The sequence below is a fragment of the Quercus suber genome, unplaced genomic scaffold, assembly GCF_002906115.3.
Source record: "Quercus suber isolate HL8 unplaced genomic scaffold, Cork oak 2.0 scaffold_529, whole genome shotgun sequence".
In the NCBI taxonomy this organism is placed as follows: Eukaryota; Viridiplantae; Streptophyta; class Magnoliopsida; order Fagales; family Fagaceae; genus Quercus; species Quercus suber.
The window spans coordinates 7123-79211 of NW_027069978.1; the positions used below are offsets into that span (position 1 = coordinate 7123).

General features: G+C 36.5%; 2 protein-coding genes across 4 annotated transcripts; both read left to right on the plus strand.

Moving 5' to 3' along the window:
- Window positions 1-2806: 2806 nt before the first annotated feature.
- On the plus strand, window positions 2807-17808 carry LOC112034389 (uncharacterized). 3 transcript variants are annotated; one of them, XM_065763874.1, is made up of 9 exons: window positions 2914-3240; window positions 3563-6652; window positions 6743-6829; window positions 8704-8856; window positions 10151-10314; window positions 10397-10544; window positions 11003-11125; window positions 11234-11321; window positions 17176-17808. In XM_065763874.1, exons 2-9 carry the CDS (start codon window positions 3641-3643, stop codon window positions 17352-17354), a joined length of 3954 nt encoding a protein of 1317 aa, XP_065619946.1. In that variant the 5' UTR covers window positions 2914-3240; window positions 3563-3640; the 3' UTR covers window positions 17355-17808. The 3 variants fall into 3 exon arrangements, 2 of the variants coding, with proteins under 2 accessions (XP_065619946.1, XP_023922974.1); XM_024067206.2 differs by having other exon boundaries at window positions 2915-3240; window positions 3647-6652; XR_010625109.1 differs by lacking the exons at window positions 11003-11125; window positions 11234-11321; window positions 17176-17808 and having other exon boundaries at window positions 2807-3240; window positions 10227-10314; window positions 10397-10456.
- Window positions 17809-62483: 44675 nt separating this feature from the next.
- LOC112034395 (3-ketoacyl CoA thiolase 1, peroxisomal) lies at window positions 62484-69532 on the plus strand. The gene is made up of 14 exons (XM_024067212.2): window positions 62484-62679; window positions 63211-63287; window positions 63498-63582; window positions 63729-63855; window positions 64151-64249; window positions 64332-64399; window positions 64479-64586; window positions 64684-64761; window positions 64835-64967; window positions 65064-65160; window positions 66585-66708; window positions 66799-66907; window positions 67959-68042; window positions 69081-69532. The coding sequence occupies exons 1-14, from the start codon at window positions 62575-62577 to the stop codon at window positions 69188-69190; spliced, it is 1404 nt and encodes a 467-aa protein (XP_023922980.1). The 5' UTR covers window positions 62484-62574; the 3' UTR covers window positions 69191-69532.
- Window positions 69533-72089: the final 2557 nt, after the last annotated feature.

A 72089-nucleotide genomic window follows, 5' to 3' on the forward strand; every position in this document is an offset into this window, starting at 1 on the left:
TTAATGGAATAATTGTTTCTATTCATTCGTTTGGTGGTAACTTATGATAAAGTGTGGAATGCCATAATATTTAGTCAAATTTCCTAAAATACCCATTTTTAAAAATATGTATTTATTTACACATTTTATGAGTACTGCTTAATATTCTTTTTTTATCTTTAAATATATATTTTTAGCGAATCTCTTTCTATGTTTCTTAGCTTTCTCCTCTGCATTTAGTATCTTTCCCTTTCTTTTTTCTCTATTCTTAATCTTCTCTATCTGTATTTTTCTCTTTGCCTTTTGTTTTTCTGCATAAGGCAGCGTTCTTGAATATATATCCTTATTACTTATCAAACAAAAAAATTAATTTCTTAGGAAAAAAAAAAGAGCCTTAGGCTCAAGTTCCAAAAATAACACGAGTCATTGTCTTGTCCTTGAGATTAAATTATGATCCCACTTAAAATAAAATAAAATAAGGTCAAAACTTAGTTAAACATCAAGTATTTAACTTAAATGTCCATCATTTAATTAAAGTTTTTAGAAAATGGACAAAACAAAATTGAGGGATTTAATTAAATCTAAATTAACAAAATCTTAAATTAAGAACTACAAATTAGCTTGATCCTTGCCGAGGGTACATTGGCAATGCAGCTGCAAATAAATTAAAAAACTCATATCTCCCTTACATACAAAATTGAAATGATGTACAAAGATATCATGGTGGGAATCGAAGGGTCTTCTCATGAAATAAAAGATTGTAATTAAAAGATACGTTATCTTGAATAGGCACTATTCAAATTAATAAAACTCATATGACTAAATTGTATATGGGTGAAATTATGTTCAATAGATTTTATTTGAAAAACACAGTAACAATTTTTTGTTAAACAGCCTATGACTTGCTTTATTTGATGGGCTTCTATTTCAATTAAGCTTAATGATATTTTTCAAAATACCATAAATTAAACTTAAATGATTAAGTCAAAGGTGAATCTTTCCCACGTTGTAATCTAATTAATCTTTAATGGTTGAATTAAAACATATTTGAACTCAAGATTAAAAGTAACTCTTGATGATCACGTCCATTCTTATCAGAATAGAGACTTGAAGGTAAATAAGATTGACATTAAAAAAAAAAAAAAAAAAAAAAACAGTAGTGAGGCACTCAAGATTTGATGAAAACATAAAAAAAAAAAAAAAAAAAAAAACAGTAGTGAGGCACTCAAGATTTGATGAAAACATCCATTCAATTAATGTTCCCCTTACATAAAACTTTGTATTAATTCAAATTAAAGATCCAACTCCTTAACTGGCACTCACATGCTTGGTTGTTTATATATGGATATGTTGCTCACATGTGGTTGTTCACATAATTATAATATATTTTCAATCAATACACCTATTAATCACATATTTTTCTTATACTGCAATTTTGCTAATCAAAATTTCATTATCAAAGTACACCTTTAGATCACATCCATATATTCTTCCGGGCGCAATCATGTAAATTTTGCACTATCAAGTATCAAGAGTAAAAACACAACCTAACTAATGTGAATGAGTAAATGAGTCAATTATTATATAAGATATCTATTGTGAAAACTCGTAACTTTATTTAAAAGGCAAAATCCTATAACCAAAAGCTACCATAGTTATATATCAAAAAAATAATAATAAATTACATTTTTTTTTTCCTTCTTATTTCCTATATATTTATAAAAATTTCAGAAGATTAAAGATCAATATTTATGTCATCACTCAAATGTTAAAATTTAAGTTTTTATAATCTAAAATTATGCATAAAAATAAGTTTATGGGTCAAATAATAAATAATATACAATTAATACGAAGTTTGACATGGATTCATTTTTATAGAGGAAGTCGTAGCCAAATTTTGTCCTTAAGTTCATACTCATGGTGACACTAACAAATAACAACAAAATAATATTAAATATAAACTTAATGATATTAATCAGGAGGTATATTATGTAATAATTGCATACAACACCCATTCCACATAAGGGTGAATCCCGTAGTTGTGGAGTGCACATCCATATAAGAGGGCTGCTATATAATATATACAACTGTTACACATCATAACAAATATACTAATCATGAACATTGTGGAGGTAAAACTTCTTCACTCAATAAGAAACTTTGTTATTACGGGCTTAACTTCTTCCACTTTTATGGATGAAATTTATTAAATTAAAATTAGTATATGTTTGTCAAATTTATTTATTTATTTTAAGTTTGACTTGTTTAGGATAGTTTTTAAATTCTCTCTCTCTCTCTCATATTAGCAATTACACTTATATTCAATTGATATTTTAGATCAAACAAGTTAAAGAAAATATGCTATCAACCCATACCAATCTTTATTTAATTTTTCCAAAAGTTCAATTTTGTATATTCTAATATATCGAATGAGGATATTCAAGATTCAAATCCCTTTCCCACCTCTCTAATTACACACACACATTCACACTATAATTTTTATGGTATATTTGGTTTGATAAAAAATATTTTCTTGAAAAAATGCTATGCAAAACAAATATTCTATTACTATCCCACATTTCTCATTCACAATCACATATATAATAAAAAAATGAAAATTTTTGAAAAAAAAAGGTAATCGGGAACCATCGGTGGCGACAATGGTTTGGTCATCAAAGACATTAGGAGGTGGACAACAAGGGGCAGATGTGGAAGTTAGGTTGTTAAGAATGGTTTATAAAAAATGAAAGCGTAAATTAAGTGCCTATATTTGAGGGTTAACAGTAAAACAATTTACATTTTTATTGGCCCCAAACACCGATAAATGCGAAAAATATTTCACAAAAAGTAATTTCGGTCAAACCAAACACAACAAATTTTAAATGATTTAGCAAAATATTGAGGTTAGATTTGTTCAACTTCCAAACTTAGGCTTTATTTAGGGGATGTGAGAGATAAACTTCAATAATAAAAAAGGAAAAAAAAGAAAAAGAAAAAAGAAGAAGAAGAAAGTAGTTATTAGTTGAATGAATGAAAAGAGTTAAAAAGGCAAAAATGAAAGGAGTATAAAAATAAGAATAGTGCGGGCGTGGGTGTTGCTTGGTGTGTGGATGGACGCCGCTTAGTTCTCGGCAATGTCGCTTCCCAACTCCGACGCTCCCACATTCAATCCTCCTCCTGTCGTAATCCACGCCTCTCTCTCTCTCTCTTCTTTTCTCATCAAATTCTTCGTTTCAAATCTCCAAGAACAGCAACCAACAGGTACGCTCATACCATTTTCCATCTGTATGAATGTTCTTGATTCTCAATTTTATCCTCTTATTTCATCGATGGAAGATCTAATCCAAATTATACAAGTATTTTTGTTTATAAAATTTGATTGGGTTTGGTTTCTAGGGATTCCGTGATCGGATTTGGAATGATGTATGCATTATTTATGATCGATCAACACATATATATATGTATAATAAATTATTATTATTTTTTTTTGTTGGCTTGGCGCAAATTGAATTCTGAATTTGATAAATTAACGGTAAAGGAAGAGAAGTTGAGAGTTTAATTTTATGATTGTGAGGAGGTTTAGGCGATATGGAGGATCGTTGGAAAGTGTATGATTAAAATTTGTGGGTGAATTGGTAATTGAGAAACGAAAGTGTTGGGTATGCAGATAAATAAGTCTGATACACCAATGGCTGGTGAGGCGGCTGGCCCATCAGCTCAAAGGATCCATCAACAGCAACCAACTTTGGTCATGCCGAATGTAAATAACAATGTTTCGGTACGGACGGGGGAAGAGTTTTCGCTGGAGTTTCTTCAGGATCGTGTTGCTGCTAGAAGGGTTCCTGCTGTAGCTAATTCGGGTCAAAAGCGCGAAAAGAGGGCCGTGCTTAATTATGATCAGAATGGCCAGCTGGGGTATGAGGATCTCACTGGTATTCTTGGGTTGAGGAGAATAGATTCCGAGACTACTTCTGATATGTCTATGTCTGAGTATGCATCTGCAAGAACGTCTTTCAATGCCAAGGAGACGGAAAATGGGGCTTGTGTTGATAAATCAAGCAAATACTACAAGGAAGATGGTGATAGTGGACATGGGTTAAGGAAGGCTTTTGGTGAATTGAATTTCGAACGGACTGGTATGGGAATACCAATACCTCCACCACTTCATAAATCTGGGTCCCCTCATTCCAACAACTGTCCTGGGTCAGGAGTATCTGGTGGTTCTCATTTGGGGAAAATGCCCCAAATGAAGTTCCTTTGCAGCTTTGGTGGAAAAATTTTGCCCAGGCCCAGTGATGGGAAACTCAGATATGTGGGTGGTGATACACACATTATTTCCATCCGGAAGTGTATTACACGGGAAGAGCTTATGAAGAAAACGTTGGGTATTTGCAACCAACCTCACACTATAAAGTACCAGCTTCCTGATGAGGATCTTGATGCGCTTATATCTGTGTCTTCTGATGAGGATCTTCAGAATATGATAGAGGAATATTGTGGGCTTGAAAGGCATGGGGGTTCTCAAAGACTCCGGATCTTTTTGGTTCCTCTTTGTGAATCTGAAATTTTATCTTCTTTTGATGGAAACACTATTCAACAGAACAGTCCTGATTACCAATATGTTGTTGCTGTGAATGGGATCCTAGATCATACTCCTAGGAAGAACACTGGTGGGATGAGTTCGGCAAGTGAAGCAAATAAGCTCGGAACTAATTTGAACTGCACTCCTAGCTTTCATAGAAGTTCTCCAACTGCCCCAGCTCCGTTGGAGTTAAAGGGTGGTTTTAATGCTTTGCATCCTGCTCAGTTCTTTAATCAGTCCCAGAATATGAGCAGGTCTCCCAATCATTCTCCTCCTCGTTCTCCAGTTCCACTTCTGCAGGAAGATTCAAAGAGTGTTCATATGCAATTGCATGGTGATAACTCACGCAAGAGTAGCAATGAGAGCAGCAGTTCTTCTTTCACTACTCAACTACCACCTGAGGACTCCAGCACTAACACTGCTGGTTCCAAATACCTTCTGCAAGGGGAGGTTACTTTAATGAATCATCACCACCCTTATAAACAAGTTGATGTCGGCCAGCCAGAGCATCCTCATGGAGAACATATTCACAACTGCAATTCCAGCAAAGAAACAACTTCTTCCGTTGATCGAAATGATAGTGACTTTGATGGATTCTCCTATGAGAAGCCAATGCACAAGGAAAGGACATTCCACTCTGAAAAGCCAACCTCGCGTCCAGAAGATCCACTGGGTCTCTTTTCCGGATCAAGTGACTCCATTGATTCTCATCGTAGGATGTCACATGCATTTTCTGATTCAAAGCTGAATGAGAATGGAGGGAGCTCTGCATACTGTTCGCAAGAAGGAATGAGCCCATTGTCTCCTCTGAACTTTCCAAAGGCTCAGCCACCTTTACACTTACGTCCCTCACAAGAAAAGCCACTGCAACGAAATGAGAATATGGGTCTTGTCTACCCTCAGGTACAGTATATGTTAGTGGATGTTGACCCAACTGGATCTCAAAGTAGACTGGATTTGCTGAATTCTTCCACATGTTCAGATATACCGAGCTGGAACAAACCTATTTATAAGGTTAATGGTGGTGTTGATGACAAATACCCAACATCTGGAAAAGATTTCAGTAAATCTGCTTTCATTACACTGAACCACTTGGAAATAAATTCATCAACTTTGGAAACTATGGAAAGGCTTGATGAAAATAATCCCTTTCTGTATCAAGGTGGAAAACTTAATGGAGCTCCTGCCACTGGATTGGAATGTAAGAACATATTGCCTAATGTAAATTCCAACCTAACTTCCAGTTTTGGTGTTGATACACCTACACAAGAGTTGCAAGTCTCAGGCGATGTGCTTCCTGAATCCTCAGCCATTAATTTCAAGCCTTTTGTAGATAACATAATAGAGCACCCCAAAAATTTCCAAGAAGAGAAGACCCCTCCTGATCTTGTCATGAGCCAAAGAACTGCCAATGATCAAGACTGTGATTTGACTACAAGAGTGATTGGTGAACAAGAAAAAGATATTTCAGGGTTTGGGAATTCTGAAGTTGCAGGCTTATATCCAAGTGCCAGACAGCAGTCTTATGATGAAAATTCTTTGTCTGATCTAATGTCTGGGTCAATTTATGGCCTAGCTTCCCATGCACCTCCATTGCTTCAACCTGTTGGAAGTCAAAAAGACATGGCTGTTAATGAGCCCAAGCTAATGAGCTCTATAGATTTGTACCCATCTGCTGTCCATGATGATTCTGATTTGAGCTCAAACTTGAATAAGAATGACCATACATTGATTGGGAATCCAACTGAAGATGCTTTGTTTATGAGAGAGTTTTCTCTCCTAGATGCCGACTTTGTTAGTTACCCTTATCAGAAGGTTGAGAATTTGGGCTTTGGAGAATCTGTTTGTGAGAAGTCAAATGTTAAAGACAGCACATCAGAAAATCTAAATTTCCCTATTAAAAGTCATGAAAAAAATCCACTGGAGTCAGTTATTGGGGAAGATGTGAATGATACTATTCATTCTCACGTCCAGTCTTTGTCAATTGCTGTGCCATACATCCTTGATGAAACCAGCAGTTATAATATTGATTTTGGATCCCCTGCTGCAACAGAGGTGGAGGGCAGTGTCATTCCAGAGTTCGAGTCTGAGGTGAGATTGCTTGAATTTGGTTAGAGTCTGTGGTTTTGTAAATTGCAGATGTACTAAAAAGTATGAGTTTCTGCCTGCTTTGCTTTGTAGGATGCTAAGGCTGATGATGAAGACATTACTTATTCAATTAGTGATGCAATGATAGCTGAAATGGAAGCCAGCATATATGGCTTGCAGGTTTTATACTACTCTCTTTATTTATTAATGGTTTACAATGAGTTTAATTGTATGCTCTTTTGATTGCAAAACCATATTTTATCTTCTTATTTGCTGACAAAAATTGCTCTGTACTGCTGGAGGCTGTGGCAATACATTAGTTTTGAGAGACTTTTAGGTCTTCATGGTTAACGTCTAGAATACTATTCAGTACTCTTTTTTTTTTTTTTCATTTCCAAAAGTTATTGGTGTGTTTTGATAATTGTTACACTTATGAGGTGAGTACAAACATGTAAGTTGAGTTAGCTGTAATTTAAGATGAAAGTAATAAGATCTGTAACCTTTTTAAAGCTCTTAATGAATTGTGTTATGACCACGGAATTAAGTTAAAGATGGTGTACACCCTTCTAAATTCTAATAACTTAGATGGCTTTAAGATTTGAACCGTTAAAGGTGCATATTGCTAACTGTAACTTAGCTAATGATTTACTTTGAATAAAAGAATAGAGCTCAAAAAGAGAATAAAATCTTTGTTGAGCTCCAAAACCAATTTACCTTAATATTTATTTTCAGTTATGTTGATTCAACCAAGCCATGGTTATGGTCTTGATCCAGTGTACTCACCACAGAAAAAGGGATCTTATATGTGCTGATTCTAATTCTTGCCAAAAGAAGTGAAAGAACTTCATAAGCATTCAACTTATCTTTGTTTTGTCATGAATGTGTAATTTTTCCTTTAATTCTTTCATACTATAAAGTTTGAAAAGACATTGTGATGCAATTTAATACTTCAACTTAGAAATGTAAAAATTGACACGCTGTGTTGGTTTTGAGACTAAATTCTCTGCCAAGGAAGGTGCTTTCTTGTTATAAAGCTTGGTTCACAGTTTTTACTATAGTCAAGTACCTGTTAAGTGAAATGTTGATTTATCTTTTTATAATTGTGTTTAATAAATTTTAATCTTCCGCAATAAGGGAGAACCTTTAATGTGAAATCTACTAAGGATTCAACCTTATGTTCGGTATGACCTTGTCAATCTTGGTGGAAGTTTACACTTAAAATAGGAGTAGAGTTAGTGAAGGTTTTGGATTTTTGTCACCTAGGTGCTGGGTGCATAATATGAATAGTCTTTGCTAGTTGGCTAGGCAATAACTTACAAAGGCAAGGATCAAAGGGTATTTGGCATTTCTGGAAAGTGGAAGTCTCTATTTGAATTTGTGTTTCTTTTATTTTTTTTTGATAGGTGAATTTGTGTTTCTTTTAGTGAAGCCTTTAGTTGCCTTTCTCAATTTTCTTTTCTTCTTAACTAAAATTTTAATTCCTCACTAGTTAGATGAATTAGGCTGTACCTTAAAAGACAAGATTTCTTTTTATACTTCTGATGGTGTCTAATTTGATGTTAAGTATTATGGAATTTTATCATGAGGATTTTATGGGATTAGATTACTATTTAAATTAGGAGCTGATTTTCCTTCCTTATTCAATATAATTTGGAAGCCCTATTTAAAGGACCTAGAGAAAACATTATGGATACATATGATTAATTAATACAATTTCTTGTTGAAATTTTCTAATGGCTTGGCGCTGATTCCTGGCAATTCTAGGCGCTGATTACAAGCAACCCTAGGTGTTGATTCACAGATTTATCCTTCCTTTTTCTGTTCTATTTGTTTTCCCAATTTCCTTTGAGTTTTTGTCCTGCATCACATAGTCTGTTATTGCATTAGGTGTGTGTTGGTTGTGATAGAAGTATTTCTGAAGTGCTGTGTCATCTTTATATATATGACAAGCTTTCTGGCATTTTTTTTCCCTCTGTTAAGTTTCCTATAATGTGATAGTTTTATTTATTTATTTGTTTTTTAAATATGATCAGCTTTCTGAATCTGATATACAGATTATAAAGAATGCTGATCTTGAAGAACTACGAGAGTTAGGAGCTGGTACATATGGGACTGTTTATCATGGAAAATGGCGGGGAACAGATGTTGCTATAAAGAGAATTAAAAAAAGTTGCTTTTCAGGTAGATCGTCAGAGCAAGAACGCTTGGTGAGTATAATGCATAATTTTCTTCTCAGTGCTCTTCTTTAATATTAGCAATGAATCAGTATCTTCTCTAATTTTTTCCACAATTTTTGGGGAAGTCTTATTTAACACACTATAAATGACCTCTGAGCAAGACTCAAATGGATAATACTCATTACCTTCATCTTAGGCTCTTCCCATTATCATCAGACACTGTTCGGTTTCTTGGGCATCCTTTACAATGTGTTAATTACCTCCTTGTTGTACCTGTATGTTTTGACAGTGCTTTGTCAATGGCTAAATTATTTTACCACCAAAGGGCTCCACCTTAAGCTTTGTGAGTACCACCTCTAGGAACTTAAACCATTTTTTTAAAAATAAGTATTCTATTGAATTAGACTACATGTACAAATGAACACAATTGAGTCTAAAGAACTCGAACCAATAGCTTTGATACCAATTTTCTTTGGAAAACATGCAAAAATAAAATAAAATAGGATAAGTAGCACCACTAACTACAAAATTTAATGTGGTATGGCAAACTCTTTGCCTACATCCACGAGTAACGCCAACCAAAAACCTGTTGTCAGTAATAACAATTATAACCACATGTTAACTTTCATAAGCCTCACAAATATAAACTAACCCAAATTCCCAATACACCCACAGGTTCTCCCACATTAACAAACTCTATCACTTGACAATACTTTTTCTTCTAAACTTTACACTCACAAATACTTATGTTGCACCACCCTCTACTTATTGGGATTACCATACCTCCTTACTTTTCTTATCAATGTGAGACTATCACTTTTAATAAGATTAGTGCATCTCCTTATTATTCTTCTAGTTGATATGGGATTCCAGTTTCAATAAGGAAATCTCTTATTTCTCCGATCCTGGGTAGATTTTTACGTCTTGGTTATACCTTGCACAGCATATGCACATTTATCCGTAAGTCTTTTTTTAAAATAAATCCTTTATATTAGAATGTTATATTTTCTTCCTATTTGAATAAGAGTAAAGTTTTCCTTAAAACCAAGTTGGAGAAATCTCCTTCAACCCATTACATAGTGGTTCAAATGATCATTGTTTTGTGTATTTTATTTAGATGATTCATTATGTCAACTTAAAATGCACGACTTTTAAATAGATCATGTGACAAAAAGTTTAGGTAGATGTTTATTTGAGTTGCTATTTGAGGGTTGGTAGAATTTTTCTCCAAAAAATCCTGTCTTTTAAACAAATTTTGAATTGTCAATGACAGCTGACCCACTTGTGAAGTTAGTAATATATATATATATTTTTATTGTACTAGACAAAAGACTTCTGGAGAGAGGCGCAGATCCTCTCTAATCTTCACCATCCAAATGTCGTTGCATTTTATGGTGTAGTACCAGATGGAGCTGGAGGAACCCTGGCAACTGTGACAGAGTTTATGGTGAACGGGTCACTTAGGCATGTCCTACTTAAGAAGGATAGGTAATTTAGCTTTCAAGTCTTTACTGTATATTTGCTTCCAACAGTTATCTATATGTTTTCTCAAATCTTGGGATTTATGCAGATTGCTTGATCGCCGTAAAAAGCTTATAATTGCCATGGATGCAGCTTTTGGCATGGAATACTTGCATTCAAAAAATATTGTCCATTTTGATTTGAAATGTGACAATTTGCTTGTTAACCTGAGGGATCCACACCGACCCATATGCAAGGTAAAATATGATAGATCTTCAGATGACACTATGCTCCCTAAGTGCTTTACTTGATGTTAAAGGCTATTAAAGTCATAATGAAATGAACTGCAAATCATATAAAAACCAAGAGGGGTAGTTTCCACCCTAGAGGCTCTATGGCAACATAATTGGGCTGAAATGAAATCTGCTGGGAACCTTTTGGTAATGCAGTGGCAAACCACACTTTTTCAAAGTACAGGTTTTTTATTTTTTATTTTTTAGACTTTACTTATTTCTAGGTACAGCCTTTTCAAATGACCCCATTTTCTAAAAGCTGAAAAATAATCTGTACCAAATGGGCACTTTGAAGTTTTGTGGGATTTTGTTTGGGAATGTGCTGCCAATTTCAGTTAAGTTCTCAGATTTACTGCTTTGATTTTTTATTTTATTTTATTTTATTTTATTTGATCATAATTTCCAAGTAATTGTTTTTGCAGGTTGGAGATTTTGGGCTATCAAGAATTAAACGCAACACTCTTGTATCTGGTGGTGTGAGAGGAACCCTTCCATGGATGGCACCAGAATTGTTGAATGGTAGCAGTAGCCGGGTCTCTGAGAAGGTTAGTAGGACCATATTTTATGTTTTAGTGAAGTAAATGAAGGATTAAATCATTTGTTGCCCAGCCAAATGGTAAAGCAATCAACTGTATGGTGTATGCTTTTGACAGGTTGATGTTTTCTCATTTGGCATCTCAATGTGGGAGATATTGACCGGTGAGGAGCCTTATGCAAATATGCATTGTGGTGCCATTATTGGTAAGTTTTATATCACTGAACAATAAATAATTGCTGATTGTGAAATGCACATTCACGTTTTTGGTTTTCGGAAGGGACATGAAATAATATTTAATAAATACATTATAGTCTTTTAGGTAAAATGGAATCACTAGCAAACTTTCTGAGATGATTATACAAAAAAGGGGATGAAGTCGTTTTCCTCATTTGAAAATTATTTTAGTTTGTGTAACTACAACAACAACAAAGCCCAGTCCTAAAGCTATGGGGTCTGTCATGGATCCTCAATCCACTAATTTGGGTTATTCACATGTGTTCTTCTTTGCTATTCTATCCTATACGAAATCATTATCTATATAACATCCTTAATTAATATGTGATCTTTTACTACTTCTATTAGTGTTATTTTAAGTCTTCCTATGTGATGTGGGAGCACAACCAAAATTATTATAGAATATATTATTTCAAATTATGTTTATCTCATATGAGATTGATTATTGTAGACTCTTATTTTTGAATTCAAATTGGGATTAGATTTGAGTTTAGGTATGGATTAGCTTAAGTTTTAGATAGGAATATCTTTTATTACTAAAATCTCTATAAGAGGGTTCTAGATGGTTGTATTTTGAGAGACGATTGATTAATGGAATTTAATTTCAAATTGGAGATTTTCTACCCAAAATTTTCTTGCTTGCTGCTGATTCTAGGCACAACCCTTAGGTTCTGACTCCTAGGGTTATATTTTAATTTTCTTGTTCTCTTATTTTCCTGAAACCTTAGGTGTTGATGCCTAAGTTTTTCTTGCTTGGTGCTGATTCTAGGCAACCCCTAGGTGCTGATTCTTAGGGTTTCTTTTTTTTGTTGATAAGCAAGAAAAGTTTGTGTAGATAAAGCCACTGTGTGCAAAAAAAAAAAAAAAAAAAAAACCCAAAGGGAATACAAAGTACAAAGAAAAAAAAAGAGGAAACATAAAAGAAAGTTAAGTACAAGGGAAAAGAGAAATAATAAACAAAGGGAGGGATTCACTAGATGTGAGTCCCTAAGGCCTAGACTAATCAAATAGAGAACCACTGAAAGAAGCAAGCATTTGTTCTCCTTAATTATCCACATCTTCAAATATTTGCCTATTATGCTCTCTCCATATACACCACATCAAGCACAACGAAACTAAATTCCAAATTTCTGACAAATGCTTTCCTAACCAATTCCACCAGCCAAAAAGAATATCTAGTACTGTTCTTGGTAAAACCTAGGAAACCCCAAAAGATTTAAGGACAAAACACCACAATTGATGAGCCTTCTCACAATGAAGCATTAAGTGATCCATAGTCTCCTCACAATAGCAACACATGACACACAGTCAACAAAAGCAAGATCCATACCTCGTAAATTGTCACTTGTGAGAATTTTATCTCAAGCTGCGGTCCAAACAAAAAAAATAAACTCACCGATGGGCCTTAATTCTTCAAATACCTTTTCAAGGGAAGACATTGGAGTGGGAACCTTGCAGCTCATTAAAACGCGAATGGATATCAAATTCTCCTTTCTTCTTTAATTTCCATCTCATGTTGAATGTATATTAGATTCCAAAATATGAACGAAATCCACCTCTAATCCAATTCCTAGTCATTCATATCTTGAATGAAGCGAACGTCCCAAGTCCTCACTTCCACCCCTTGTCTTGTCAGTGAAGACTGCTTCTTAGGGTTTTTTTTTTTTTTTTTTGCCCTCTTGATTGTCCTACATCACTCTGTCTCTTGAATTTGATCGGCTAGGTTTGGATTGTTCAGAACCTTTGAACGTGACTCTATTGGCTATATTGAAGTCTGTTGAGACCTAGGAAGTCAAGAATCTATTTTTCCTTTTGGAAGATGGTCATTCTGGAAATCATTCCGGTATGTCACCATGGTTTCAATTCAAGTTTCTGGAATTTGGCTCTTTTTTGAGAATTTGGTTGAAGGTTTGGAAGAACGGACTTCTAAAATGGGAAAGGTGGGTTTCTTTTTGCATCTCTACTGTTAAATTCTCTATTCTTATTAATGGAAATCCTTGTGGTTTCTTTGAAAGTTCTAGAGGTATAAGACAAGGTGATCTGTTATCCCCTTTATTGTTTGTCATTGTTATGGATGCTTTTAGTAAAATGTTGGATAAGGCAGCGAGAGCTAGTCTGATGTCTGGTGTTAGGGTGGGTTCCAAAGGTAACTCTTTGCAAGTAACCCATCTTCTCTTTGCTGATGATAGGAAAAGGCGGTGAGGGATGGTCTCATGTATGGTGTCAGAGTGGGCCCCACCGGTAACTCTTTGCAAGTGACCCATTTTCTCTTTGCTGATGATACCTTGGTCTTATGTGATGCTAATCTTGGTCAGATTTTGTTTCTCTGGCTGGTGTTGTTTGGTTTGAAGTTGTTTATGGGCTGAAAATTAATATGGGAAAGTCGGAATTAGTCCTTGTGGGTGTGGTTCCAAATATAGCAGATATGGTGGATGTGCTAGGGTGTAAGCAAGGCTCCTTCCCGATGAAATATTTAGGTCTTCCGCTGGGTGCAAATGTTACAAATAGTTCTATTGGGAATCCAATTATTGAGAAGATGGAGATGAGATTAGCAGGATGGAAACGATTGTATCTTTCAAAAGGAGGTAAAGATACTTTAATTAAGAGTACTTTTTCCAATCTTCCAACTTAATTTCTCTCTCTTTTTCCTATCCTGATGGAGGTTGCAAACTATATTGAACAACTTCAACGAAATTTTCTTTGGAGTGGTATGGGGGATGAGAAAAAACACTCACCTGGTGTAATGGGCTATGGTTTGTGCTACTCTTCATTTTGGGGGCTTGGCTATTAGAAGTTTGAGAAGTTTTAACAAAGTGTTGTTTGGAAAATGGTTATGGAGATTTGGGAATAAGCGATAGGCCTTGTGGAGGAGAGGGATAGGGATAAAGTATGGTTGTGGGTTGGTGCTCTCTTCCCGTTACTGGCCCTCATGGAGTGAGTTTGTGGAAGTCTATTAGCCGTGGCTGTCCTTTCGATTGTCACATCCAGTTTGAGGTTGGGGATGGGCTTACTTTTTAGATTTTGGCAAGACATTTGGTGTGGGGTCTCCCCCTTGAGATTGAACTATCTGGAATTATTTGCTATAAGTCGAAATAAGGAGGCTTATGTGGCTGATTTGATGAAGTTCCCAAATGGTATTCTCTTCTAGAAATTAAATTTTGTAAGAGCCATTCAAGATTGGGAGTTGGAGTCCTTATTCAATTTCCTGGATAGTTTTCATAGAGTTTCTTTGAGGGGAGTTAGGGATGATAAGATTTGTTGGAAACCTCCTAAGGGAACTGGTTTTGCAGTTCACGTTCACTCATATTACCAGATTTTGACAATCAGTCCTTCCCATGGAAGACTGTTTGGAAGCCTAAGGTCCCTTGTAGAGTTGCTTTTTTTTATTATTTGGACTACAATTTTGGGGAATATTTGATAATCTTCAGAAATGGAAGATTTTGAGTTTAGATTGGTGTTGTATGTGTAAAATAAATGGGGAATTAGTAGACCACCTTCTTATCCATTGCCCTCTTGCTTCTGATTTGTGTTCTATTGTGTTTACTTTGTTTGGCATTCACTGGGCTTTGCTGAAGACATTGGTGGAGCTGTTGGCAAGGAAAGTTTGGGTGGCATTAGAATAGTGCTATTTGGATGGTTGTCCCTCATTGTTTGATGTGGTGCATTTGGTAGGAGAGGAATAACCGGCTTTTTGAGGATTTAGAGAAAACAGTTTTAGATCTTAAACTCTTCTTTTTTAAGACTCTTTTGGATTGGGTTTCAGTGTTAGGCTTTTGTTTTTTATTTTATTTTTTAAAATTTTTAGTTCATGGTTTCATGGACTTTTGTACTTTATGCACTTGATTTGTATTTTGTCTCTGATTTATACTTTTTGTATACCTAGGTGACAATGACACCCTTCTTCTTTTTTAATATATTTTTTTATTACTTATCAAAAAAAAAAAAGAAAAAAAAAAAAGAGGAAGTTTTTTAAAGTTAGGGGTGGCCCCCTATTGATGAAAACACAAGGAAGAGTTGATTGGGATGGTTTGGTCATGTTTAGAGGAGAACGGTTGATTCACAGGTAAAAAAGAGAGAGTTGATTCAAGTTGCGAGAATGAAAAAATTGTAGAAGACGACCAAAAATAACATTAGTAGAAGTAGTTAAAAAGGAAATGTCAATTAAAGAAGTAATAGACACCCTATAAAAAAAAAGAAGTAATAGAGACTATGACTTTGGATAAAATGGAATGGATAAAAAGAATACATGTGGCCATCCATGGCTGACCCCACAAAATTTGAGACTAATGCTTTGTTGTTGTTGTCAAGAGTTCAACTCAAACTTGAGGCTCATGGTTTTATGGCTGTAGTGGCAACACTGGATTGAGTTGTAAAAAATGCTGTTTCGTTTTTTTGTGCCTAGTGCTGTGACATGGGACAAAGGAGCTCCCTTAACAAATTGACATGGACAGCAGCACAGAGATTTTTATCTACATTTAATTATGGCATATCTTAACAGAAAAGATTGTTGTGTGAAGTTCTATAGGATGAGAAGGGTAACCTAGGCTATGGTTTAAATCTTACCAAGAATGTTTGAATTTTGGAAGGGGTTGAGGGGCTGGAAACAGGATTAAAGGCTGCAGGATTTTATTTTGCAGCAGATATTTTTGGAGAACTAGGGATATTTGGGTTAGGGATTGGTGGTGGAAAAAGTCTTGAAGAATAGGTTGGATGAAGGTCCAATTATAGAGCACCAAGTGAGGTATGTTTTGTATCTCAAACAGGTGAGAAAATGAAGAAATTTGGATCTGAAAAGGGCCATGAATTATAAATCAGGAACTGTCACAGAGCTAGTTTTGTGGGTTTGGATGCTAACAAAGGTTCAATCGTGCTAGGGTTTTTGACCTATGGATTTGAATGTTCTAAGGGTAATGAATTAAGGTCTGGATGCATGGATTCAAGTTGCTCAAAATTATAGAAAAAGATAAATCTAAGTGTTGTACCTAATTTTTGATGCAGCAAGGGCAGTTGCAAGAGTAGGAAAAATTGGGGGAGGAAAAATAGTACAACCCTAGGCTTCACCACCTAAGGTTTTCTTTAATCAAACACCAAGCACTAGAAGGAACTTAACCAAAATTGTACTAATCCATCATAAGCCATTCTCAATAGTATATTTTGGGCCTTCTATATAGAATTCCAAAGTTACATCAAACATGGGAATAAAATAAACTCATAATGAGATTTTACATAACATATGGAAATAGAATCAAATAGCAATAAATCTCTCTAGCATTAATCAGTGTTAATCAACATCAATCATGGTCAATCTGTTCCAACAAGATCAATCAGCACTGATAGCTCCAATTTGGTGTCTGCACCAGTTTTACTAAGCATCAAAAGGGTGGCGATGCTTATAATTCTTTAGTTGCAATTGGGACTTGGTGTGTTAATGGTGCTGCTGCTGATGGTCAAGTTATCACTAGTAAAGCAGGTTTTACATACTTGGACAAAGTTTTGATGGAAAACTTACGTATAATGTAACTCAAGATTTACATTTTCATTTATAATACTGCATTTAGAACACCAAAGATGGAGGAAAAGAGATCAATATATTAGCGAGCTCACATTATTTCTCTTAAGGACATTTTCCAACGAGTATCTTATCAATTTTTATGGGAACCCTTTCATTCACTTGCTAATCTGCCTGACTACAGACGTGGTTTCTTTCCGAATTTTTACAAGTTATCTTTTATTGTTTTACTCTGCAATCCTAATTTAAGAATATTAATAGCTTTCTATCTTTGCTTAACTATTATTTTGTGACTTGTTATGTTGTGAGTGAAGGTGGAATTGTGAAGAATTCTCTACGACCTGCAATTCCGGAACATTGTGATCCTGAGTGGAGGAAGCTGATGGAACAGTGCTGGTCTCCTGACCCTGAAATCCGGCCATCATTTACTGAGATAACCAACAGATTGCGTTCTATGTCTATTGTGCTTCAGTCAAAGGGAATGGTCCGGTGAGGCGTGCGAAGCCCAATGTTTCCTCATCAATTGATAGTGTAGATATGCACCTATTTTTTTTCTTCATGTACCAGGATTTTCTAGTATCTTCAAGAGAAGTGAATGGGACTGAGGATCAAAGCTTCAAGGCTGAGCATGAGTCCAATTTGATGATTTATTGTTTCTTCTCCCATTGTTAATAACGATATCTCCATTTGTTCATTCTTTTTTAGTTTTTAACAACACAAGGTAGTAAATGATGAGAGGAGCATATATTGTCCCATGCTTAGTTTGCTCATGTTTTTCCCAGAAAACCCTTTGTTAATATGTACATACGAATACTAAAGGCATAGATTTGTGCATTGCTGTATCTACTTCACATCCGAATTGTGAGTCTTTTTGTCCTCTACGTTTTGAGAGGTGGAGATGTAAATTTACCATTATTGTAATGTAAAACAGTGAGGCTTAAATGTGATTTTTTTTTTTTTTCCTTTTCCTATTGTTAGATGATTTTTTCTTGTATTTATATTAGTTAAGATTTAACTGTAACATTATGTCTTAAGATGACTCTTTCTCGGATTTTATCCATTTGAAACTCGCATGAATACTTTATGATGCCAATAATATGTTAGGGACACCATTTGTAAGGAATAACTTAAGCATAGGAAACCTTTTGCAGCCCTGTTCCCTTACAAGTGTGTTTTGCATAACTTAACAATTTTTTTGGATAGATATGGTAGAAATTCAATATATGACGATCGGTTTCATGATAATTGTTTTTTTATTATCAAGTCAAGACATCAATTAGTTTTTAGTATAAGCAAGGTTCAAGCATGAGATTTCTTATTCAATAAGAAGAGATTTTATTAATTGAGTTAGCTAGAACGCTCTAGCTCATCGCTAGGATTGGTGTTTGATGATACATGAAGCTCAATTTAAAAAAAAAAAAAAAATTTATGGGAAATAAGTGAATTTAATTCCGTATGAAAAGTGAAAAATATATCATGGAGAAGAACTTGTTCTAAGAAATAAGTACTCTCTTCAATTCAAACAGAAAAATCATTAATGTCAAAGACATATTTTGCAAACAAACGTGTAGGTTTATTACCCTGCCTACAAAGAGGGCGGAGTTTAACACGACGAAAATCATGTAGGGGAGATTTCAAACCATAAACAACATGTGCCACCAAACAGGGAGAGGGAGATTGATCACTAAGAGCATTGTAGAGAATCAAAGAATCACTCTCAATAACATAGTCATAGATCCCCATCTCAAGAGTAAAATGTAGACCCGATTCATGAGCTTTTGCTTCAGCTTCAAGGGCACCTAGAGTAGCATCAATCTTCTTGCTCAAAGCGGCAATTAAATGGCCCTTCTCATCATATATGACTGCACCCATAACAGCTGCCTTCTGGCCCGCGAACACTGCACCATTCACATTGAGTTTAAAGGAAGGAGCCCTAGGAGGAACCAACTGACAATCTAGCCCCTCAACAGTGGCTGAGGGGAAGAAAGTTTCCATACGAAACTCTTCAAGATACTGAATGCACCATTTTGTTATTGCTGAACCCTCCTTTCTAGCCCCTCCATGTTGGACTTCATTTCTATTGGTCCAAACGACCTATGCAATCATAACAATAAGATCTATGTCCTCACAAGTCCACTTCTCGATCATCATCACCCTGTATAAGAGGTCCATAAAACTATGGTATTGAGTTGTAACAATCGATTTGGACAGATTTGTGCATCTCCAAATCACCTGAGCTCGTGGGCATGATCAAAAGATGTGGCTCAGGAACTCTGAGTAACCGTGGCAAGTTTTAGACAGGTCTTTTTGGATAACTTTCCTTTTAATTAGTTTATAGGCACTGTGTACATTAAATAGCCTATTTGAAGATTCCTCCCAGATTAACTTATCATCAGGCATTCGAGAGTTGAGAGGAATTCCAAGTATGGCTTCGACTTCATGAGGAACAAACACTCGATTACCAAGCTTGCATTCCAATCCCCCGTGGCATGGTTCATAAGCTCACAGACACGAGCAACAGGGTGGAGAGTGTTCAGAGGAGATATAACCCCCTGTAGGTTGATGGGATTGTCAACCATTTATCCTTCAAACCTGAGCATTCATGACATTACCAACCTGTCAGCTAGCGCAAGCCAAGCCTAACTAAAGGTTGAGTCGCCAAAATGCTACACCATGCATGTGAAGGGTTATTCCTCAGAGAAGCTTGCACAAAATCACAATTTGGGAAATACTTTTCTTCAAAAACTCGGTCCAAAAGAGAGTTATTGGAAGTTTGCAATCTCCACCTTGTTTGGCGAGAAGTGACATATTGAAAGGTTTGAGTTGTTTGAAACCCATATCCCCAAGAGCCTTTGGAGCACACAATTTGTCCCAACTAATCCACACCATCTTCCTTTCATCCTATTTCTAACCTTACCAAAAATTTCAGAGCAAAATGTTAGCCCATCACAAAAAGAATCAAGGACCTTGAAATAGCTCATAGTGTATGTGGGGATAGTCTGTTGTAAACACCTTATTTTGTACCCCTTACGACTCAAGCTTCCACTCTCCAAAGATGACATCACTTGGAGGCCTAGGGTTGATTTAGGATCCAATTTTGTGAATTTTTAGCTTGAATGATGTTTTGGTGAAGAAAAACCTACAGAAAAACCCTAAGGATGCGCACACATACTGAAAGCATGCGTACGCATATCCCGTGTATGCCTATGCATTTAGGTTTCAAAATTTTGTAAGGAAAGTTCTTGTAAGTAAAACTATGTAGAGCAAATCCCACATCGATTGAGAGCCAACCTACACCCTTATATGATCACTATAAAAAAAGGCCTCAAAGGCACTTTTACCAAAATATGTTAAATTCACTAGAAAATAATGAATCAAAGAGGGAGTTTTTATTCTAAAACATCCTCAAGGATGCTCTTTTACCAAAATAGGCCGAATTTGCTTGCTCGGGACCTATTTTGGTTCGAGTTTCAAAGCTTACTAACCTTATTGGTTTTGTCTTAATTAGATTGACTGAGGGGAATGATCAAATCAAAAGTTCAAAGGAGTTCTAGTGTGAGGTAAAGGTTTAACTTCTCACTTTCTTGTTTGTTTTATTTATTTATTTATTTTTCATATTTTATTGCTTTGATATCCTCTTTGTTAGTCTAGGTTGTTTAGTTTATGTATTTGAAGCATGATAGGTTGCTAGAAATTGCTCTTTTGTGTGTTGCTTCTAGGTGTGTATGCGTGCGCATACTTGAAGCATGTGTACACATACCACATGTATGTGCACACATGTTCGTGCCTAGAAATCCAGATTTAGGGTTTTTCATGTTTTCCCTGTTTTATTTCGCTTTTACTCACATGTTTAACTTCTATTTGGTTTAGTTCTTGCATGTTTAGGACCTAGGTTAGCGAGATAACATGCTTTATTTGTTTTAATTGCTAGATGAATGATTAGGGTTTATATATTGAATGAATAATATAAACATGCATATGGACATGAACATGCATCGATGCATAGGTGCTGTGATGCAATGAGGTAAGTGAGGTAAGTCATGCATAAGTCATATGAACATGCATTCGGTTGTTTGAATATGATATGGTTGAGTGTTGTGATGATGTCTTCAAATGATTAAATATGCTTGATGCTTGATACCATGATCTCATATGCTATTGCCTTGTGAATATTTTTGTGACTTGTTGCTTGCTACCCTTGGATATAAAGCATGATTTATTAGATGATTGAATTTGGGATAATATGCCTTGTTGTGTGCTAGATGTGTGTGTGTGTGTGTGAGAGAGAGTATAAGATGAACATGTTAAAGGACCATTTGATGGGATTAGGATTTGGAACACAATGAGTGAAGGCCGGCTTACAAGTTGAGTTTTCCATTCCCACACCTAAACTCCGAACACGTGCTTTGATAAAGATGGTAAAGATTAGTCCTTCCACAAGAGTGCTACCCATATGGTTCCTAAATCTACTCTAGGCAGTGACCATTTTCACCCTCCACCCGGTTCACTCTAGGCCGAGGCTCACTTCCAACGAGGAAATCACTCGTCGCAGGTGCTTACGCCCACACATGTGCCATAACCTTTTTTAATACTTCCTTCTTAACTTTGGAAAGCAATTTTTCATTCCACCCTGCTAGTTTCTTAGCAAGCTTTTATTTTAGATTAATAGAAGTATTCCTTTTATTCCGCCCTACAAGGGAGGGGAGGCTAAGATACTTTTCATGTTGTCGAATAACTTGTGCACCAAATCTCTGTATGATATTCTCTTGTATTTCTCTTGCAGTGTTACCACTAAAAAGTAGAGAAATTTTTTTCCTATTAATTCTCTAACCTAAAGCTTTCTCATAAACAATGAGTTTTCACTGTAAAGAGTCACACTCTATTGTAGTTGCTTTACAAAAGACAAGGCTATCACCCACAAAAAAAAAAAGGTGGAAAATTTTGGACCTCTACACATAGAAACACCTTCCAAACTGCCTACAACAACTTCTCTCTTTAACAAAGTTAAGAGCCCTTCTGCACATAATAGAAACAAGAAAGGAGAGAGGGGGTCCCCTTGCCGTAGACCCCTAGAAGGGGTGATACAACCTCGAGGTTTACATTAATTCTTACTGAGTAGTTCATTGTAGATATGCATTGCATCATAAGCTTTCTCCACTTACTATTTAAACCCAATTTTTTCATACTTTTATCAAGGCATACCCATTCCACCCTATCATAGGCCTTACGCATATCAAGTTTTAGAGCCATCTCCCCCACCAAGCTATCTTTCTTATGACTTATATGTTGCATTGTCTCAAAAGCCACTAAGATATTATCAGTGATCAACGTTCCATGCATAAAAGCACTTTGGAGATCACTAATAATAGATGGTAAAAACATTTTAAGCCTATTTGCAATTACGTTAAAGGCAAGCTTATAGATAATATTGCAAAGGCTAATAGAAATTCAGTCACTTTCATAGGGTTTTTTACTCTAGGAATTAAAACAATATACATTTCATTAAACTATGGAGGAATGATACCCAGGTCAAGGAAATCTGATATCATTTTCGTGATAACTTCCTCGATTGTAGGCCAGAAGTGTTGAAAGAACATATGAGGCATTTTGTTTGGCCCCAAGGCTTTGAGGGGATACATTTCTTGAGGTATTTCTTGATATCGCCTGCATGGAAGTCCGAAGTTAAATCATTGTTCATAGCCTATGAACTTTGGGTTCTACTGCATCAAGTAACTTCGTAAGCTCAGATGAATGGGAAGTGGTGAAAAAGTTCGAATATGAGTTTTTAACATTCTTATCCATTTGCTCGATATCATCTTGCCATATATCATTATCATCAACCAACCCCTCAATCAAGTTTTTTATATATCTACTTGAAGCCCTAGAGTGGAAAAATCTAGTATTTTGATCCCTAGCATGTGGCCAACCAACCCAAGACCTTTGATTCCACATCATATCCTCTTTATCAAGCCATAATTTAACTCTACTAGTGTCTCCCTTAAGGCCTTAATATTATCGAGTGTTGTAGGTAGTAACTCCAAATGTTCCAAATGCCTTTGTAATTTTGTAATTAGATTACCCACTTGGCCAAACTTCTCCTTATTTTACACTTCCAGTTGACTTCTACTCGTTTCTAGACAACTTTTAAGGAGAAACTCAGAGGCTAAGATAAGTCCCTCCTCCCAAGCCTTCACCACATCACGTCTCTGGTCTTTTAGCCACATGGACTTCAAACAAAATAACCTATGTTGCTTTTGACAAACAAGGCATTGGGACTGGATTAAGAAAGAAAGGGCTGTGTTCAGAAGAGGGCGAAGCGAGCTGATATAATTTTGATTTTGGGAAAAGAGAGATGCAAATCAGCATAGCTAGAGCCTATCCAATTGATCCCTAAATTTTAAGCCATCCCTTATTTGATATATCCAAGTAAACTATAAACTATGGCCTAATAAACTCAATGTCTTTGAGTCCACACCAATTTTTTTTTTCTTTTTTGAGAAACAAACTAACTATTAAACACACACACACACACACACACACACACACACACTTAATTATATTTTCTCACCAAACTCAAACACATTGCTTAACCCAAAGTACCACTACAAAAGGGCCTAAGTCCACACCGATTAATTGTATCATTAAATTGTCTCATTTGTTGATGAGGTTGAGACCAACTCCCCTCCTTTTCGGATGTGCCCAACAACACATTGAATCCCTTGTTGCAAGCCACAACAATTGAGAGGTCCCCCAAAAAGACTTAAGTAACCACTACAACTTTTCTCTCTTTGAAGTTTCAGGATTACCATAGTGTAGACACCCTATTTCGTTCCAACCTATATACAAGCCCCTCGGTCTTAATGATGAGAAATCAAAATTGCTACAAAAATGATCAACACCGTGTGTGGAGCCCAGTTACTTAATAGAGCCCAAAATGTGATCCAAGAAACCAAGTCTGAAGCCCAAAATCCATTTTAAGCCCAAAGCCCATTTTTAAGCCCAATTTCTAGAAGGCTTACAAAAAGTGTGTACGCACCTTTTGTAAGCTAATTTTTTAAAGGCTTACAAAGAGTGCATACATGTGTGTATGAACGCGTATGCACTTAATTTAATGTTTACGCAATCTTTTGGTTAGAAGCCTAAAAATTGGCCTTTTCCTTTTTGGTGGGATTTTTGGTCAATCGATCTAGCCTGTTGATTGATTAAAATGTCCCATCAAAAAAAAAAAAAAAAAAAAAAAAAAAAAACCCTAACCTCCACAAAACCCTAGCCTTCACTAAGCCTATAAATACCCCCACTTTCCACCACCAAAGGGATCCCAACTTTCATAATAGTGGAAGCTCTGCCAAAATGACTCCAAAATACTTAGTGAGTTTCTAAAAGTGTGGGGACAATTTTTTTGAGTACTTGATTGAGTTTTCTATCCTTTGGTTATTGTAAACTAATTTTTTCTCATGATTTATCAATCACACTAATTATTTTTGTGATCCTATAGCCATCTTTTCCACTAGTCTTAGGTTTCTTCATCAAAACCCAAAAAGAACCTTTATCCAAGTTGTTAATTCACACACAAAGCTACAATATTCGATTTCGACCAGTGAATTGGTCAACCAATATCACTGTAAGGTGCTAAAAGGGTAAGATATGAGTCTTTCCCATGACTCATATTCTCCCCCTTGATTTTCTTTATTTATTTCATTGTTGTTCTTTTCTCTTTATTTGTTTTATTATTATTATTTTAGGTTGATATATTATTTTGTTGTTTTTATCAATATGATGCATGATGTGTTTGATGATACTGTGATAACAAACTATTTACATGTGCTTCATTGTTATTTTCTATGTACAATCTGCATCTAGAATCGGATTGAAGCCCTAGGTGCGTATGCTAGCTTAATGACACGAATGCATCCATTATGCTGTGTACGCACTTCTAGGGCAAAACCCATTCTTTGTTCTTCATTTTATTTTTGTTTATTTATTTGATTTATTTTACTAATGTTGTATAGTTTTTATTTATTTTTCATGTAGTTTAATCTGTTATTTGAATGTATATATCTTTTTTGTTTATTTTTTTTGCAATATATTCAAAATACCAAAAATATCTATTTTTTTAAATTAGCTTTCTTTCCTTTTTAATGATTAGGGTTAGTTGAGGGTCTTAAAATCTGAAAGGTTAATCATGGAAGGTAATCTGGCATTAATGTATTATTTCCAAAAAGATAATGGTCTTAAAAGCATGAAAGACTAGAAGATTTCCCATAAAAGATGATAGTTAATTAGATTTAAATGTTCATATTTAAATATGATTCTCTTTTGTAAGGATAGTCTTAAAAGTCTAATTCAAGATTAAAATCTTTCCAAGTTGAGGTAATCAAGCTTTAATGAAAAAATATGGTTAATTTGAATTTAAATCTAAAAGTAAATTAAGGAAAAGACAAGTGATTAATGAGGTATTAATTGACAAACATTAATGGTTGAAAATCAAGAGATTTTGGAGATGGTTGAATTTAAATTCAAAGGTTAATTAGAAAGTGCAAAGTAATCAATGACTTATTTATTTGGTGATCCTTCCTAAAAGACTTTAATATTTGCATTCAAACTAATTGGATATCTAAGGCCATAAATGTTAACTAATTGAAGAGTGCATTTAAAGATCAAAAACACTTTTAATAATTGATGTTGGGTTTATCAAAGGAAAGAAATTCAAGACTTAATGAAGACTTGATGCAGATTGGTTAAGGAAGAATAAAATATTTTAATATTTTATATATTTTTTTTCTTTCGTAGTAGAATTATGATTTATTGCTTTTATAAGTTCAATTAAAATCCTTTTTCTAGTTGAATTAGGATTTTAATTGTTTTTCTTTTCCTTGTTAAATTGTTTTTCCTTTCTTAAGTAGAAGTAGGTTTATTATTTCTTTTCCCGAAAGGAGTAGGAGAAATTTTATTCCTATAAATACTTTTTATAGAGAGGTTGATTAATGTTATGTGATGATTAATAAAAGCTTGTTAGAGAGGTTTTCTCTATTATTTTGCCTACTAGCCTAGTTGTGAGAGACCGCAAAAGTGTCTCTCAAAAAAGAGATTTTTGGGTGCTTTGAAAGACACCTCTCTTTTTGGGTTAGTGGTGTGGAGTCGCCACTTATTTTTTTTTTTATACAAAAAAATAAGAAAAAAAAAAACTAAATACAAAATACATGACTGAATTGTTCCATTCTCATTGATTGAATAAAAAAGAATACATGTTTGATAAATAGAGTATTACATGCCTTTGGGTCCTAGTTACAAACTACCAAATAGTTACATGGCTTTTTGTCATAGTTACAATCTACCCAAAATAGAAAATAAAGATAAAACCTAGGCCTACTTATCCAAAGACACTAAATTTGGAGGCTAGGTTATGGAATGAGAAGGTGTTAAGCACCCATTCCGCCTAGACAGAGTCTGGTATTTTAGACTTTTGTGATCAATGTACCCCTTTATGCATGATATGGATGATATGTTGCATACATGACAAGCTAAATCACATAAGTTTATTTACGAATGCATCCTCTTCTTTATTAAAAATTCAAATCTGTGTTGTGAAAAAAATTGATTTTGGTTTAGAAAAATCAAATCTGTTTTTTATGTGTAGAAAAAACAATTTTTGGAGAGAAAAATTCAGATTTGTGTTTATTAAATAAATCAAAGTCTTTTGGTTTAAAAAAATATCATATCTGTTTTTTTAGAACTAAAAAAAATTGGTTTTTTGGTGAAAGAAAAAAAAATCAGATTTGTCTTATAATAATAATAAAGAAAAAAAATCAGATTTGTATATTGAAAGAAACTTAGATCTGTTTTTATATGTGTAAAGAAAAACAAGAAAAAGATTTTTTGAGAAGAGGACTATATTCATGAAATAAATCTATGCTACATGCATTAAACAAGACAAACACAACTATTCATGATCCCTTTTTTCATTTCAAAATCTGTTATGCTAAAAAATAAAATCTACATCTAAAGAAAACATAGATCGGTTTTTTTAAATGAGAAACATTCAGATTTGTATCCAAGGTACAAACCAGTTTTTGATTGAGAAAAATTCAGATCTACATCCAAGGAAGATGCAAATCAATTTTTGATTTAAAAAAAAATTCAAATCTGCATCTAAGGAATATGCAAATCAGTTTTTTGATTAAGAAAAGATATGATAACAAGCAAATTTTTGAAATAAAAAAATAGATCTCAACAATAAAAGCATCATAAACATGTTCTAATAAAGAGAATATTGACAACATATGAGATGAACATTGGAAAATCAAACGAAACACATTTTTTCATGCATCACAAAATTAAAAGAAGTAAAGAAAAGCTACCTCTTGCATAGACGTACTCTTTTTTCTCAAGAGAATATTTTAGGGTTCAAAGAAATTTATGCAATTTTCATTGAAACCTGAAAATCCTTGCTTACAAAAAAGAAATTATTAAGACTAAAGCCTCTAGAATCTCTTTAACGTAAGAGAGAGAATATCAGAAAGGGGAGTCAGAAAAATATGAGAAATTTGGGAGCGTGAAAAAGTGTCTTGAATTTTGAGATGTAGTCTCTATTTATAGAGGCTAGAAGACTAAAAAAAATAGTTTAGATGATTAGAATACGAACCGAGATGCGTCCTTTCGCTAAAAAGTCGAAAAGGATGTTTTTTAACGTCACGCGAAGATTGTCGGGCCTAAACCCTAATGTGTGCCATTCGGCACTTTGAAAGTGCCGATCGGCAGTCCAAAAGTGTTGAATGACACTTTTGAATGCCAATTGTGCTTTCTTGTTCGGGTGCGTTTTGGACTATTTTTTTAGGTTTTCTTGAGTCAAGACTTGCACTTAGACGTATTTTTTAATCCGTATTCTAAAATTTTAACTCTTTTTTGGATATTTCAGGTCTTTTCAGCAAAAATTATCTTGTAGATAAATACTCTAAAATAAATCTTGATAAAGTCTAAATTATCCACAATTTTATTGTTATCCAACTATCCCCTTTATTCCTATGCAAGCAATCTTATTTTAGACACTATCAACCAATTACAAAATTATTTAATTAATTTTAATTATTCAGCTAATCATAATTAATTTAAATTAATCATGTGTGGTCGACTCTACCTAGACACAATGCATGTTGACCGTGCAAACTTGATAATGCGATATCTTTTGATCCGAAGGTCAGATTTGGAAATCGAGCATACTGTCACGACTATTAGAACCTCAAGATCACTTTTATGATATGCAATGAAAAAAATTAATGCATGTAATGCAATTGTGATTTTTGGGTACATCGATGGTCATTCCAGCCATTCTCCTTGATTAAATTATAAGTCCAAAATCGAGTGTCTACACTAGTGTTTTTGTGGAACTTAGGTTTCGTGGAAGAGTTGTAGTAATTGTATGTTACAGATTCTGCTTCTACACGTTCGCTGCATCAAGACTTTATTCTAATTAAGTGTCACTCCTTCATAAGACTTAATCATTAATTCTCATTGAACATCAACCTTTTGTTTGTTTCCACAAGTGCACACAGTTGGATGATGATATGTCTATATGTTTGGAGGCTTGAGTGATTATGTAGTTGGACATCCATATGCTTTTGTGCTTTGATGATGGTGCTTGAATGCTGAGGTGATTGGGTTGTAAAAGGTACACTTTTAGATGCTCATATCCTCACATGTTTTGTATACCTACATGTCTACATGCTCTCATGCTCACATTCTCCCATGCTTTGTATGCTCTTATGTTCATATGCTTGAATTCTCTCATGCTCACATGGTTGTATGCTCCCATATTCATGGTTAGATGTCATATGCTCATACCTTTTGATGACCTTCACATGTTTGATTGCCTTCCACATGTCTACTATGCTTTCCATATTTGTTCACATGACCCATAGACAAACTCTAGGGCTTAGATGCATGCACGTGTTCACATAGGCTCATTAGATAGACATCATTTATCCATTATCCAGTAACGATATATGAAGGTTAGTTACGGCTGGGTAGGCATGGGGTGCCTAACCTCTTCCCATCCTGTACCCTAACTCTGGAACTTGTTTGGTAGAAAGAACTTCATGGAGTTATTTTTTGGTTCTTGGACCCATAACCAGGTGATGACTTCTTTTGCTTCTTTTTAAGAGGCACCTCATACTCCTAGGCTCGTGTCAATTTAAGTCTAAGACACTTCTAAGGAGATTGAGTACTGTTCACCCTGCCTTCATGAAAAGGAATCGACATTCTGATATGTCATCTAAAAGGGGGTATGGATCATAGAACTTACACATAGAAACTAGTAAAATGCCACCATCCAATTGATTCTTCACCATCAATTAAAGCATCTATATGTCATAACTAGGGATGCAAATTTTTCCCCACCCTACCTTGACCCACCCCAAACGGGTTTTTCCTGCCCTGCAAAGGTTGTGGGGCGGAGACGGGGCAAGATTTTTCCTTGCATTTCGGGGTGGGTAGGGAAGAGTTTAGACTTTTAGCCTCAACCCATCCCTTCCCTACTCTGCTTTATTAGTGTTAAAAACTTCTTTTGTATTATTAAGTATTTAAATGCATGAATATTAAGACATTTTGTTTTATTGTGATATTTCTTGTTAAACACTTTGGATAATATTATTCAATCCTTACAAAAATTAGTTTGATTTGATGTGGTAAATTTAATTGTAATTTCAAGTATATTTATAGTAATGAAACATATTTTTATATTAAAAAAAATTGTAATAGGTGTAGAGCGGGGTGTGTCAAATTAACATGAAGTAAAGTTTTGTTGGACAAGGTGGGGCCCCATGAAGCCCAAAGGGGCAGGAATGGATCAAGGAAGTTTGCCCGACCATGCGAGCCAAGGTAGGGACAGGGTAAGACAAAACCATCCAAGACAAGGGTGAAGATCACATTTTTCGGCATTGCCTCGCCCTATTGCCACACTAGCCATAAAAAATATTTTTGTACACATACCACTGTATCACTTTTCCAAAAAATAGTTAGACCTCCACTTTTAGCCTTGAAACCGCAACACCATTTTTGTAACCATGTTGATCACGAACTATCATCATCCAATCCTTGTTTGACTTAGTCTTCATCATGAAGACTATTCTAGGATCTTTTGCCATATCATCTAGTTCAAGGCATTAAGATAGTTCCAACTTAAGATACTCATTGAACCTATTGGGGTTGCAAAGTAACCTCTGCCAATCCTATGTGTGTGGCCAAGACTACACCCAGCCATTTTGTTTCCTTATCAATCTTCAGTTTCTTTCCAGTCTCAAAATCCATGCTATCCCACTTAGTTGAAGAAACTTCTTTACGTTTTGGACCCTCATACTTCACCCTTTCCGCAGGGCCATTTAAAACCAAAAGCTTGGTTAGTTTACGAGCCTAAGTTCCGTTCCTTGTTTCACCCTGCGCTAGGCTAGCCAAATCATCAGAGCTTTGGGGCAAAGTTAGTCCAGCTAAGTCCACTTGGTCCGCATGTATATTGCCTTTTTAAACTTTACCCTTCCCATAACGTTTCAAAGATCTCTATCTCCTTGTAGGTGTAAAGTTGATCTAGCTCAAATTAAATAAAGTCTCACTTAGAACAAATTAGTGAGATCCCTCGCAATCCAGTTTCCATGCATGACAATATTCCCATTAATATTTTCCTTATCCTGATCTATTCCCAAAACTAGAACTTGAGCCTTTTCTCCAATTCAGGACTTATCATTTTGAATCACTACCCTAGCTAGCGAGACTAATTTTCAATTTGAGATAGCGAAATCCGTGAAAATATCATCTGCCAATCTCCTTAAGCACAACCACAAAATCCACTGAAGATTGTTTCAACTTTAGAACTCTTGAGGAATTTGCAACATCCATATTCTTGTCAGAGGCCCTGTGGTTATTTGCCTTCATTAGTTCTCCTAATGCCACAGCTAATGGTGGAGTTCCATTTGGGACTCCACTGATTCCCTCACCACCTTCCTTACCATTATGAAGGGACAAAACATTCCTTGAAACAGTCCCCTTGGTAAAAAGGGAGTTTCGAGGAATAGGTGGGCGGTTACTTCTTCTCCCTTCATCAAAACCTTGAATCGACACGATAGCCCTGCATGAAGCATTAAACTAAGATGCCTGTAACCATGGTCCAAAATGTTGTTGTTCCACCATGAGTGCCCTTTCTTTGTATCCATAGCTCACAATCCTTATCATCATAGGAAGCCCTCTAGCACTAATAGTAGATATAAGGTAAATGCTTGTACATGAAGGAGACCTAACCATTAGAGTACTTGTCAAGAGAGACATCTTACCATGCACAGAGGTTTAGTAATATTTACTGACACCCTTATATGCATAAAGGTGCCATGATGCATCTCCTACTCATCCTCCAACCTCTTTATCACATCTAAAGTCTCCTCGATGCTTTTAGCCACATATATCGACAAACACCAAATAGGAAGATTATGTAATTGAACCCAAAGTTTAACAAAACAAAACTCCATATTAGATAAGGAAACCTATCTATCATACCTTTTGAATAGGACTAAATGACGATCAAAAGACCACGGTTTGCCCATCAAAACCTTCTCCACATCATGTTATAAATCAAAAACAAATAACACACTTGCCATTTCCCTTACTCGAAAGCCACTGTCAAAAAGTTCATGCTACATCCTCAATATTCAAAGCTCATTTGGTAAAAAATTTTGCCGTTAGAACAAACTCATGAAGGGGTTTGTTCTTGGAAAAATCTATATTTTTACCTTCCTTCTCAGACAGAGACATCTTGCCACAATTCCTAGTGAGATCCTCCATACTATAACACCACTTTTTCCTTGAAACCTCGAAGAAAAGCCCACAGAATGAAGGGTAACATACTACTACGACAAAGGGAGATAGGAAATCCTATTCCCTGAGCAAAGAACTTCATAAAGCTCATTTTATTTTTGGGTTCCAATTAAGGTTCTCTTTTAAATTATGTTGTCACTAGAAGCGTAACACTGTATTATTTAAATAGAAACATATCAATATGTTCCATCAAATTATGAAAGAAAAAGAAGAAGAACCAATATGTTTCTTTAGCATTAAAACTTTTTTACAGTATTCATTTAGAGAATTATTTATTTCTTCAAAAACTAATACTTCGTACTACTAAAGCCTAACATAAAATGCCCAAGCCAAGTAATCTCAATGGCCCACACATAAGGATCACAATTTTTATTTTTATTTTTTCATTCTTGAAAGCCCTACCTCATGTCATCTACTTACTAATAATTTCTATAGTCTTTTTTAGGTAAAAGTGATGATTTATTTGTTAATAGTAAAGGGCACTTCATTTAGTTCGTAAAACACTCTCGAGTAGGGCACTTTATTTTGGTTGAACTTTAGTTTAGTTGTACACTTGTACTCTTTACTCTTTTTTTGTTTGTTCTCTTAGATTTCTTTAGATTTCTCTAGAAGGCTATGGAATGGTCTGGACCCAATTTAAGAGTTAAAGTATTGACTCTAGACTTCTAGTCTTACACGTTTTGTTTTGTTTTTGTTTTTCTTAAGAAATCAAATTTAGTAGTATGGAAGTTAAAGTATTGATCCAGTGATCCTAGTTCTACATGTTTTTATTTATTTATTTTAAGAAATCAGATTTAGTGGGATGAAGCCGTGGAGGGATAGTGGGTTGGTCTTAGTCTTAGTGGATCAAGTTGAGCCCTACATATTTTGCTAGTGGGTTGGTCTTAGTGGATCCAATCAAGTTAAGCTCTACACATTTTGCTAAAAAAAAAGGTTTACTGCTACACAAAAAAAAAGTATTGATAACAAAATTATAAATTTAGAATAATTTACTTTGTATTAATATTAATTTTAATTTTTTGTGTAGGTTTAAAGTGTAAAGTGATCATATTAAATAAAGCTGCAATTGTGCTTTTGATAAACCAGGTTCTATTGTTTTATACATTAAATTTATATTATTCTAGTTATATTGTCACTATAAGAAATCTAGGTTTAGGCGGCGTTTTTAAATCCGCCGCTAAAGAGTGATTCTTTCGTGATGCTTTTTTTAAAAATGTCATAGTAACCCAAAACAATAGCAATGTTTCTTAAAACGCCGCAAAAAAGTACAATTTTAGTGGTGTATTTTTTTTTGTTTATAGCGACGTTTTTATAAAACGTCGCTATGATTATTAAGAACACCCTCCAGAATTTTGGGAAAACATATAGCGACATTTCTAAAACCTCGCTATATGTTCCTAAAATTTTTCTCATCGCTGACTTTTCACTTCCCACCTTTTTGTCCCTCCTTTTTCCTTTTTTTTTCCTACACTCTTTTTTATTCTTTTGTTTCTTTTTACCTTACACGTTTTTTCATTGTCTTGCACTTTTCATTGTTTTGTTTTTTTAGCTCAAACCAAGAACTTCCTTTCTCACTTCTATATTCTCCCCCTGCACTTTTCATTTTTTTTTTTTTTTATAGATTGTGTTTCATTTATTCATAAATATTTTTTAATTACAAATGTTTACTAGAAAATATCCATCTGGATATGAAAAACCAAAAAAACAAAAAAAAGAGACAAATAGAAGAACTAATTGAATCTCAAAAAGGAGCTATGAACAAATTTATTACTAGTAAAAAACAAAATCTTGCAGAAAATTTGAGTGAATGTTTCATAAATGAACAAGAAATTCATCAAAAAGAGTTAGAAGATAATGAAAATATACAACAAAATGATAATAATGAAGGTGGTCATGATAATGTTCAAACATGTAATGTCACTGTAGGGACTAGGTTCGGGCTTCCTGGTGAGTTACGGGAGTGGACCCAAGCCCAGCTAGCCCTGCAATTAATTTGTAGAGAGCGGGGTCAAGAACTAGGCCTTAGTAAGGGGTGCAACGACCATGCGCGGTAGTTCTCAGATGAATGCGAATAATGATGCTCCTTGGCCTTTCTCTTGGGAGCTTGCAGTTCTTATGACTTCCTTCGCGGTTGGTTATCATTGCCCATCTCCTTTCTCTCTCTTTTTCTTCCTTTTTCCTCCCCCCCTTCCAAGAAGGGTCCCTTACATTATATACTCCTTTCCCCATTGATCCTAGCCCTACATTTGTTGAGCAACCAGGCCACTACTTAAGTACCTGTCCCATCAGCCGCCTCCGCATGCTTCCTGTGGGTTGCGGTAACTAAGGCAACACTGTTCTGTAATCCCCTCCTCATTAATGCGTCCAGAAAGTTAGTTGTGGGCATTAAATGTGGAGGTGACAACTCATCTTGGACTTGCTCCTCCGCCGTGCTCCCATTGTTGACGCGTGGTGCTTGCTCTTTCCTCCTCGGATATTCAAGAAGACCCCCCTTGATGGTGTGGTGCTTGTGTGCTTCTATGGTCTCGGATGTCTAAGGACGAAGTCGTCCTTGGACCAGTTCCTTGGGGACTGGACTTCTTACGTTTATCCTCGAACACTACATGCATCATCGGCATGGGCCTCTGGGCCTGGTTTGAAGTGGGCTGAGGCTGCCTGATTTTCTGGCCCCACAATAGCCCCTCAAAATCTTGCTGCCCACATCCTCGAACGGGGAGAAGGATTTTGACATCCTCGGGCTTGCTCCGTGTCCAGTCGAGTCTTGTCCCCCGTCAGTACTGGGGTCTTTTCATCTGCACAAGGCACATTGCTGACGCTTCGGTGTGCGTAACGTGCCCTTCATTAAATTCAGGCAGCTCTGTGCTCCCCACGTTCAACGAGGCGATGCCAATCTAACGGTGGAGGTTCGCTTCGCATTTATGGGCGGGAAAACCCGCACGGTTCCTCGATTAGGGGTATAAATACCCATTCAAACTACTCTTTCCTCTTTTTCATTTGCAATCAAGAGTTCTCGCGTGTCTATCCTGAGTCCAGCCAAACTCTCACTTACTTCTCCAGCACAAAAAGCTTGTCCGAGGAGCTCCTCCTCATTCCTGTAAGTCGTTCAATTCCTCTCTACTCCTTCTTTTTTATTTGCTCTTTCTTAGTTCTTTTAGGCATCACTTGGGATGGGTAGATTTAAGAAGTATGTCTACACTGAGGAGGCGATGGAGAAATTCATCGCCGACTATGGGATAACTAGCAACGTAGGCTTGAGGTATTGTAAGGATGGGGACTGGCTCCTTCGAAGGGAGGAGGGTGAGGTGGTGATTCCCATTATCGCCTTCCTCGAAGGGGGTATGAGAATCCCCATGGGACCGGTGATGAGGGACTACCTTACGTACTTCTGGCAAATAACTATAAACTAATGGTACACTACTCCCTTCGCTTCAAAGCTTATAAGGTAGCAAGTGGGGGGGGTTTTCCTTCGATGTGGGACTCCTAGGACACCGTCCGAGGACGTAGCCAAGCATACCTAGGACGTTGCATGCATGCCTAGGATGTTCCATGCATGCCTAGGTACCCACAATAAAAGCCCTTTTATTGTGGGTACCTAGGCATGCATGGAACGTCCTAGGCATGCATGCAACGTCCTAGGCCGTCCTCGGACGGCTTTGCAACGTCCTAGGCATGCTTGGCTACGTCCTTGGACGGTGTCCTAAGAGTCCCACATCGAAGGAAAACCCCCCCACTTACTACCTTATAAGCTTTGAAGCGAAAGGAGTAGTGTATCATTAGTTTATAGTTATTCGAATAACTAAACTAATGGTATACTACTCCTTTCGCTTCAAAGCTTATAAGGTAGCAAGTGGGAGGGTTTTCCTTCGATGTGGGACTCCTAGGACACCGTCCGAGGACGTAGCCAAGCATGCCTAGGACGTTGCAAAGCCGTCCAAGGACGGCCTAGGACGTTGCATGCATGCCTAGGACGTTCCATGCATGCCTAGGTACCCACAGTCACCATTCTTGATAATGAAGCTCAGAATAATTTAGAGGAGAGTGAAAATATTAATGATCAACCTAATTATATTCCTACAAATATTTTAGATCCAAGTCAATGGAAAACTATTGATATAAAATTAAGAGATTTGTTAGTAGAAAATGGTCCAATAAGAGTTGATGATCTAAACTTTCCTATAGATAAGAACTCTAGACATTTTTCTACTACTCATTATATTCGAAAATTACCAAATGGGGAGAAACATGATAGAAAATGGTTAGTGTATTCGAAAGACCTAGATAAAGTATTTTGTTTTTTTGCAAGTTGTTTAATTCAAAATCTAATACAAATCAACTAGCTAATGGAGGAACTAAGGATTGGAAAAATATTAGTTCTATTCTTTAAAAATCATGAAACAACTAATGAGCATATTACTAATATGAATACTTGGATTGATTTAGAACTAAGATTATTGAAGAATAAAACAATTGATAAAAATGTCCAAGAACAAATTAAGAAAGAGAAAGATCATTGGAAAAAAGTGTTATTAAGAATAATAGTGGTGGTAAAAAATCTTGGTGAAAATAATTTGGCATTCCAAGGAAAAAACGAAAAGATCTATCAAGAAAATAACAGAAATTTTTTAAGTATAATTGAAATGATTGCAAAATTTGATCCAGTAATGCAAGAACATGTTCGACATATTCAACATGCTGCAATCCATAATCATTATCTTGGACATAATATACAAAATGAAGTGATACAATTACTAGCAAATGAAATTAAAAGTAAAATTATAAAAAAGATTAAAGAAGAAAAATACTTTTCAATTATACTTGATTGTACCCCCGATGTAAGTCATCAAGAACAAATGACTCTCATACTAAGATGTGTGGATATTTCAATAAGTCCGATAAAAATAGATGAACATTTTGTGAAATTTTTAAAGGTAGATAATTCTTCTGGAAAAGGTCTTTTTAATGAAAGTATAAATGCAATAAAAAATCTTGAACTTGATATTAATGATGTACGTGGACAAGAATATGATAATGGGTCTAATATGAAAGGGAAAAAACAAGGGGTACAAAAAAGAATTCTTGATATAAATCCTAAAGCATTTTACACACCATGTGGTTGTCATAATCTCAACCTTGTCCTATGTGACAGGTTTAACTTTTAAGCTATTGTCACAAACACGTTGGGAAAGTCGAATTGAAAGTCTGAAAGCAATAAAATTTTAAGTTCTACAAATAAGAGATGCTTTGTTACAATTGGCAAAAACAACTGAAGATCCCAAAACAAAAAGTGAAGCTTATTGTTTAGCAACATATGAGATTGAAAGTTTTGAGTTTTTGCTAGCTATGACTATTTGGTATGACATATTATTTGCTATTAACTCCGTTAGTAAAAATTTACAATCAAAAGACATGCATATTGATGTTGCTATAGATCAATTAAAAGGTCTCATGTCTTTTTTAAAAAAATATAGAGAAGATAGTGTAGACATTAAAATTTTATGATCTATTCACAACTGTTCAATTGTTCATGATAAAATATTTGTGGTCAAATTAATCTCCAATTGATGAGGTGGACGATCAGCAAATGAAATCAAGCCATGTGGCAACATCAAATAAGAAAGCCATATGACAATGTTAGAAGAAAAGATCTATATGGAAAGTTCTTATTAAATGAGAGACTTAATTAAATCCATAATTAGCTTTCAATAAATGCTGAGAAAAATTCCAAATTAAATATGATTGAGTTGCTTATAAATAGGGGCTTCTCATATGAGAAAAGGAGAGAACAATTAGAGAGAAAAAAAAAAACACTATTGACACTCTACCAAAATAAAGAGTCATCTCTAAAAGGGCACGTTATACACTATAAGGGCACATTATATAGGAGATCTTTTGACGGTCTATTCTTACGATGTCTTGGCAAGGAAGAAGGTGATCGAGCCATGGAAGAAGCTCATTCAAGAGTGTGTGGTGCCCATCAATTTGGCCCCAAGTTGTATCACCGAATAAAACGAATGGGTTATTATTGGCCAACCGTGGTCAAGGATTGTATGGACTATGCAAAGACATGTGAAGCATGCCAGCTTCATGTGAACTTCATCCATCAGCCACCGAAGCCCCTGCACCCTACATTTGCGTCTTGGCCTTTTGATGTATGGGAACTCAATGTTGTAGGACCATTGCCTAAGTCGTTAGGGGGTCACCTGTACATATTAGCTGCAACTGACTATTTTTCTAAATGGGCGGAAGCCATACCTCTCAGGGAAGTAAAAAATGAAAATGTAGTGAACTTCATTCGGACTCACTTGATCTATTGGTATGGTGTCCCTCACTATATCATTACGGATAATGGCAAGTCATTCTACAATAATTTGGTGACCCAACTATGCGAGAAGTTCGAGTTTAAGCAATACAAGTCATCCATGTATAATGCGCCAGCCAACGGTCTTGCTGAGGCTTTCAACAAGATGCTTTGCAATTTGTTGAAAAAGGTAGTAGAGCGCTCGAAGAGGGATTGGCATGAAAAGATTGGAGAAGCTTTATGGGCATACCGAACAACATACAGGACACCCACGCAAGCCACTCTGTATTCATTAGTATATGATGTCGAAGCAGTCCTGCCTTTGGAATGACAAATTCCATCACTTCAGATTGCTATCCAAGAAGGGCTCACAAATGAAGAAAATGCACGTTTAAGACTCGAAGAGTTGGAAGCACTTGATGAAAAGAGATTGGAAGCTCAACAACGTCTTGAATGATACCAAGCGCGGCTTTTGCAAGTGTTCAACAAGAGAGTCCGACCTCGATCTTTCCAAGTAGAGGACCTAGTACTTGCTATGAGAAGGCCCATCAAAATCTCTCACAAGACTGGGAACAAGTTCACATCAAAATGGGATGGCCCCTATGTCGTGCAGGAGGTCTACACTAATGGTGCTTACAAGATAGTCAACGGGGATGGCCTAAGGGTAAGTCCCATAAATGCAAAGTTCTTGAAGTGATACTATGCATGAAGTATTGGAGTTGCTCCTTGGTAAGAATTTAAACTGCCCACCAAAAAAAAAAAATCCCGCTAGGTTGAAAACCTTGAAAGAGGCGACCTAGGCAAAAGTTAGGGACAAAAAAAGAAAAAAAATCCCACTAGGTTGAAAACCTTGAAAGAGGCGACCTAGGCAAAAGTTAGGGACAAAAAAAAAAAAAAAAATAGCATCCTTTGCTAAGCACAGTCGCAAAAAAAAAAAAAAAAAAAAAAAAAAAAATAATGTTCTCAAAAATTGATCATATTAGCTCACGCCAAAAAAAGGGGGGAGGGGAGCAAACATTGATCTGGAAATAAATGAATTTCTTTATTAATAATGAGATAGGTGTTGTTACATTGTAATGACTACATCAATAAAAAAAAAAAAGGATTAACCTATCCAATCTAAATGCCTCAAGTCCTCTTTGCTAGTCTTTAGTAACCCTTATAGCTTTCTAAGTTTTGCATCATCAGAAGCTTCTAAGGTTGGATTAGCCTCAATCTTGGAAACCTACCCCTTGATTTAAGAAATGATCACTTGTTGCTGGGCTAGTTCTGCATCACAAAGGGTGCTCGACGCTGTAAACTTTGCCTTTTGCATTGAAAGCGACTCAAGTTCCTTCTTTAATTCAATCTCTCTAGCCAAGGCCTTGTCTAAGTTCGCCTTGATTGCAACTTTCTAATTGATCTTAATGGCTTCCGAGTCGAAGGCAAGTGTGAGACGATGCCAAGCGTTGATAAGCTTTCGTTCTTTGTCTTTAGGTGCGATGCCTTGTGAAGGAGCATGATGAAGGAAGAATATCGGTCTACATCGTCCATATATTTTGACATACGCTCTCTTAAAGGCGTTGCGTCCACAACTTTTATTTGTACGATAACTTCAAGGATCTTCTCGACTCCATCTCTAAATGAGGTCACAAGAGTAAAAGGGGTTTTGACAACCTTCTCAATTAGGTCCCCTCCTAGCATTTTTGCACGCTGTCAATCGGCCTTCGAAATCAAATCATCCGGTTCAAACTTTGTGATAGTTGAAGTGGCTCGAAGTCGAACTACACATAATGGATTTATTTCGAGTCACATCCCTTGAAGGCTTATGAATAGGGTCGAAAGAAAGAGTGGTGTTAGTCTTCCCCGAATGTGATGGGTCAATTTCCTTAGTAGCCAAATCAAAGGCTGTCAGACCTTGAATGGAAAACTCGCTCGTAGAAAGGCTAGTGGCAACTGGTGTACCCTTCTCTCTTGCTCTTTTCGAAGGATAATTGTCATTCTGCATTGGAAGAATACCAAGGTTGTCATTCTTGAAAAGTTCTTGGATACCAGAAATAGCTTCAAGGTCATCGTGAAGGAAACAAAAGGTCTTTAATGGGTTTAAGATCAAAATCATCAAAAAGAGAATTAAGACTCACTTGTGCATTGCCACAAGAAGGGTCAAGAAGCGAATCCATATCAACACCACGATCAGTCACCTAGATGACCCCCTCATGATCTAGATTCTTGCTAGGATTGTCCCTCTGTCTTTTGCGTCTCCAGTGAGAATCTGAGTTGCCACTATTTTGCTCAGAATCTAACGCATCCTTACCCTTGGTCACCTCTACGTCTTGAGGCGTTGAGACTATGCAAGAAGGCCCAGGCTTAGGAGAATGGACCTTGTCCACACACACTCCTCCTAAGGACTCACCGGTAGCCTTTGAAATCCCAAAAGAGGGCTTCCCATCGCTTCGGCACTTCACGGGCTCAACTACTTCATTGGGTTGTTTTATTTTGAGTCTTATCTTGCTCGGGTTAACATTCCCAATCGATTGCTCAGCCCTACTTCAAAAGAAACCATCAGGTCTTCTAGCCCACCAATTCATATAGTCCTTCGTGCACAGAGCCCCATGCTTAGATGGGCAGGTAGGGATCAAGAAATTTGAATTGGTAACAAGACGAAGACATTGGCGCCAGAAGCATACCACTTGCTCTAAGGTGACGGTGTGAAAGTCCTCATTAAGCTCCCCAGGGATGTGTTGATTGAAACCGAATTGTCAACCAAAGTGGTGAGGGCTATGTGGTTCAACTATACATATACTTCCTCGACGAGAGGCCAAGTAGCTAGATCGTTGGCTGATGAAGTAATCTGCATAAGAGCTAGGTAGCTTGTCATCATCCACCAGAATCTCTCGATGGCCTTTAAAATGGCCCAAGCGATGAAACTTGAAGCTACTAACGGCATGAAATAGCCTACGGGCCGTAACCTCGTCGTAATGCTTTGCTACACCTTCTCCACAATATCTAAACATGCGTAGAACAGCCTTGGAGCGAGACCCTTCAAGTTCAAAGTGAGTGTTAAAGTATTCGGCCAACCAAGCATTCAAGTAGTGTGCAAGAAAAGTGGCATCACATTTACAAGGAGTCTTAGAAGACACAATTTCATTCAAGCCCCTATAAATGTTGGCTAAGATTGGGACTGCAAGGTAGTATCTCTTACCACGAGCCATCACACTTGTGCTCTTGAAAACACCAGGCCTAATTAAGTTTGGTCCCCCGTCGGGAAGAGTGAACGCACATAGGCAACACGAGATCAAAGCAACTAACTAAGTCTCTTCTATAAGCCTTCTCTCCATTTCGAGCACATTGAAGGGAGCCTCGTCTTCTTTAGTCATAATTTTGGGGGCATCAATTTTACTAGAGGGGTTATGAGATTTCTTGCCTCTTGCATTCCTCTTTAGTGACCTTCTAGTTAGCGGTTTCTGATATTCAGACTTGCCACACAACCAAAACTTCACCCATGAGGCTGTAGTGACCAAGTGCGAATCACCAAGCTCAAGACCCAAGTGATGGAAGGCGGCAAATAGATGATGACAGCATGAGGGGAGAGATGATATGTCTTTCGAGTTTGGAACAACCTCTTCGTAAAATGAGCCGTACATAGGAAGCCCACCGATCAAATGCAAGTCCCATAAGCTAATGGAGACCTTTCCTATAGACGTGTGCAACGTGTTCATAGCCGTACACCAACACTCTAGGAAGGCTTGTAGGATATAGGTGTTCCGATCATATGTGAATAACGATGTGAGTAGTGGCTCATAAAGATGGGCATCACTTAAGATTTTATTATTGTGGCTCAATATGTCTTCTAGCCATTCCCAATATTTAGGGAGGTAGGAAAACTCACCCTTATATTAGAGTGGAGGAGTCTAAGAAGAAGGTAGGGCCCATTGCACATCTCCTGCACTTATCCGACGACTAAGGAGAGGGAATGGATTGACGTGGTCTGCGGTTGAGTGAAGGTTAAAGGCCAAAATAAACGTCCTTGAAACGACATGCAAATCCTTTCTAGTCGGGTCGTGTAGTTCATGAGATGATTCGACCCACCATTGAGATAGACTCGGAGGACGAGGAATGGTAGTAGACAAGGATGAAGGGACACTGCTACCAAGTGGATGGACTTTCAAGACGACGCCTTTCTCCAGGGGTTCGTTCGTAGAGCGCAAGAGAGTGACGGATTGATCATTGAGAGTCCTCGAAGAGTCGTAAAAGATGACCATGATGAAGTGCACTTAATGGCAGCCACTTGGAGAAGACGAAGCTCGTAAAGGTCACAACTTGAGCAAACATAGAAGAGTCGCAAGGTCGAGCAAAGGGTTGGCAAGCTTGAATCACCTGACACACCTGATAGCAAACCAAAGGAAAGGATGAATACCTTATTCATTTAAATGCTCTTTACTAATTAAAAAAAAAAAAAAAAAAAGCACGTGCGGTCCTGGCTTATTAAAAAAGAGGGCATGTGGCATTGAGACTAAAAACCACAAGCAAGCTATATTAACATTCAAGCACCTAAAGCTATATTAGCATACAAGTGGAAGTTTGCATGTTGTATACTAAGTCTAAAGGTCACGTGTACCATGGCTTATTAACCATTAAATATAGTATTCAAGTTCAAAACCACAAAGAAGCGACCATGCTTCTCATGAAATTAAAGTGTGGGGCGTGTCAATAATATGGCATAGAATATGATGAAGCGTGAACTCGTCACTCAGTGTGTGCAGACAAGAGTGGTCTCCAGCCTGTAAGAATGTACTCTCGAGAGTGGTCACCGGTGTAGTGCCTGCCACAGCGCCTCTGATGCCAAAGTCAGTATCTGAAGCTTTTTTAGAATGAGCAATATAATGTAATAAAATCAAAGAAATCTCTCAGTATCTATCTCAGTGTGTACGTACCTTGTTCTTGGCAATGTGAGGGCTTTATATATGTTGTTACAGCTTCTAGCCGTTGGGGCAGTTATGGTGGTTTTAATGCCCTTCTGGGTAACGTTTTCTGCCTCATAATGTTGCTTTAATTTGCTCCCAACGGTCTGTACAATTGGCTTTGTAACCGTCCAGGGTGTTATTGGCGGCATTGAATGAAATGTTTACCCTCGTTAGTGTGGTGGATACTCGTCCTTTCAAGCCCGTCTTGTCTGTTCCATTGAGTTCGTCTATACTTGATTTTGTCAGTCCCATCAGTTGCCCCCATATTCTGTGGTCGTCATGACATGTTATGCTGACCAGGGAAGGTGAACGGTTTTTGGATTGTAAGCGGTTAGGTTTTCGTGCCGTATTAAATGCGTTGCGGCGGCGTCTTTTGGGTTATGGCCTACGTGGCACATTTTGACTAGTGGAGTTAATGCTCCATATGATAGGACTATTGGTTTTCCCGCTGGTTTTTTAGTTTCCCAATTCTTGGTTTTAAACTTCCCCTCTTCTCACTTTTTCCTTCTCACTCTTTTCAAAAAAGCCTTTAATCATTGCTCTGACCATCTTCTCCGGTGACCTCATTCTGCTATTTTCCTCCGACTTAGTGCACAGCGCAGTGGTGCTTCCCCTGTTCACTGCTTTCTAAAGGTACGCCCACTCTCTTTTTCCCTTCTATGCCTTTCCTTTCTTTTTTGTTACAACCTTGTTTCTGATTACTTTCCTCTCCTCTTTTCCTTCTTTTTCTTTGCTTTGCTCTTGCTTTCTTGGGGGTTTAGCTTATATTGTGTCTTTTTTTTGGTTTTCATGGTTCATAGCTTTGAGGTTAGGATAATCTGCCCATCAATTTCTTTCCTATTTGCTCGCTTAGGGGGGTCCTTAGGTGTTTTTCCTTATATTGAAAATTTTGTTTTTGAGGGCAATTGTTTCAGCGTAGCATTGGCTGACTTATTGCCCTTGCTTCGTCAGTCACTAGATTGGTTTGCCAACGAGGTGAGAGAGCAAGGGAATATGTCTGAGGTTAGGTCGAGCGAGCTCGAGACTGGGTTGTCGTCTAGTGGTGGCCCAGCGGAGGGGGATACCGCCATCTCTGCCCCTCTAGAGGTTAGGACTTTCCATGCTCTAGAAGAGAATTGTGGGCTGGACACTGACACACTTAGGAGATTTAAGGATAGATTTCAATTCCTAGATCGGGTTAGGGTTCGTTTGCCCAATGAGGAGGAACGGGCTTGCCACTTCTTCCCAGGCGAGGTGTGCTTTTATAAGTCTGCCTTCGTTTGTGGGCTGAGGTTTTCCGTTCATCCCTTTTTTTATGGAACTATTAGACCATTTTGGTATTGCTCCTGGGCAACTTATGCCTAATTCGTAGAGAATATTGGTCAGTTGTATGGGGATATGGCTGGCTGCCACGAATGGAGATATGCTTAGGGTTGACGAGCTCATCTATTTGTATCGCTTGAAATCGTCAAAGGAGTACGGGTACTATGAACTGGTGCCTTGGGAGAGGAAGACTAGGATTGTCAAGAAGTTACCTTCGTCCTTTAGATACTGGAAGTCCAGGTTTTTCTTTATGTCTGGGGACGATTTTGAAACTCCCTCGGGCGAGGTTTGGGTTGATCTCTCGAGGTTGCATCGTCGATGGGGAACCCCGACCTTAGGTGCATCAATATTCCGTTTCATACATAAGTTCCGTCGTGCTTGCCTTTATCGTTATTGATTCTCTTACTTCTTCTTCTGTGCAGTTAAGAGATGGCCCAAGTTGAAGAGCAGGTATAAGGAGCGGGTTCAGAAGGCGATTGAATACATGCAGACGATTGAAAGTTGGGACGACCTTGTAGATCCCAGGACACTTGCCTTCTACTGTCTTAGCCCAGATCCTTCTAGTTACGTCCTGCGAAACCTTGATATTGAGGGAAAAAAGAGTAAGTATTGAGTTTGTCAGTATTCAGCTTATACCTATCTCTTCTTTTTTTTTTTTTTTTTTTAACAAGTGTTTCCTTTTTGTAGAGATGACGACCAAGTTCAAAAAAGATATGTACGCTAAGATGAGGGCCAAGAAGGACAAGCCTCTGTCGAACTTGGGAAAAAAATCTGTGCGCGTCACTGGAAAAAGTGGCTCTGTCCCTCCCGTTTCTTTCGTCAACCCAATTATGTCGGGGGTTGTGACAACAACGACCGCTTCTCCCACAACTTCGGTGAAGGAGATCGGGGGTACTCCCGTTTCCAAGAGGCCGAGGTTGTCCAAGAAGGAGAAGGAGAAAGGAGACCCTCGTCCATCCACGCTCTGGACTGATGAGAGGCTTGCAGTGGACAGGGCTCATGAAGTGGTGACTACTGCGGATCTGAAGGTCTTATCCAGCGTTCCGTTCAATGATGTGGCTGCTCGCCACGTTCACAAGCTTGTACAGGTTAGTTCGCTTGCGCCACTCTGAATTTCTTTTCTAGGTTCTAGGAGAAAGTATCCTTATCACTTCTGAATATCTTACCCAAGAGACAAGGGTGGCGTCCCTTACATCTAGGATGGAAACTCTAGAGGTGGAGAACTCTACGCTAAGAAAGAATCTTATTGATTCTATGGGCGAGGTTGCTTCCCTGAAGGAGAAAGTGAAGACACTGGATGACGATCTTAGGGTTAAGTGTCAGTTGACACTAGAAAAGGATGAGCAACTCTTAGGTGCTAAGGAGAAGCTGAAGACGATAGCTGCGAGGCCGTTGGAAGCATTCCAAACTACTGACGAATATAGCACCATTTTGTTCAGCTGGTATTTCAAAGGATTTGAGCTCCTGAGGAGATACCTTATGAAGCATCCTTCTGAGGTGGACATGGAGAAGTTGGACCTGGAGGAGGTAGACTAGGAAATGGCTGCTAACGAGGCTGCCCAATCTTTTGCCATTGAACCAGACACTCATGAGGATGTCCCTGCTAATGACGCTCCAACTGGTGAAAACGATGCTGCCAACGCCTGACTCTGATACTTGTGAAAATTTCTTTTTTTTTGGGTGGATGCCCGTCATGTTTTTGGGCCAAATTTTTTTTTTTTTAGATCTAATTTCTGAACACTTGCTTTTTATTTTATTTTGAGAACAATATTGGTAACCTAGTGTTTATAGGTTTTATGTAAAAACAATGGTAATTGCCCTTGGTTTTGGGACTTTAATTAAATTTGCTGCATACTTTCTTGTACCTGTGATTGCACACTTGTTTGTTGAGTTTTGCCTGAGTCCATATGTTGTCTTAGTGGAAGTTCCATACTGTGACTTTTCTCTTTTTCGTTGGTAGTTTTAGCTGTTTTCCTGTAACTATGCAAATGGGTTGGATGCTCGGGTTCAGCTTTTAGTTTGGATTCGTTGTGAGATCCTCGTCGGTAACTTACATCCATCAAGGCAGAATCTTGCTACTTAGTTGTTTTATCACTTACACCCACTTTAGGGATTTTGTCGTCTATACTTGTATTCTTCAGTAACTTCCATCTGTCAAAGCGGAATCTTGTTACTTAGCCACTTTTTTTGACTTACACCCATTTAAGGGATTTTGTCGTCCTTAATTGGCTTTGTCCGTAACTTACATCCGTCAAAGCGAAATCTTGTTACTTAGCCACTTTTGACTTACACCCATTTAAGGGATTTTGTCATCATTACTTGGCTTCGTCCGTAACTTACATACGTCAAAGCGGAATCTTGTTACTTAGCCATTTTTGACTTACACCTATTTAAGGGATTTTTTCATCATTAATTGGCTTCGTCCGTAACTTACATCCGTCAAAGCGGAATCTTGTTACTTAGCTATTTTTAGCTCGTGTGGCTTTATATAGTTGGCCAGACCTGTTTGCACGGAGACATTAACTAAATAATTCATTTATTGACTTTAAGAACGAATACATTTATATGCTACATCTATTGATGGCATTTCTTCAAATGCTCAATGTTCCATGGCCTTGGTAGTCTCTGTCTGTCGAGGGTCTCCAGATGATAACTACCTTGTCTAAAGTAGTGAACGACTCGGTAAGATCCTTCCCATGTGGGGTTGAGCTTTCCTTGGGTGGAGTCTTTAGTGGCCGTTATGACCTTGCGCAGGACGAGGTCGCCTATGCTAAGTTGTTTGAGCTTTACCCTCTTGTTGTAATAGTCAGTCATTTTTTGCCGGTAACTTGTCATTCTATTGCCAGCTTTGTCTCTTACTTCGTCTAGACAATCCAGGTTCACTCGTAAAAGATCGTCATTGTCTTCTTTGTTGAATGCCTCTCGTCTGAGGCTGGTTACTCCTACCTCGACCGGGATCACTGCTTTGGTACCATAGGTAAGTCTGAAGGGAGTTTCTCCTGTTAGGCTTCTTGCTGTGGTTTTGTAGGCCCATGAGACATTAGGCAATTCTTTTGGTTAGGTCCCCTTTGCATCGTCCAGCTTTGTCTTGATGATCTTGAGCAATGTCCGATTTGTCACCTCCGTTTGTCCATTCGCCTATGGGTGCCTCGGGGATGAGAATTGATTCTTGATGCCTAAACCTGAGCAGAAATCCCTAAAGCCTTGGCTATCAAACTGTCGTCCATTGTCTGATATGATCGTCCGTGGGATCCCGAACCTGCAAATTATATTCTTCCACACGAAACTTTGGATTCTTGCTTCGGTGATGGTCGCTAGTGCCTCTGCTTCAACCCATTTCGTAAAGTAATCAATAGCAACTAGTAAAAATTTTACTTGACATTTGCCTTGTGGTAGTGGGCTGACGATGTCGAGTCCCTATTGTGCAAAAGGCCACAGGGATGCAATCGTCGTCAGTTTCTTTGCTGGAAGTCACTGAACATTCCCGAACCGCTGACACTTGTCACATTTCTTGACGAACTCTGTCGCGTCCATCTGTATAGTTGGCCAAAAATAGCCTGTTCAAATGATCTTGCTTACCAAGGATTTGGGACCAGCATAATCCCCACAAACTCCTTCATGGACCTCCTTCAGGATGTACTTTGCTTCTTCTTCATCAACACACTTCAAGTAAGGTATGGGGAAGCCTCTCTTGTATAGAGTGTCATTGAGGATTGCAAATCTAGCTGCCCTCTTTTTGATCTTCCTGGCCTCGTCTACGTCCTGAGGGAGCCGTCCATCCTGTAGGAAAGATAGGATGGGCGTCATCTAGCTATTTGTGCCCTGGATCGTGAACGTTGGGATTTCTTCAATGCTGGGGTTTTTCTGGACTTCCATCATTAGGTTTGTGTTTGATCCCCCTTCTTCTGACGAAGCTATTTTTGAAATTTCGTCTGCTGCCACATTTTGGCTTTTGGGGATCTGCATAAACTCCACTTCTTCAAACTCCTAAATCAGATGTTTCGTCAGCCTGAGATATTTCTGCATTCTTTCTTCCTTTGCTTCACATTCCCCCTTAATTTGCCCAATCACTAGCTTTGAATCATTTTGGACTAACAGGTTCCTAACTCCAAACTCTTTTTCGAGCCTCAAACTAGTCAGAATCCCTTCGTACTCGGCCTCATTATTGGTGGCAGGAAATTTCAGCTGGACTCCATACTTTAGTATTTCTCCTTTAGGGGTGATTATGACAACCCCTACTCCCCCCCTTTTTTAGGATGACAAACCGTCGGTCTGTATTGTCCATTGCCTGTCTTTGTTAGTGAGGTTGTCTTCGTCCGGGAGGGTAAACTCTGTGATGAAATCTGCCAAAGCTTGTGCTTTAATGGCTGTCTTGGGATGATATTCAACATCAAATTGGCTGAGTTTGATTGCCCATTGGACCATTCTCCCTGCTGCCTCAGGTTTGCCCATGGACTTCTTGATAGGTTGGTCCGTCATCACCAAGATTGGATTTGCATGAAAATATTTTCTAAGTTTGTGTGAAGCTACAATCAATGTGAACGTGATTTTTTCAATCTTTGGGTACTTGGACTTAGCTTCTTGGAAGGCTTGGCTGACGTAATAAACTAAAAGTTGCTTCCTGTCTTCTTCCGTGATCAGGGCTGCGTTGACGGTTGTAGCTGACACCGCTAAGTACAAATACAAGTTCTCACCTTCTTTTGACGGGCTTAGAAGGGGTGGATTGCTTATGTAGCGTTTGAGTTCCTGGAAAGCTTCCTCCCATTCGTCAGTCCAGGCGAAAGCCTGTTTCAAGGTTTTGAAGAAGGGTAGGCACTTATCCGTCACTTTAGAGACGAACCTATTAAGGCCTGCAACCCGTCCTATGAACTTCTGGACTTCCTTGACGGTCTTGGGTGACGCCATGTTAATTATGGCTTGTACCTTTTTTGGGTTTGCCTCTATTCCTCTTTGGGACACCATGAACCCCAAGAATTTCCCTGAGGCTACACCGAAGACACACTTACTAGGATTCAGCTTCATATGGTATTGCTTGAGGGTGGCAAATGTCTCTTTGAGATCGTCCAGATAGACAAGTTCTTCTTTGCTCTTGATAAGCATGTCATCCACGTATACCTCCATATTCCTGCCTATCTGCTTGCTAAACATTCTGTTCACCAATCTCTGATACGTGGCACTTGCATTCTTCAGTCCAAAGGGCATTACCTTATAGCAATAGAGCCCTTGACTGGTGATGAAGGTCGTTTTCTCCTGATCCTTGTCATCCATTTTTATCTAGTTGTATCCTGAGAAAGCGTCCATGAATGTCAACAGCTTGTGACCAGCTGTAGAGTCTAACAGCTGGTCTATTCTTGGAAGAGGGAAGCTGTCCTTTGGGTAGGCCTTGTTCAGGTCCGTGAAGTCTACGCACATTCTCCATTTTCCATTCGCTTTTTTCACCAGGACGACGTTCGCGAGCCAGTCTGGATAATATACTTCCCGGATGAAGCCTGCGATCAAGAGTTTGTTAACTTCGTCAGCGATCGCTCGGTCTCTTTCGGGTGCGAAGACTTTTTGTCTCTGCTTAACGGGCTTCCTTTCTGGGTCTACATTCAGCATGTGCCATATGACTTCTGGAGATATGCCTGGTATGTCGTCGTGGCTCCAGGCAAAGACATCTAGGTTTTCTTTAAGAAATTGGACCAACTTTGTTCTCATCTCGGGACTTAGAGTCGGCCCTATCCTGGTTGTCTTATTTGATTCTCCGTCGGCCAACTCTACTCTTTCCAGGGCCTCCAGCTTTTCTTTCACTTTTTCTTCAATCGTCCATGTATGGTTCTCCCTTGCGGCCACAACGGCCTGGTAGCATTCTCGAGCTAAGACTTGATTTTCTTTAACTTCACCCATACCGTTCTCAGTCGGGAATTTTATCTTCAGGCAGTAGGTAGACGTGGATGCTTTCCACCTGTTGAGTGCTGGCCTTCCGATGATTACATTGTAGGACGAGGGGCAATCTACCACCAAGAAGTCCAAATGACAGGTCAACTACTTCGGGTAGGTTCCCAATGTCATCGTCAACGTCACTATGCCCTTGGGGTATACCCTGTCACCACTGAAACTGATGAGGGGGGAACCAAATGAACGTAGTCTTTTTGGATCTAGTTTCAGTTGTTGGAATGCAGGGAAGTAGATGATATCAGCGGAGCTACCATTGTCCACGAGGATCCTTTTTGTGTTGAAGCCTTCTATGGTAAGCATTATGACCAAGGGGTCATTGTGAGGCTTCTTCACTCCCCTAGCATCTCCTTCGTTGAAAATTATGTCTTGATCAGTTTGTCTGTGCTTTAACGGGGGTGTTATGTGAACGTTGTTTACCTGTCATTGATACGCTTTCTTAAGGGACTTGAATGATCCTCCTGCGATGGGTCCTCCTGAGATCGTCTGTATTCCCTTATCACATTTTGGGGAGGCTGGAATTGACAGTTACCGCTTCCGGATAAGGACTCATGCTGGCCCTTGTTTCCATCCCGGAACTTACTGTACTCCCCCTTCTTCACAAACTTCTGCAGCTTCCCCTTCTGTATCAACTCTTCTATTTGCTCTTTGAGGTCTCGACAATCTTTGGTGTAATGGCCGTGGTCCTTGTGAAATCGGCAATACTTATTCTTATCACGGACGTTAGGAGATGAGTGCAATGGTCGCAGCCATTTGAGGTAATGTTCGTCCTTAATTTGAGTTAAAATTTTAACAACAGGCACAATAAGTGGGGTAAATTTTACCGTTTGTGGTCCCTTATCATCCTTCCTCCTGCTCCCGTCATTGGTCCGATGATTTGGACGCTGCTGCTTCTGCCCTCTACGGTCATTATCTTTCCTTTCTTTGTCCCCCGGTCTCCCTACATCCTTGATAACTGCTAATGCGTCTTCAGCGTTCATGTACTTCTGTGCTTTAAGGAGCATCTCGGCCATCGTTTTTGGGAGATTTTTTGCTAGTAACATAATGAGATCTCTAGATCTTAACCCTGCCTTGAAGGTCGTCAGTTGCACCTTATCGTCAGCTTCGTCTACCTCCAGTGTTTCGCGAGTAAAGTGTTTCACGTATGACCTTAGGGTTTCCTTCTCTCCCTACCTGATGGTAAGTAAGCGGTCCGCAGTCCTCTTAGGACGTTGTGGTCCAATGAAGTGACGCAAGAAGGTGTTACTCAATTGCTTGAAGTTGTCAATGGACGATGTTGGCAACTTCGTGAACCATTCCCTTGCAGCTCCTTTGAGGGTGATTGGGAAGGAACGACACAGTATTTCGTCTGGGGGCTGCTGGAGCCCTAGTGTCGTTTTGAAGGTGTTAAGATAATCCTGAGGGTCCTTTAGCCCATCGAATGGTTCAAGCTGAGGCAACCAAAATTTTGACGGTACTGGACATTCAAGGACTGCCAGGGTGAATGGCGAACCTGTTGCCCTAACCATTTGATCTACACTCCGTTCTGTTTTCTCTTTGATGGCGTTCCTAAGTTCGTCCATCTTCCTTCTCATCTCTTGGAGAAGATCTGATTTGTGCTTTGTTGGAGTAGCGGGCCTTTGATGGTCACTTCTTCTATGGCTATCTCCCTCGTCATCCCGGTTCCCTCTAGACCGATTCTCCTCCTGCTGAAGCCGTAGCTTCATTTTTTTGATTTTGTCTGGTCATTTCTTCAACAATTGCTACGAGAGCCTGAACTTGCTGAGCTAAGGCTGTGGAATCTTGATTGGATTCCATCTGATAGTAATTGTTAGTTGGAAACTATCTTTTCGAGATTGAGCACGAAAATGTTGTTTCCCACAGACGACGCCAAATTGATGAAGCGTGAACTCGTCAGTAAGTGTGTGCAGACAAGAGTGGTCTCCATCCTATAAGAATGTACTCTCGAGAGTGGTCACTAATGTGGTGCTTGCCATAGCACCTTCGATGCCAAAGTCAGTATCCAAAGTATTTTAAGAATGAGCAATATAATGTAATAGAATCAAAGAATTCTCTCGGTATCTATCTCAGTGTGTACGTACCTTGTTCTTGGCAATGTGAAGGCTTTATATATGTTGTTACAGCTTTTAGTCATTGGGGCAGTTATGGTGGTTTTAATGCCCTTCTGGGTAACGTTTTCTGCCTCATAATATTGCTTTAATTTGCTCCCAACGGTCTATACAATTGGCTTTGTAACCGTCCAAGGTGTTATTGGCGGCATTGAATGAAATGTTTACCCTCATCAATGAGGTGGATACTCATCCTTTCAGGCTTGTCTCGTCTGTTCGATTGAGTTCGTCTATACTTGATTTCGTCAGTCCCATCAGGCTATTACATGCAAAGCTATGGAAATCACGAAAGTGGTGTCTTCTCCCTTATAGAAGTGGGGTCGATGAACAAGCAAATATTTCTTGGTCCCAAGTGGGACACACAGAACTAGTGCATGTTCGTTGCTTATGGGAGCATAAAAAACATTGCAACAGTTTAAGTTCGGCAAATACAGGGAGTTGGAGTACCTAAAGTCAAAAGGCTCAGTGTCACGGCTTAGAGAGGACAACTGATAGTTGCAAGATGATGGCCATGGGAATCATGCGCGAATGAAGCTTTCGTATTGATGGTTGTGAAATGAAGGCAGGGCCAAAGGCAGTGAGGAGGATGTGCTGACAGAACTCTCGCGCCGATGGTTACAAGACAAAGGCAGTGAGAAGGATGCGCCAATGAAGCTCTCGCAATGATAGAAGGATGCGCCGACAAAGCTCTCGCACTACCAGGGCAATGGTGAAGGCAGTCAGAAAAGGTGCACCGACGAGGCTTTCGCACTGATGAAAGGATGCGCCGACGAAGCTCTTGCATTGATGATCGTGGGACGAAGGCAGTGGCAAATGGAGTCAGAAAGGTGCACCGATGATGCTCTCGCACTAATTAAAGGATGCGTTGATGAAGCTCTTGCACTGATGATCGCGGGACGAAGGCAGTGGCAAAGGGAGTCAGAAGGATGCACCGACAAGGTTCTCGCGCTGATGAATGGATGCGCCGACGAAGCTCTCGCATTAATGGCTGCAAGACGATGGCAGTGAGAAGGTTGCGCAGATGAAGCACTCACACCAATGGTCGTGAGACAAGGGACAGTGGAATGGGTGCGCTGATGAAGTTCACAAGCCCGGCGTCTAGAGGTGACAAGAGGACCGATGTTGCTCGAATCCGTCGGACACTGAGACAAGAAGGTCAAGATGCTAGCTTGCTTGAAATTGATGCTTGGCTCACGCAGTGCAAAATTCTATGACCTGCATAGAGTTAATCAAGTCGTTTAGCACAAAATAATAACAAAGAAAATACAAAGACAAGCATAAGAAAGAATGAGAAAGAGAGAAGATGCCTGCGACGGTTGAAAAAAAAAAAAGCGGTGCTCAATTGTCTCTAACCCATAAAACATCACCCCTTTTATAGAGGTGGTACTCGCAAGAAGCCCTAGTGATTTGCAAGAGTGCAACTAAAGAAAAGACACGCTTGCTGAACAAGACAATTGCAACACCGACTTGCCTAACAAAACTAAGGTGGGCTTGCACTCTAAAGAGGATGTCCCTTGTGTGTGCCCAGGCCCGTGAAAGTGAAACCCAGCATTCAAAAAAAAGGGCCTTACCGAGCAAGACAACTTCAACACTAACTCTACTAAGGAGTCCAACACTAACTCTACTAAGGAGACCAACATGGGCTTGTGGTTAAAAAAAAGAAAAAAAAGGTCTCTTGTGCAATCAAGCCCACAAGGTGTCAACTGTCTAAAAAGAAAAAAAAAAGAAAAAAAGAAAAAAAGAAAAGAAAAAGAAACAAAGAGCAACAACAAAGACAAGTTGAAATCCTTCTTATATGTGGATGAACTGTCGACTGTCTAAATCCTTCATGTACGTGGATGAAGGTCTGCTTTCTATGAACTTAGTCCAAATTGAGATTAATAAAATACTTCAAGCCTCGTCTTCCTTGCACAACAATTGAGAGCAAAGCCGAATCTTGAAGTGGGGGCATTTGTAGACATTAAAATTTTATGATGTATTCACAACCGTCCGATTGTTCAGGATAAAATATTTGTGATCAAATTAATCTCCAATTGATGAGGTGGATGATCAGCAAATGAAATCAAGCCATGTGACAACATCAAATAAGAAAGGCATATGGCAATGTCAAAAGAAAAGATCTATATGGAAAGTTCTTATTAAATGAGAGACTAAATTAAATCCATAATTAGCTCTCAATAAATGCTAAGAGAAAATTCCAAATTAAATACGATTGAGTTGCCTGTAAATAGGGGCTTCTCATATGAGAAAAGGAGAGAACATTGAGAGAGAGAGAGAGAGAGAGAGAGAGAGAACACTACTGACACTTTGCCAAAATAGAGAGTCATCTCTAAAAGTTCACAAGAATTCCATTGTTCATCAAGGCCTATTCCTACTTCTTCAAATCAAAGTAGGGATTCTCCTTGAATCTAGTTCGAGATCAAGCCAACGGCCCTCGCATCAAATCAAGCACATTCAACTATTCATTCAACTTGGAGACATTAAAGCATGATTCAAGATTAAGCTTCATAGCCCCTTCGGATCGTAACGTTTCTTGGAGATCGAATCAGAGAAATTTATTGTACTCTTTCATTGTAAAGATTCATACAAAGGATTGTGCTCACATATATACAAATCAAATACAAATTGATTATTTGTTAAACTATTTTGTGATCGTGTGATTTATCTTTGACGAAAATTGTGTGTACAGATGGATTTACATCTGCTATGAATTCATCTAAAGAAATTGTAATCAAAATGGAAATAGAGCCTATATTTCATGAAAAACGCATAATTCGTAGGAAGAAACAGTTGGTGAGAACGTCAATGATGAGACAACACAATCCGTCGAAGAATATTTTAGAATTAATCATTTTTTATATATAGTAGATCAAGCTATTTCTTCAATTGAAAGTAGGTTTGAAAATTTTCAAATATATGAAAATATATTTGGTTTTTTATTTAATTTTGAAAAACTAAAATCACTAGATGATGATAGTTTGAAAAAAATTGTCTTAATCTTGAATGTTTTCTCACACATGAAACTAATTCCGATATTGATGGCTTAGATTTATATTCAGAACTAAAAGTTTTAAAAGAAGTTTTGCAAATAAATGATAACTCCCCAATTAATGTACAAAATTATATAAAGAGGCTAGAATATTTTCCAAATGCATGTATTGCTTTCAGAATATTACTAACTATACCTGTTACGGTTGCTTCCGCAGAAAGAAGTTATTCAAAATTAAAATTAATAAAATCTTATTTAAGATCAACTATGTCACAAGAAAGATTAAGTGAATTAGCTATATTATCAATTGAAAATGAAATGTTAGCGGAACTTGAATGCAAAAATTTAATTAGTAATTTTGCCTCTCAAAAAGCAAAAAAAGTAAATTTTAATTGAAAAAAAATATAAATTTATAATTAAATATAATAAAATGCTCCATTTAAAGCTTTCGCTTAGGGCCCCAAATTCGTTGAGCTGGCCCTAGTTTGGAGAACCCTACTCTCAAGAAGTGCCTTGTTTTAATAAGTCCCATTCATAGCTACTATACAGAAAAGGTAGACATTGATCATATTCCGTACGTTAAGCTGCATTACTGTTCGTTTACCATCTTGCAGGCCCATCCACCATGCCACTATGGTATACTTGATGTGGAAGAATGGTCCATTCTTGAGCAAGGAGGATCCTACAATCAAATATCAAAATAGCAATAGCCAGTGCCAACACTCCGCATGTTGTTATTAACCAATTAATCACAAGCTCTGAATCAATATCTAGATTTATATATTTAAAATCCAATTCCCAAGCCAAATTCAAACCATGCCTTCCCATATTTCTTTAATATTATTTGTAGTAGTGCCTATATGGATTGAATACCCTTTTGTCCATCTCCTCTTACAATCCCCCCCTCCTCCTGCAAGGCTGCGATACCATGATTACCTATAGTACTATCATTAGAATTAATCGTGACAAAAGGATAATTAGGAGGCTTCTAGGTAATCATTTTTGTTATTCATATAGGGTTTTTTTTTTTTTTTTTTTGACACTGTAGTATAGGGTTTTTCTTAATTGGGCGTACTAACTACTAAGTGAAAATGTTATATCGCAAGATGTATAGATTTATGAAGGAGTTGGTTAAGGGATCCAATTGGGGGTTCATATATCTGTTCATTCCTGGACAACTTGCAGATTCCAAATGCTAAAACCATATTCCATGGAAGATTCAAATCCAAAATAGGTTTAGAGTTAGATTATGGTGTTGCCAATCTGTTAATGGATTTTCTCCAGTCTTGTAGCATGGGATTAACAAAGAGTTTTGCATGGGTATATGATGAATATACTATGTTATATCACAATCACTCAGACTTAAAAATTTCTAATCTCTTTTTTAGAACTTATGTTAAGCTTTAGTGACTCGGACTCCCATACAATCACCATGTTAATTTTAATACCATTTGTTACAACTGAAAAAAATTAAAATGAAAAAAGAAAAAAGAAAAGAAAAGAAAAGAAAGCACTAACACATCTACATCTACACTAAAAGGACTAGTCAAGTTATATTTAAATGTTCTCATGGTTATTTATATAACCCAAATCTACTTACTACAAGCTCAATATGAGACTCAACACACATTCATACATTCCAATTTAATTCGATTCACATGATCCAAGGTATCATAAAGATAGGCAACACCCTAGAATCGATAAGATAATTATGGGCTATTAGTGCCAGCTAACTGTTGTAACCCATATCACTTATTTGTCATAAACAACAATAAAATAAAATGTTTGGGATTAGGGCCAGCCCAAGATAATTTAAGGCATAGGATTGTAGCACGAATAACCCATTTGTTCAAGACTATAACCAAGGAAGCAACAATGTTAAGAGTGAAATTATAGTTTAGTGTGCTCATGGGACTGAAGAGAAACAAAGTAGATACACCCAAGGTCTCGAAGGTGACACCTTATAGTAAAGTCTTGAAGTGCCGCTAGTGTTTGACTTGTAATTTTGATGACATGTTGTAGACACAATTAAGATTACATTATCATGAAATTTGTCAATCTAAAACTTTGTAAGGATTCATTTTACATGTATGTCACATGCTATGTTTGTTATCACCGCAAATAATCACATTAATTTATAGGTAAAATATTAGCAAAAATTGTACTAATACACCTAACATTATCGCATCACTTTAAAAATAAATGAGAAAATCTATAAACACAAATTTTGTACCACAATTCTTATTACAACATAGACAAGTGTAATTGTGAAAGTAATGAGTGTTTTGTGAAAAAGAAAATTTATAAAAAAAATGGTGGATTCATGTAAAAATAATGATTCATCAATTATAATTTCACATATTATCAAATTGTGATAAAATATGTGATCCTAAAAAAATGTAATTAAAAATATCATTTGACTTTGACTAGTGTGATGGTTTGTAGTTTGTACTCTTTTTTTTGAAAGGGGTTTGTACCGTCCTCAGAGTCAAGAGACTCAGAAAGAGATTTCAGTTTCACACCTCCGACCTCAACAACCATTTCGAGCATAATTTGATTCCCCCATCAAATCAAACGACTGTTTGGTAAATGCCATTTATTGCTAAAATATAGACTTTTTTATTAGCCACTCGCAACCTTTTTTTTGGCAAAGGTGGGTTCGATGTGTCCCCTGAGTCTCCGACCTCATATAAAATATTTTTCACGTGGAGGAGTTTACTTTCTTTTCTTTTTTCCCCCCTTAACCTACGTTACCTACCCAGCTACCCTCACAAATTTAGAAACAAATAATTAATTTGTCAGTTTTAAGATATAATCATTTTTTTTAACCTTAGAAAGATACCATTGGTCTTTAATTAAGGGATAGATAAGGACATCCATTGTAAAATTTGTCATTACTCATTAATTAGCCAATTTTTAAAAAAATTGTCTCTTGCCAAGTAAATATTTTAATTTTTTTAATTCAATAATTACAATAAGAAAGAAGATTTAAACCCTCATAGTTTTCGTTTGAAACACCATTTTTTTTTTTTAAAAGAATTAGGTTGAACCACCCGTTTACTAAAAGAAATTGTTACTAATTTTAGAAATCCAGTCCCATATATGATAAAAATAGTAATATTCAATATTTTTTCAATTATAGTCCCATTTCTCATAGTATTTGATTGGAGATATATCAATTTTGTGCTCATTTTTATTTTATATAAAACTTTAAAAAAAATTTCTAAACACTACTTTATACACAATTTAAGATGAAGGAGGTAATAACTAATAAAAAGTAAATAAAAGGAACACAAATCATTTGTCAGACTTTTTGTATTCCATCAATCTCAAATTACTATATGTATTTATTGATTTTCCTTATAAAATAACCAAAGTTCAAAAAAAAAAAAAAAAACACATGGCATACTATAATGGGTGAAACATAAAATGAAAAACAAAAGTGTGATAGCTGATTTATATTAAAATTAAAGGGCATACTAACAAGTGTCCAAAGGGTATATGTTAAGAATAGATATATGCTTGATTATGAGCAATAATGCACATTTTTTCAGAGAACAAACACTTGTTAATAATTTATTAGCTTACAAGCATAAATTGTGTGATTTTCTGGATATATGTGTACAGTTTGAATTTATTTTTTGAAAAATGCATAAAATATTATTATATATATTATTTGGAAAAAAGTTAATAAATACTTTAAAAGTACTAGTTTAAGATATATTTTTAGAAACTTTTTATGCAAAAAGAAATAAAAATTTATTTTTATTTTTATGACTTTTTATATTTCTCATAAAAGTAATATCAAATTTTTTTTTTTAAAATAATTTATTAACAATTATTCTAAAAACACTTTTTAACGGACCCACGATAATCGATATTGATGAATATGCTGAAGTAGGAAGCAGCAATAAACTAAAACTGAGTGCATGTACAAGTATCGGAATTCATAATACCGGCCTCCCCCACTTGTAGTTGTAATCAGTTCCACTTTGAATATGTGAGGAAGCATCAATGTGCTTCTGACTTGTCAGTGTGTGATTGGATCACTTTCTTGGCTTAAATTTCTTTTCACTTTCCATGTCCAATAATTTCAAAAGAAAGAATGTCTGTCATTTCTAAAGTTTTGTGATTGGAAAGCCTTTCTTGGTCTTTAACAAGTTTGGTTAATTAAATTGAATTTCTTGGTCTTTAACAAGTTTGGTGAGTGGGAAACGAAAATTCCAGCGAACCACCCCATATTTCTGTTTGGTTTGTCTCTTATATGGTAGAAGACAAAGTTTAGATATAAATTTGGTTGAAGTTACTACTGCAAGCCTACAATTTTTCTTAAAAAAATTAATATGATTACATATTTTGAAATTGGATTATATATTCTTTATGTTCTTAATATATGTGGGGACATTTTTGCCTCAAGACCAAGTGTTGCAATTTGTAATCTTTTTTGGCTTCAAGTCCCACATTGGAAGGAAAGCCTTCCTCTTCATGCCATATAAGGGATGACCAATGGTGATAGAGTACCACTAGTTTGGTTACCAGAAACCTCCATTAATCCCATATTATCAAAAGATCCTTCTTGATACTTATGCCAGACCCATCCCAGTAATAGCCTTAGCCGCTTCTGCCATTGGTACTCTATCACCATTGGTCATCCCTTATATAGTATGAAAAAATGTCCCCACAACATACATAACAAATTTTTTATCATTCAAATTTTATTTACTATTCAATTCATAGACATATTTGTTATTCATAATTTTAGAATACAAAAATTTAAAATTTAAACATTTGATTGATAACATAATTATTGATTTTACAAAAAATTTGCAACCGTGAGGGATATAAGAAAATTAAAAATGTAATATAATGGTGGATTTGTTATAATTCACTTTCAATATAATAAAATTGAGTGAAGTTGTAGCCTTAGACTACAACTAAGTTTTTCGAAAATGAGTTATGAACAACATTTTCTAAAAATGTGGAAATTAAATGAATAATTTTTTAAAAAAATTCTAGAAAACTATTTCACTTTTTTATGTTTAGTAACAACTTTAAAATGAGTTGAAAAGTTATATTTTGACTTCTTTTATTTAGCTTGGCAAGAGATAAAATTGTTTTCTATTAATTTTTTTTATTTAAAAAAAAAGTCTATCTTATGCTAAGCTAAATAAAGAGACATCAAGAGATAATTTTCCTTTAATTCACTTTTTTTTCTTTTGATACTACCAAATATAGAAAAAAACATTGAAAACTATCTTTACTTAAAGTGTTCCATCGAAACAAATGGATAATTCTACAAATTCACACCCATATATCATACAAATAGAATTATTCAATATTTTTCCAATTATGGTCCTATTTCTCATATTTGATTGGAGATCTATCAATTTATTCTTCTTCTTCTTTTTTTATTTACAAAGACATTGCCTATTGAATCTAAAATGCTGCTATATATACATTTTCAGATTAAGGAGGTATGCTAATTATTTTTTTTAAAAAAAGATTTTGTTAATAGGTATCTTAAGCACTGAAGAAGAAGGTTTTAAAGGAACCCTACCTACATTGAGAAATTGCACAAGTAAATAAAAACATGGTTAAGTTGAAAGTGACTTAACTTTAAATCAAAAAATTTTACTGCCTTATGAAATTCTACCTTGGACACCCATTATAGTGAATACAATACTCTATCCCAATTTTTGTTTTCTATTTATACTTCATCAATCACAAATTTCCATGTATTCATTTGACTTTTTTTTTCACATCAATGTCATCAAATTATGTAAAATATCATAAAAGCTAAAAATTTTCCAATCAATCTCAAAAAATAGCCACATTAACTTATGCCTATTGTGCAAAATGCATTTTTGTTACGTCCCTATGCAAATATACACAAGTATTGTTGTTGTACATTTTTTTTTTTCATTTTTGCATCTTGAAAATAAAAGGAAGAGAGTGGATGGTACGTACTGCATAGTTGTGATGTGTGAAAAGATCGAAAAAATTAAAAGAACAAACAAAAATTAGTATTTTAATGAAATAGAGTTTAAAATAGATAATCTGATGTAACTGTTTTGATAAGAAGTTTGATTATATGTATATAAAAAAAAAAAAGTAAGTTGTTATGCTAAAATATATTTTTTTTTGTTCTTTTTTTTTTTTTTTGCATGAGCTTATTTTTATTTTGTTTTGAGAAGTACCCTTTTATATTTTTATTTTTATTTTTATAGAGTTTTAACCTATGACGTTCGCTTCTAATAATTGAACTTTAGATTTTTTATTCAACCATTAGAGACTTTACGAGTTGAGCTGATTAGAATTCACTGCATGAATTGATTTGAATGCTTAAAATAACTTAAAGTTAAAATGAAAAAAAAAAAAAATCATATATATACACACTAAGGACCTAAATTTTTGTATATATGGACCTAAAATCATATATATCTAAAAAATTTGTATTCCGCTATGGCCAATAATATACTACAGGCGAGGGAGCAGAAAAAAAGTAACGTGTCCCCTTAGTCCTTGTCTATAGGCTACAGGAGAAATTTTCTTAGACACGCATGTCAGTAAGGAGAAAATACATGTGAGAGGATGCATATTTCTGGGGGCAGTTTGGGTCGATTGCTTTCAGTGCACTGTTAAGATGGTTATATGTATTTAAAAATGGACATGTGTTATAATTTTAACGGGTCAATATTACTTAACAATGGACTTAATCCAGATCCTATATTTCCTCTTTAACATGCATCTGATGTAAGATTATGTGTCAGTGAGATAAATGTTCTAATTTATTTATTTAATTTTTTGCTAAAATTTTTGTAGTGAAATTATGCTGAAGTATAAAATGTGGGCTTTAAAAACCTATACACAATATTAAAAAAAAAAAAAAAAAAAAAAAAACACCGTCCCAAGACTTGCCTGTGTGTGATTGGATCACTATCTTGGTTTGAATTTCTCTTTCTTAATTTTCACTTTCCAAGTCCAATAATAGTTGATAGTTCTATCCAAAAAGTCCATTAATAGTAAAAGAAAGAAAAATGCCTTTCATTTACCGGGTCAATTAAATTTCTTTGTCTTTTTTTAAAAGTTTGGTTAGTGGGAAACGAAATTTCAGTGAACGATCCAATATTCCTCTCTGTCTCTTTTACTATAAATGCCCACTTTGCTATACAAATGTTTCTCTCGTTCCACGTCTTGTGTTGTGACTCTGAAGTATATATATATATAGATATAGATATAGATTATAGAACAGTACTACCGCTGTTCGTTTTTCGGAGGAGAAAGAAATGGAGAAAGTGATCAATAGACAGAAAGTTCTGCTCCAACATTTGCAACCCATTTCTAATTCTTCATCTTCTCCTGAAACAACCCATGAATCTGCTGCTCTCTCTGTAAGTTTATTTCTATTCTATTCCCAATCAGCTTCTCTTCTGTTTGTTTCATTTGTTTTTGAAGGCTGTGATTAATTAAATAACGCTTCTGTTGAGTATGTGGGTCTTAACTCTTAAATCTCTTTTTAGTTTGGTTATGTAAAGTGTGCATTTTTACAAGCTGTTGTGAATCTCAGTTTTGACTTTAAAATGAATATTTTTATAAAAAGTTACGAGTAGTTTGGTAACGATGTTCTGTTCTAGAAAATTTGTTTGTATTTTTTGGGAATATGTACGATAAAAAAAGTGTAAAAATTTATATAATATTGTTTAAAAACAGTAAAATATTGCTTAAAATAACATACAAAACGGCCCCTTACTTTCCCGAAACAGTATTTTAGGCTCCCAAATTGCTTAACAAACAGACTCTAATTGTACTTTGTTGTTAACCTTTGATTCATGATTCTATACGGATTAATATTTTATGTGTATGTGCGTGTTTTAGTCCTATTTCTAGTTGTCTTTTTTCATTATTTTCTCTTTTATTTTAAGGCCTCAATTTGTGCGGCTGGGGACAGTGCTGCATATCAGCGAAAAGCTGCTTTTGGAGATGATGTTGTGATTGTGGCGTAAGTAGTTACTTTAATGGAACATATTATGCTAAAATTTATGGAAAAATATACTCTTACACTGCTTCACATTAACGATTTCACACACGTATCCACAATTGATTCATGAATGCCCACATTATAAAAATGACCACACAATGACTTCTTGTTATATTTTTCTCTATTAATTTTTTTATTTTTTTTGGATTTATAAACCATTTCAAATAATAGGGCATACCGTACTCCCCTTTGCAAAGCAAAACGTGGAGGTTTCAAGGATACTCTTCCTGATGATCTACTTGCCCCAGTTTTGAAGGTTTGCTAAATTGCAATAGAAAAAATTACTTTCTTTGTAGCTTTGGCAAAAACTGAAGAACATGCTGCTTTTACATAACATAAAAATACCTGGTATAAGTTTGTGTTGATGTCTCTTATGTTTTCACCTTTTAATATGCAATGTAGGCAGTGATAGAGAAAACAAACCTGAACCCAGGTGAAGTGGGGGATATAGTTGTCGGTACAGTTTTGGCACCTGGCTCAGACAGAGCAATTGAGTGCAGGATGGCAGAATTTTATGCTGGTTTTCCAGGTAAGGTTTTCAAATTATTTTTAAGTTTAATTTATCTGGGTGATGTAATGTGTGACACTGAAATGTATATTTGCTTGTTCAAATTCAATGTTATGGGACCTGAAGTCAGTCACCAGAATTACAATGTTATAATGAAAATTTTAAAATATATTGTAAGATCAATATTTGAAATCCTAAATTGAGTCTTTTTGTTATCTAGAAAAATGAAAGTAAATGTCAGTGTCCAAGGGCTCCGCTTTAGAATTTATTTTGCCTATTTGTGAGTACTTATGTATAATTAATCTGTTTCATCCAGAAACGGTGCCCCTCAGAACTGTTAATCGGCAATGCTCATCCGGCCTCCAGGCAGTCTCTGATGTAGCTGCTTACATTAAAGCAGGATTTTATGACATAGGTATGAGTGCGTCTGGAGTATGTGTGGCTGTCTCAGTACGACTTCCATTGTTGGCCCTAACTTTCTTTTATTTTCAAAACAGGCATTGGGGCTGGAGTTGAGAGCATGTCAATTGATACGGTTAACAAGCTTCGCCAAATTAACCCAAAAGTATATTCTGACTCTCTTTTTTAAAAATATGTTTGAACCAAGAAATAGTTTCTTCAATTTAATTCTGAAGTACTAACAGGTAGATATCTTTAAACAAGCCAAAGATTGTCTTCTTCCTATGGGTATTACTTCTGAAAATGTTGCAGAAAATTATGGAGTAACACGGCAAGAGCAAGACCTTGCAGCTGTGAGTTCCTAAATTCCATCAATATCTATTAGCCGTTGATGCACTCATCAAACTCATTACACAGAATATTTGTAATTCCTTTTATATGTGTGAATAGGTTGAATCTCATAGGCGTGCTGCTGCTGCTTCTGCATCTGGTAAATTCAAAGATGAAATTATCCCTGTCTCTACCAAGGTAAATGCGGAAAATCTGTCTTCATGGGTAATTACGATATTAAATGTTTGTTACTGATGGTTGTTCTGTAAAGATTGTAAATCCAAAAACAGGAGAGGAGATGCCTGTTACAATTTCTGTGGATGATGGTATCCGGCCAAACACAAACATGGCAGACTTGGCAAAGCTGAAGCCTGCATTCAAAAAGAACGGGACCACAACTGCAGGTATCATATGATTCTGTGCTTCTAAACTTTGGTAGTCAGTGTCTTTATATGATTTCTTGCATTGAGATTGTGTATTTTTCTTCATGTCTGTTTTAGGGAATTCTAGCCAGTTGACTGATGGTGCTGGAGCTGTCCTTCTTATGAAGAGAAGTTTGGCAATGCAGAAGGGACTTCCTATTCTTGGTGTTTTCAGGTACATGATTTTCTTCAGAAATTAATAATCTGGATCTAGATAAATAATACATATTTGACGCAACTTGATAATTTTGACTTAATTATAAACCATGAATTTAGAGATTAGGACAGTTGAGTTAAATCACAAAAATTAATTTTCCTTCCTAAAACAACAGGAAATAATTTTCCCTGGGACTGTTGAAATTTTCTGTCTGTTGTGAGTGTTTTTTATTTTTATCTTTCCTTTAAAAAAAGTTAAATGACAAATGGAAAAAGACAGAGAGCTTTAAGGAAACAACTTATCCTTTGTTGACTTGTGGACCCATGATAACATGCTGAAGAATCTGGCAAGAAGAAAATTGTATATCAATTAGCAATAACCTTTAGCTTTTAATTTTGTTGACAAAATGATCCTGTGAAGGAATTTTTAATGTCATATAGGTTTGAAGCACAGTTTTTATGTGGTTTTCTATTACTTCTATTTAATAGCAACTCGCTAAATGAGCAAATTAAAATGATTTAGAAAGATTAGTTTTTAATTGAAATCTTTTCAAATCTAAGAGTATAATTTGAAACTACTACTATGGGGGAACTAGTAATTTACCCAGTTATCTATTACTTGTCAACAAAATTTAATGTCTTCTGAATGCTCATAAAAGCTTTGCATATGTGATTATTTTAATTTATAGAACTTGAACAAAAATTGTGGTATAATGGATTCTTCTATGAGTAAACCTTGAAGAATTCCTGCCTTGGATTTGAAGAACCGACGACATAACACATTAAAAATTTTAATGACAAAACTGGCATGTCTGAGTAAAATAATGAGAGTCTTGAACAAAAATTTTACAGTCTAGGTTGTGAAATTGTTTTCAGGAAACGTTTTGTCAAAGTAAAAAAATAAAAAGCTTTCTCTACATGTGATCTCATTTCCACTTAAATGTGTCTTCCGTAGAACGATAATTTGCTTTGAGCTTTATTGGCTAATTTCTTGATTTCCAAAGTGCTTCCTTTCCTGATTTTGCAATGATCAACAAGCAAAACCAATGAGAATTACAACATACATGTATATTAATTTGGTACTAATAATGCAATTCAATGCTCTGGTTGAAAAAGTAATTAAGGTCCAGAGAACAGAAAGAAAAGAGAAGAAATGCAACTATTGTAGTTATAATAGTAAGTGAATGTGCAAAGTACAATTAATCACACAATTTGGATTTAGGAAGGGGCAAGTTCTACTTAAAATTTTTAGGTCGATATGCAAAATTTTATTCTGAAAGTATTATTGTATGCATATATATATATATATTGAATGTAATATTATTAACATATATATGATTCTAAAAATAATTCTAGATAGGAGTGGAATGAGAAATCCTTATTCTACGATTGATTGTAATTTTCTTTGCAGAATAAGGATGATTCATTCTGCTTTTGTTTCAGGAGTTACGTTGCTGTTGGTGTGGATCCTGCTGTCATGGGCATAGGCCCAGCTGCTGCAATTCCAGCTGCAGTGAAGTCTGCTGGTCTTGAGCTTGAGGATATTGATTTGTTTGAAATAAATGAGGTAATGAGCTTTTATGATGCCTGTAATTCTTTTTTAATTCTCATGGAGTTTTATCTTTTTAAGCTGAGCAATTTTTTCTGTCTTGTTTAGGCATTTGCATCTCAGTACGTATATTGCTATAAGAAATTGGGACTTGATCCTGAGAAGGTCAACGTTAATGGAGGTGCAATGGCTCTTGGTCATCCTTTGGGTGCTACAGGTACGAACAATTTCATAAAATACCAAAAACTGTCATCTTGTAATTGAATAATCACCCTATATAGTAAGATTGTTCGCCACTTGCCACTAGAACTCAAGTTTTCAAAATAATAATAATCTATGGTTATATTAGAACGGAGACCTCTTTGAAATCTGGTCCTATGTTGTCAGATTTGAAAGGTTGCTTTTAATTCACAATGATTATCTTTTCTTTTTTTCCTATTTACCTACTCCTTTTTCATATTTCCTATTTTTACTTACAAATCTCTCATTTATTTTCTTCTCACTAATGTCTGACCTTTGGCTATTTTCTTCCCCCACCTTTTAAGTGTCTCCTCCATTTCCCTTATTTCCTAAATTTTATTATTTCCCTTTTTTATTCCCTCCACAAACTCCTCAATCCTTCTTTAGTTTCTTATTACGACAGCTCTGACCTAATCCTTCATTTATTTTCCCATTCATTACTTTCACAGTCCTGTTTTTTGTTTTTCCCCTTCACAAATCCCTCAATCTTTTCTTTATTTTCTTCTCTTAACGATTTTGATATTGTTTTTGGATTTTTTTTTTCTTTAGATATAGTTCAATTGTTGGAAATGGGACATGGATTTAATTGCTTCTTTATAATATTTGAAAAAGGAATAAAATTCCTATAACAAAATATTTTTAATGTCTACCTTTAAAAGAAGCATTACACACAAACACACACATTATACACCTAAATAGTTAATTGAGACTTTCCTTGCATGTGAGTTTTAGTTAGTTCAAAGTCTTTTGCCCTCAAATGAGGGATTTCAATTTTAATCTCATCTACAGAAAAGGAACACGTTGGTGTCTTGGCGTGGTGCTAAAGAGCAATCATTATGGAATTGATATCATTGGTTTCAAATCCTATCATATCTAAAACAAAAAACAAAAAACCTATGTCAGCATGTACATATTTAAAGAGCAGAACATATGCAGAGAAATGTTGTGATGTGCTCTTAATTTTTGGTAGCTTAGTATGCATTATGGTTTAATAAGTCACTAAAGCTGCCTGATCTGCTTTGTGCTAGGTGCCCGCTGTGTTGGTACTCTATTGCATGAGATGAAGCGTCGTGGCAAGGACTGTCGCTTTGGTGTGATCTCCATGTGCATAGGTCTTCCTCTCCCTCCCTCCCTCTCTCTCTCTCTCTCTCTTCCCCCCCCTCCCCAAGTTTTTAAAAATATGTTACACTTAACTCCTGTTGCCTATTTTGCTGATAAGTTTAACAAAATTTAGCATTGAAAGACCAATTTATTCCTCGACTGTTTCTTTGTTTTGGAGAGAAGGGTAAATTGGCCTTCCAATGCTGAAATTCATTATACTTAATACCAAAACAGACGGTGGAGGGGACATTGTAACAGAGTTGTAATGTAGGGGCTGTTAATCATGTGTTTCGATAATTCAATGGGTCAAATGTAATTGGGGCGATAGTTTAGGGTGGAAAATTGCAATTTACCCTTTATATGATGGAATTGTGGAAAAACCTGGGTAGGACTCAGTCAACCTAGTTGAAGTCACAAATAGGCCTGGGTTAACCTAGTTGAAGTCAAATTCTCCTTCTCCCTCTTCCAGCCTTTGCTTTCTGGACCTTGAGTATGGTTGTCACAAGGTCCCACAAACACTAAGGCTTCAAGAAAGGGCAATGAAGTCACAGGTTAGTTCATTTTGTGCAAGTGGGCGTATGATAAGGAAAGCTTTTCCAAATGTTCCAGTAAATCAGACCAACAGCAGAGAGCCTCATTTGGCTGGTTGTGGTCAGAGAATAGAACTTTATTGTACAAGAGCCAGACAAAAACTCATGCAAAAAATTCAGCATAATTTAGGTAAAATAGTGAAGGCATTTGAACTAATCACATTGTGGACCCTAGTCCATTTTTTAGGTTAGCATATGAAGGAGCCGATTTGATAATTATTAGTTGTTGGGGGGTTTCATGAAGTACGAAGAATTAGCTGTTTGTTTATGTTTATATAAAGAGTGATGCTAGTAATACTAAGTCTTACATGCTAACATGTCACCGATCACAAAAAAATAATTTAAACGTTCATATATTATGTTGTTTAAGTGAAACAAATTATATTCTTTTTACATTGTAAGTTTTTTTTAGCTTCCTCGAAGCAACTACTAATACAGGTGTATGTGTTCTTGGTGCAGGCTCTGGCATGGGAGCTGCAGCTGTTTTTGAAAGGGGAGATTCTGCGGATGAGCTACTTAATGCTAGAACAGTCAAAAGTGGCAATCTTCTATCAAGGGATGCTCAATAGATGCTCTTTTGGCATCTTTCTATTGTATCAGGCCATGTCTTGTTAGAGGTCAAAAAGCATAACCACCTCGCTGGACTTCTGCAGATCGGGAAGTAATAAATTTGTCCCACATTGTTAAATGAGTTTACCAAAAATAAAGTTTCATTTTAATAATTTGTCGGAAGTTTGATTATTTAGACCGTATGGAATCATGGATGCTTTTTATGGGAATAAGGGATTTAAGAGAGAGAACATAAAATAAATAGTAAATAAATTTGTTCATCAAGTTTTGCAGCAGCAAATGACAATGTTATCTAACCATGGATAAAGGCTTCTATTGAATGAATCACTATTGTATGCTTACTGTGAGTCTCTTTTCTGTTGGATGCTACTTGTTAGTAGTTGAGAATAGCAGTTTTTTTTTTTTTTTTTTTAAAAAGAAAAAAAAGGGAGTCAAGCCCCAGTAGTCGGGACTATTGTTACACGACTAAACGTAAAAACAATACAGATTGATGTTCGTAGTAAAATAAATATTTCCAAATGAGGATAAAGTAATAGTCAATCAAGTGGTGCTTGAGTCTTGAAATTTTTTTCTTGAGAGAAGGTTAGAAATTTTTTTCATAAATTTAAAAGTGATTGTACATCATTTAATAAAACAGCAACGAAACAAGAGGTAGGTCCTCTTACTATCCAGATATTAACATTACAACAAGACGTAGCATGTGAGGCCATCTCAACCTTGCCACTCCATTCCATTTCTACAAATAAAAGTAAACTCCCGGAATGACAATTTTTCAGGAACAATTGAATTATGGTGGTGCCAAATATTGCATGCAATAATTGCAAATCCTTCTATCTCAGTCTCATCCATTTTAAGTCGCAGACCCGCAAACAACTATCTCCATAGTAAATATCCAAAAGTTCATCGATAATGAGATGATAGATTCTCGTTAAATGTGAAGCAATTGTGCAGAAAGGGCTACCTTAATATCCTTGTTGCGCATAAAACATAGCATTTTTATGGTCCTTAACTTCCAAATTATCTTATGAGCATTTTATGGGGATGGAAATAATTAGGGCTGTCTAGTTGGTTGGATCACTTGACCAAACTGATCGGACCCGACCTAACGAGTCATGAGCAGCTTCGAGTGAACTTCACTGTTATTAGTGGGTCGCCTGTATTAAAACCCGAAAATATTGAATCGGGTGTCGGTTGGTATAATTTGCAACTAGAAGAACCCGACTCAATCTCTTACTCTTTATCCGTTAGTATCGTCATTGCAACGCTTGTTCGTCCCTATCGCCAAATCGCTTATGTCGCCAACTCATTGTCATGGTGGATTAGTGGGCTGAGTCTTATGTCTCTCTCTAAAGTTTGATTTTCAATCTCATCTCTCTCCCTCTCAAAGTCATAGATATGGGGTTTGTGGTCTTGTTTATGCTATTGGATTGTGGTTGGTTGTTGTTTAGGTTTTTGTTCTTTGGGTTTGATCTCTTAGTTTCTAGTTTGATCTCAGTGTGTTTGATCTTTTGGTTTATGGGTTTAATTACTTTGGGTTTGATCTCTCTATTTTTGGATTTGATTTCTCTGGTTTGATCTCTCTTTTTTTGGGTTTGATCTCTCAATCTGGGTTTGATTTCTCTGTGGGTTTATTGTTATCATTTAGACCTGAAAATACCTAACGAATCCAACTACCATCCACTCGAGCCCAATCCGACTCGACCAATGGTTATTGGCGGTCAGTAGTGTGTCTCTCCTTCTACCACTCAACATGAGTAGGTTGGTTTCGAGTTGAGTCCAAAACCGACCTGTGGACAACCCTATAAATAATAAAAGACTCGAAGGGTTTTGTGTTGGAGTTGAAGTTTTTTGAATCTTGAGAGGGATTAGAAATGTGCAGTAGGTGGTAAGATGTATTCCCTTTGTATGTCCTGAATTTTCTCCAAAAAATGGATTCTAATGATCTTTTATTTTTGCACTTATATAGATAGAGAACAGAGAAAGGCCATAACCTCAATTTTCTAGGTAAAAGACCCAAGGAGAAATAGAAGAGATGGAAATGAGACCATCCTAATTACAAAAAGCAACCCATCCAAAAAAGGGGCTCCCTTAATCAAGTGTGCAAGTTTAAGGCTAGCAAGATGTCAGTCAAGGCTTCTCTTTACCAGCATTTTGGTAGAAACATTCAGTTTCATACTCATTAAGGAGTATTGACCACTTGGTTAGCCAGACTTAAATACAGTGACTGGACCAGCTTTCAAAATAAATTGACTAACACTTTCCCTAGATTGCTTTCAGTCTTGCAGGCCAAGCATTGGGGCTAAAGATATCTTTTATATGGCTAATGCATGCATTCACATTGTAGAAGCAGTCTTTGAATGTTCAAAAAGAAGTGCTGTAAACAAAGGTTGACACCCGAAAAGAAAAATGTTCATAAAGCTTCCTTTAGAAGGTATTGGCATCTTTTTGCCTTCAATGGTAGGCTAGTTTTAATAGTGGGTGGTGATGGGTTGCACTATTTAAAAATACCTTCTTGTTGCAACCACCCAACCATTTATTCCATTGAGTTGAGTCCCTTCAAATCAGTTAGAGAAGGTAGAAAAATATCTTAGCAGAACAAGACGTGGTTTGGGTGGTACTAGCATGCATAGTTGACACATGCAAAGGGATTCAGATCAGGTGCAATACCGATGCAATAGCAATACACGATTAAGATTGAAAGTTTAATAAAGAAACTTTCAATCTCAACCATTGAATAAAAAAAAGTTCAAAAGAAGTTGAAAAAGTTAAAAAATGAAAGTGGTAAAAATTAATGTGAGTGGGTGTAGTGTAATTGCACCTGGTGCAATACCCTAGGTATTGAACCAGATCCAAATCCCATGCAAAGATATGATCTTGAAATCTCCTAATTTTATGCAT

What these genes read in the sequence shown, in the direction of transcription:
- LOC112034389 (XM_065763874.1), top strand. Translation starts at nt 3,641, where the DNA reads ATGCAGATAAATAAGTCTGATACACCAATGGCTGGTGAGGCGGCTGGC. An exon ending in CACACCGACCCATATGCAAG is followed by an intron (nt 10,545 to 11,002) that starts GTAAAATATGAT and finishes TTGTTTTTGCAG; the next exon opens with GTTGGAGATTTTGGGCTATC. An exon ending in GTAGCCGGGTCTCTGAGAAG is followed by an intron (nt 11,126 to 11,233) that starts GTTAGTAGGACC and finishes TGCTTTTGACAG; the next exon opens with GTTGATGTTTTCTCATTTGG.
- LOC112034395 (XM_024067212.2), top strand. Translation starts at nt 62,575, where the DNA reads ATGGAGAAAGTGATCAATAGACAGAAAGTTCTGCTCCAACATTTGCAA. An exon ending in TTATCCCTGTCTCTACCAAG is followed by an intron (nt 64,762 to 64,834) that starts GTAAATGCGGAA and finishes TGTTCTGTAAAG; the next exon opens with ATTGTAAATCCAAAAACAGG. An exon ending in TCATCCTTTGGGTGCTACAG is followed by an intron (nt 66,908 to 67,958) that starts GTACGAACAATT and finishes GCTTTGTGCTAG; the next exon opens with GTGCCCGCTGTGTTGGTACT.